The 72089-nt window shown below is 43.2% G+C and overlaps 2 protein-coding genes and 1 long non-coding RNA gene across 7 annotated transcripts; 2 read left to right on the plus strand and 1 right to left on the minus strand.

Annotated features, from left to right (window-relative positions):
• The first annotated feature begins 5567 nt into the window (after positions 1-5567).
• Positions 5568-48798, plus strand: LOC121587475 (pre-mRNA 3' end processing protein WDR33). Of its 4 annotated transcripts, none has more exons than XM_041904436.2 (22): positions 5568-5716; positions 10454-10679; positions 16600-16668; positions 16879-16983; positions 19693-19788; positions 19965-20116; positions 24753-24850; positions 32409-32535; positions 32935-33089; positions 33760-33838; positions 34156-34266; positions 35977-36071; positions 36241-36327; positions 36571-36710; positions 36855-36947; positions 37299-37934; positions 38517-38577; positions 38868-39180; positions 43508-43668; positions 43838-43945; positions 44321-44521; positions 48605-48798. In XM_041904436.2, the coding sequence occupies exons 2-22, from the start codon at positions 10476-10478 to the stop codon at positions 48694-48696; spliced, it is 3183 nt and encodes a 1060-aa protein (XP_041760370.2). In that variant the 5' UTR covers positions 5568-5716; positions 10454-10475; the 3' UTR covers positions 48697-48798. The 4 variants fall into 4 exon arrangements, with proteins under 4 accessions (XP_041760370.2, XP_041760371.2, XP_041760372.2 ...); XM_041904437.2 differs by having other exon boundaries at positions 38871-39180; XM_041904438.2 differs by having other exon boundaries at positions 36577-36710.
• Positions 48799-53301: 4503 nt separating this feature from the next.
• Positions 53302-54633, minus strand: LOC121587242 (vesicle transport protein SFT2C-like). Its single transcript, XM_041904155.2, has one exon. It carries the CDS (start codon positions 54549-54551, stop codon positions 53874-53876), a length of 678 nt encoding a protein of 225 aa, XP_041760089.1. The 5' UTR covers positions 54552-54633; the 3' UTR covers positions 53302-53873.
• A 10540-nt stretch (positions 54634-65173) lies between these two features.
• On the plus strand, positions 65174-68079 carry LOC121587241. Of its 2 annotated transcripts, XR_006004022.1 has the most exons (3): positions 65174-65380; positions 65501-65563; positions 65799-68079. It is a non-coding gene; the product is annotated as an uncharacterized LOC121587241 (long non-coding RNA). The 2 variants fall into 2 exon arrangements; XR_006004021.1 differs by having other exon boundaries at positions 65174-65563.
• The last annotated feature ends 4010 nt before the right edge of the window (positions 68080-72089 follow it).

The raw sequence follows: 72089 nt of genomic DNA on the forward strand, positions 1-72089 counted from the left end.
GGATACTGTGCTCCGGAGGGGCGCCTGGTATCTTTGGGTGTGAGTACAAGGGGCTCAGCCCCCTTCATCCTGCCAAAATCATACTTATCCCTTGCCCATAGGCAATCAGGGACCCCTCTTGCAAGTCCTCACTCAAAAGCATGATATTGGTGACAAAGGAGGGCTGATCAAGTCCATGCACACCCCTCTCAACTGCCATGTCCCAGTTGAGGGGGTAACAATATGTCAGTGTGCTGGGTGAATAAGTTATACCATCTGAACCCATCTCCCAATCAACAGCATTGACCAGGCCCTTTATCCAAACCCCAGTATCCTCCCACTCAACTCTGCATGATTTTGCCAGGGACACATGTGGTTCACTGTCTTCAAACATGTAGAGCTCTTTCTGTGCAGGGGTTAGATTAACCCCCAACGCACAGAAATCACTGCTACAATACAACTCTTCACACTGGATAGATTCTGGCGCTACACTTTCTAACAGCCATTTGTTCTCTTATCTCAGGTCTCTTGTCAATGGTGAGAAATGGGAGGTGCAATGTAAGCCTGCTTCAGACATGAAACTGCCCTCGAGACCCCAATGGGTTTTGGCCATTGAGAAAACACAAGCAAAATTGGGCACCTCATTTATCAACGTGTGTCACGACTTCGGCCGTGGCTGCCTCCCCTCCTTGTTCGGGCAGGCTTCGGCGTTCGTCGTCACCGGAGTACTAACCACTGCCGCCCCAATCATCATCACAATTGTCTTGTCAATCACACACACCTGGTTCTATTCCCTTAATTAGTCAGTGTATAAGTGTTCCCTCTGCCCCCTTGTCCTTGTGGGTGATTGTTTGTTGTGGAGGTTAGTGAAGCTCGGTGGAGCTCGTGTATTTTGTATCGACGGGAGTATTTTCCTGTGTGCCTTGTATTTTCCAGTGCACCTGTTTTGTGCCCTGGAGTATGTTTGACGCATTTCTGCGTAAACCTGTATTTTTCGGATCAAAGCCTGTTTCTGTGATTTACCCTCCTGCGCCTGACTCCTTCATTCTCCTGGCTGTCCCGAGCCCGGGGTCGGAGAGCTGCTTGAGCTGCGCGTCGGGGGTACTGTTATGTTGATGCCCAGTTTACACAGGAGGTCCCTGCCCATCAAATTGACAGGACAGTGGTCAGAGTAGAGAAATTGATGCTGACACTTCTCCTCACAAAAGGAGACAGAGGCATAGTTACATGCTCTCTGAATGGGAGGCCTGAAGCCCCTACAGTTTTGACTGTTTCACTAGACATGGGAGGTTTTGTCATAGCCTTTACAGTTAATCACAGACATCATAGCTCCCGTATCAACAATAAATATTATTGACTCACCATTGATGCAAGCCTCCACTGTTAGCTCAATTCGAGGAAGGGTATGGCTCTTTAAAAACAAATGTTCTGGTTGCTCTGACAATTCTAACTCAACTACTACTTCCCCCTCCGCCCTTCAATATTCTCCCTCCCTCTCCTCTCCTGGATTTGTACATGGTCGTCTGTGCAGGCGGCCCCGTCTGCCAGGCCCCAGGCTGGCCTCTGCCTTGAGGGCCCCCTTGTGGGCCCCATTACAGCTGAGGGGCCCCCTGTTGGGGTGGCCATGGCCATTGCATGGTTGGCGGCTGCCATGGCTGTTGAGCAGGGGGATACCACAGTCCTTGTCCTCCCGCTGGGCCTCCCTCTCAAGGGGCCCCACTTGGGGCTCCTCTACCTCTTGATCGTCCTCTGCCTCTTCCTCTCCCCGGTGCTCTGGCTTGCTGAGCTTGAGCTTGTTCACACTGGGCTGAGAAATGGGCTGGTTGACCACATGTGAAACAGTTGCCTGGTTTGGTCTTACCCCACGACCCATCCCAGCCCCTCTTTCGGCTGGCACCTGGCCTTGGTAGAAAGTCAATTGAGCAGCTTGTAGCTCATAGGTCTTCACCTTTTGGATCCACACGACAGGCTGCCAGAGTGCGTGTCCCGCCTCTCCTCTATGGTGCCAACTTCTTCTGTCGTCTGGTTCTACTCCCTGGGGGAGCGCCCTTGAGGAACGGGTTGCGACTCTTTCTGTCTGCTTGCCTTGCTCCTCCAGCCGCACCCTTCCTCTGTGGTCTGGGAGTTGATGTCATTCCCACCGCCTGCATGGCCAGTCCAGAGAGCAGTTTGTCCACCACAGCTGCTACTAGGGGAGATTCATACGTGAGGGGAGGCACAGGTGAACTGTGGAGTTGGAGGAGGAGGCGCAGTGGGGTGTAGAGGGCGAGGGCGTCCACTGGGTTTGCTGGATCGGGTGGAAGCGGGGGAGGGAGGTCATCAGCCTCAGCCACAGGCCCAGGCAGCACTCGGTAGAGAGTGGTCAGGAGAAAAGTAAGGAGGGGGGAAATCTCTCCTTTCTCACTGTCTTGTCTTTATCTGTTCTCCCTTCCTCCTCAGTCTGCACTACCATATTCTGATGGGGCTGTCCCCCAAATGAATCCTGTCTTTGTGTACGCCTTTCTGACTCTCTTTCCCATTTTCTAAATTTAACCCAGTCTATTTTATCTTTTTTTTACCTTTTTTAGTCCCTTCATACTCTGTCACACTCTCCCTGACTTTGCCTAACATTGTTACACTCAGTGTCCCTGTCAACGGAAACCCACCTTCCCTATCCTAATTTCACCTGGTCCAAAACGTCCCTTTCCCACTTCTCTGCACATAACCTGTGGGAGGATCTGGAATTCCATGTCCCTTGCTCCCGTGTGCTCCCATGGTTCCTGTTTCACTCACACACTCACAGATAACACAGACACACACAGGGGTTGACAAACAAAGAAAACCGGTTAGCGCTGTTTATGATTTTATATTTTATCCATATGAACAGGGAAATTAATATCTCCATTTAAATATTAGTGACCGCAGAACGGGGTGTTATCTCCACACGGGGATATCGCCTAGTGCGATCACTGTAGTATAGATCTCTTATATCTATCCAGATATGCAAAACTTCCCATAGAATACCCGTGTCTTCTATCTAATTGCTTAACACGGTCCCAAAAATCCAATCATACCTTGTATTTTCTAACCTCCACCTCAGGTGAAGTGCCAGGAATAACAAAACTCACAATGAGTCCCTCATTCAATGAGCTTCACCAAGCCGAGTTTTCCCGCAGGATTATTCGCGCTCTAGTCCCTCGCTACAATAGATCCTCTTCCACAGAATACCCGTGCCTCCTATCTAATTGTGTAACACGGTCGCAAAAATCCAATCTTACCTTGTGTTTTCTAACCTCCACCTCAGGTGAAGTGCCAGGAATAACAAAACACTCACAATAACATCTAACAACAGTCATTTAATCTATTAAAGTATACTTAGGTTTCGCCAGGCCAGTGTCTCACTCAGACTCACCCAGCGACACGCAGACTCCACTGGCTCTGGTCCATCACCTAACGGACCTCACTGGTCTGCTTGGGATCAATCCAAACAACCAGACTTTCGGTTGCCCTCAACTGGCTGATTTAACAATTATGTCCAAGGATACCTCTCTTAAGAACACTCTTATCAACCCAACTCAGTCCTGTTAGTCACCTCAGCTGTGCCCCCCTTAAGGAGGACCTCACTCTGAAAGTACCCTGAACAGGGGCTCCTTTTATGTATTTTTCTTTTTTCTATTTTCTATTGGTGGATCACCTTGCTCCCCTCTCTCAATACTATGTTAGGGATCTGGTATCCACCCGTGTCCGCTTCCACTCAGATCTTAGGTGGGTCCAGCTGCTCATTTAGGAGCGCGGCTCCCCTGAGATTCCAATTTGGGGATCCCATGTGCACCGTTTATCCAGATCTTCACGAGCGATCAACAGGTGAAGTTACAGATCCCCTCCTCGTCGCCAAATGTAGTGGATAATTTTATCAATAATGAGGAGAGACAAGGTCAATCACCAATCCGAATATTAACTTTATTAAAAATGTATCGATAAGGGAGCTGGTCACAATACCCACACAGAAGTGAGTAGAGTGAGAGCTCACTGAGTTGAGTGAGCCTCTGGGTCAGGATAGGTGCAACCTCAGAGATAACATACAATGGTTCCAGACACTAACCCCACACGTCCTGTGCCAGACCTTAGCCCCAAATACAAATACTCATTGTTTTGTTCAGTACTAACAATTTAGAAGGACATTTGTTGTTACATAGTTTCCACCTTGCTAGAAAGGGAACCAGGGGAGAGAACAATCTCCCAAGGCCAGAGGGGGTGACTGACACACATACATTGTGGAGACAAGTGATTGGTTCCCATTCCTCATGCAATCCCTTCACATGGTTTGCAATAGGTAAAGACACATATTCACATATGGAAACAATGTTTCCTTCTGACCTCCTTTGCCTTATTCTCTTTCTGATATTCTGCATAGAAACAGGGACATGTGAAAGACAAGCCTGACTTCTCCCCTCTCTGGGCCCCAGGTGACTGAGGCCCATACGAGGGAGGAAGTGCAGCTGCCCACACCAGAGTCCGAAAGGAGACATTCTAATAACAGGAGTTCAACAGTTCAATCATATTAGCATATTCTGCAGATAAGACATCTTAATTATCTATGTTACTTAGCTAATTCTGATTACGGAGGAGGAATGGAGGGAAAAAGAGAGGCAGAGGAGGTCTAAGAGAGAGAGGGAGGAGGAGGGTGAATAAGGGCAAAGAATCGGAGGTGGTAGGTGTGGTGAAGTTCTCTGAGTTTTTGGAAAAAGTGGACCCTTGCATTTTGCAGATCCATTTGTGGTTTCAGGGTGGGTGAAAAACAGAGTTCAGTGCTGTGGAATCGGTAAGGGTAACCAGAAGTGGTTTTGTGATAATTGTTTGTGTTTCTGTTGGTCAGAGGGAGCAGGTGCTCTGTGTTAAACGAATGGGGGCAAGAGATGTGAATTGTTTTGCTCTCAAGAAAAGGGCACCATGGAAAGGAGTGATTACTGGGGTAGCAGTAAATGTAAAAGTTGACCAACTGAAGGAGAACATTCCCGGTGTTTGTGATGCTCGTTGTTTTGTGCGACGCATACAGGGTGGCGTGAGTGGTGAAACAGAAGAGTCATTGTCTGTTCTTTTGAGTTTTGATGTTGAGTCTTTGCCCGACAAAGTGATGTTAGCTCCTGTACAAGCTTTTGTGCCGAATACATTACGTTGTTACAGGTGTCAAGCTTATGGGCATGTGGCAGCAGTGTGTAGGAGGTAGGTTCATAGGTGTGAGACGTGTGCAGAAGGGCATGAGACAAAGGAATGTGTAGCATTGGGGAAAGTAGTGGTATGTGTTAATTGTAGGGGTGCCCATGGGGCTGGGGATCAGAAATGTCCTGTGCGAGAGAGGCAGGTTGAGGATATCAGAAGAGTTACAGGGTGTGTTAAGTGGTGGTGTCCTATCCTTTCAGGTTGTTGGCCTGAGGTAGGACTAAATAGATTTAAATAGTGGAGTAGGGTGGTGTTATTTTTTTGGTGAGTGTAGTGTTAGATGGAAGAGTATTTGATTATTTATTTTTTCAAGCAAAGTATAAGGGAGTTGTACTCCAGTCAAGTAGGTGGCGGTAATGCAATATTTATTGGATGCCAACCGCCGTTAAATCTCATCGAAGAAGAGGCCGTAATAGGTGGCTAAACACGAGAAGCGACAAACCGATATATTGTCAAACTTTGATTCTCAAAAATAGTATATTTGAGAAGAATCTAGTTATCCATAGCTAGCTAGATAACTCTGCATTGGATATTGTTGGTGAGTTTTTAAGCATCGCGTTGTTGTTGTAAAGACTTCCACCTGGCGCCATTTAATTGTGTTGTCAAGTCGGTACAAAACATACATTTGAAGAGGAACGGATTGTGTTGTCGGTTTTGTGTTACGCACAAACCTTGAAATAGTTTCTGTCCACACACCGTAAACGTATCCCTGAATAGTTTGATAGCTAGCTAACGTAATTATTTTGTTCATATTTAATAGTGTGCTGCAAGCTAACGTTGTCGTTAGCTAGCCACCACCTCTTCCATTTCCAATGCTAGTACTGTAATGGCTTGTTAACATCAACTTCTTAGTTCACTTTGGGCTTAGATTCCCCCGAACAAGATACTCGTTGGGTCATGAAACTATTGAAGTTCCTCAACTTGGATAACGACCAAGCCAGCTTATCAGCCGAGCACTGCCCACCAGGATCTGTAAATTAAGATGGCTAATTAACATTAGCTGGTTAACTAGCATATAAACCTCTTGTGCCGTTAGCTCGCTAACGTTACCTTTACAAGAAATTCTGACCCCAGAGCTGGTACAGTTATCTAGCTAGCTATCTTTGTAGCTAATACTTTAGGTAACGTTAGCTTACTAACTAACGTTACCGCCAGGAGAATGACTGACTGGGCATAATGACAGTGGTAATCAATTAGCTAGCTAGAAGTTGATGCCAGTTAGCTAGCTCCCAACCACGCTGGCTTTGCACCCCCATCTCAGTTAGTTATATTTTGGACCCAGTCTAGGCGTACAAATAACGTGTTTGAATTGAATAGTTGCCCTCACTAGGCAGCTTGTTACTTTTGTCAATTAAACTGCTTTTATAGCATACTTTTGGACATAAGTGGAAGTTGTCAATTGTCCAAATCCAACGAGAGACAATTGCTCACTGTATATTTCTTCCCTAGTATGTGCTGGTTGTAATGAGCTGTCGTTATCCACAAAATAAAATGATTTTTACTTTGGACACATCTAGGGGATATTGTGATGAATTAGGCCTATTGAGAATGAGACAATTTTGCCACCTGTACCCTATTTGAAATTAGTGTGGTCTAATATTGTGAAACATTTTTTAGTTTACAGATAAAAACTGTTCTGTTTGTTTTAAAGCCACAGTCTGTAAAATGCTCATTGGTCATTTCAATTTACATGTGAAAATGTCATGAATTGCACATTAGCCTGGTGATTCAGGAGATTTCACTTAAGGACTAATGAAATGGTCTAAAATGTGCAAACTCTGCCCACCCGGGGCACCAGGCCATGCAAAACGAAGTGCCTAGTGTGGCTTCTAGTTGTGTAGAATGTGTTGTGTCCATGGCTGGTGTTTTTACTTTATGAAAAGCTAGCAATATGCCTATGCTGTGCGTAAAAGACAGAGGGTGTCCGGGAGTGTGTTTTCTTTGACATTGAGATGTCCGCAAATGTGTGTACAGTGCTGAATGTCGTTGCTGTAGTAGGCATATGTATTAGGCTAATTACTGAGTTAGTGTGGAAGGAGGGGTGCGCAAAGCTCACTCAGATACTGCTTACATGCAGCATACATGAAGGTCATGGTGCAATACAATATGAAAGTGATGCATCATTTTCCAGGAAGTTGGCTTGTAGGCTTTTTGAATGGCCTTCAATGGGAAAAATGTAGCGCATTGTTCTTCAGCACAAAAACGTAATATAAGGCATTTGGCAGTAGTAAATTCATTCACAAACATAAATATAGTTTTAAATGGGTCGTGTGGTGTAAAAAAAATTTAACTTAAGAAAAAATACTAAAGCCAGGTAGAAAGTAATTAGTGGTCCTCTGTAGCTCAATTGGTAGAGCATGGTGCTTGTAACGCCAGGGTAGTGGGTTTGATTCCCGGGACCACCCATACGTAAAAATGTATGCACACATGACTAAGTCGCTTTGGATAAAAGCATCTGCTAAATGGCATATTATATTATTTATATTATTACATTTAATCTCTGAACAATTTTTCTTCAATCACAGTTAGCACCTATTAGCAGCGCTATTTATTGAATTTGGTTGATTTTGTGGTCTGAAACCAGTGAGCTTATTACCATTAGTCATCACGAATATTGGCAAAATTGAATTATTGTAGGCTATAAAAATATAATTAATGACAATGAAAAAGGTAGGAGTGTTGTTCTCTTGTCATATAATTGCTACATTTACTATCAATATAGCGTTAAAAATAGATATCCAGGTTGCATTTTGGGAGAATGTTTCTTTTTCTCCATGCGTATATTGGGTTGCGACTGAGACAACCTGGTTCAATTTAGTTCGAGGCAAAACCAGTTGAGAACCACTTTCTTAAAAGACCGCATTTTCACGAGTTTGATGATACAATTGGCAAGCCAATTCAAAAGATTAGGGGACAGGAACCGGAAGTATGACGTAGGATGACGTCACTTGTATAGCGTAGACTGACTGTTGCTTTCCTGTTTGGAATTGTGCTCATGGCAGGCCTTCTATACACCTAGGTTCACCATAGGTTCAATGTACAGTTGAATATGCTTGTGCACGATTGTCAAATCAAATAATTGTATTTGTCACATGCTTCGTAGACAACAGGTGTAAACTCATAGTAAAATGCTTACTTACGTGACCTTTTCCAACAATGCAGAGTTAAAGATAAGATACATTTTTGTAATAATGGGCACAGTGAATAATGAATAAAAATAGAGTAAAAATAACATGGCTACAGTGCATTCAGAAAGTATTCAGACCCCTTGACTTTTCCCACATTTTGTTACGTTACAGCCTTATTCTAAAATGGATTAAATTGTTTTTTTTCCCCTCATCAATCAACACACAATACCTGATAATGACAAAGCAAAATCTTTATTTTATTTTATTCTTTGCAAAAATAAAAAACGGAAATATCACATTTACATAAGTATTCAGACCCTTTACTCAGTACTTTGTTGAAGCACCTTTGGCAGTGATTACAGCCTCAAGTCTTCTTGGGTATGACGCTACAAGCTTGGCACACCTGTATTTGGGGAGTTTCTCCCATTCTTCTCTGCAGATCCTCTCAAGCTCTGTCAGGTTGGATGGGGAGCGTCGCTGCACAGCTATTTTCAGGTCTCTCCAGAGATGTTCGATCGGGTTCAAGTTCAGCCTCTGGCTGGGCCACTCAAGGACATTCAGAGACTTGTCCTGAAGCCACTCCTGCATTGTCGGCTGTGTGCTTAGGGTCGTTGTGCTGTTGGAAGGTGAACCTTCGCCCCAGCCTGAGGTCCTGAGCGCTCCGGCCATCTTTCCCTCGATCCTGACTAGTCTACCAGTCCCTGCCGCTGAAAAACATCCCCACAGCATGATGCTGCCACCACCATGCTTCACCGTAAGCATGGTGCCTGGTTTCCTCCAGACGTGACGTTTGGCATTCAGGCCAAAGAGTTCGATATTGGTTTAATCAGACCAGAGAATATTGTTTCTCATGGTCTGAGAGGTGCCTTTTGGCAAACTCCAAGCGGGCTGTCATGTGCCTTTCACTGAGGAATGGCTTCCGTCTGGCCGCTCTACCATGAAGGCCTGATTTGGTGGAGTGCTGCAGAGATGGTTGTCCTTCTGGAAGATTCTCCCCAGAGGAACTCTGGATCTCTGTCAGACTGACCATCGGGTTCTAGGGCACCTACCTGACCAAGGCCCTTCTACCCCGATTGCTCAGTTTGGCTGGGCGGCCAGCTCCAGGAAGAGTCTTGGTGATTCCATTTAAGGAGGCCACTGTGTTCTTGGGGCCTTTCAATGCTGCAGACATTTTTTGGTACCCTTCCCCAGATCTGTGCCTCGACACAATCCTGTCTCGGCGCTCTTATGACTGAAGCCATGCTCTTTTGTTTAAGTTTTCCCTGTCTTTTGTTATGAGTGATGGGCATAGACCACTTGGAAACCTGTTGCAACAACACTTTTGCCGCTCATTATTTTAGACTTGCCAATATTTGTAAGCTCACCCATCACTAATCTAAATGAATAATTGTATGCTGGCCATAGACTCCTCTGAACTGATACATGTCAAGCAAGTATATTTTCTGTCTCTATAATCACATGGGCAACTTCTACCAATTAGGCCTATCACTGCTGCTCCAGGGTCAGATGGTTTTTGTTGACCTAAAAAGGACTGCAGATGTAAATAAGCTGTTAGCTAAATCTTGTGCAACGCATCACTTCTCACTTCTGAGATTTAGTTTTTTGTTGTACATTGTCCCTGTACAAATAAACGTAATAAATAAATAAAATACATTTGGGGTTGGGTAAGCTGATCATAGATCTGTATAGTACTCTGATCACTACCCACTTGTGGTGTATGTTCTAAGTTTCTGCTGTGCCTAGTGTGCCTGCTCAGTCAGGGGCTGGCGTCATGTCTTATTGTTTTTTTGAAAAGACAAAACTCTGCAATTGGACTGTGTCTACTTATGAGTTGACTGTTCGGAGAAATGATTGTGGGCGTTTGTGGTGATATTGATTCTTTGTAGAGAAATGTTGCAAAGTCCATCCCTAATCAGTTATGTGGGCCGACGCTGAAATTGTCATCTGTGGTTACAGCATAATTAATCTCCTAAATAGTGGCTGCAAACACAAACCTGTATGACCCAGTTAGATGAGTTGGCTTTTGTGCTTTAGTAGCCAAGTATTTTGTGAAAATGCTGCTTTGCGTTTTGTTATCTCTATTTATGATATTACTTTTCAACCATCCAATCCAACGCCTCTCACCACCCTCTTCCATCTCTCCGCAGGTTTAGCGGAGCAGCAGTCACCATGGCGACGGACATCATCTCCCCGCCACGGTTCTTCCACATGCCACGGTTCCAGCACCAGGCGCCGCGGCAGCTCTTTTACAAGCGGCCCGACTTCGCCCAGCAGCAGGCCATGCAGCAGCTCACCTTCGACGGCAAGCGCATGCGGAAGTCTGTCAACCGCAAAACCATTGACTACAACCCCTCGGTCATCAGGCATCTGGAGGTAATGAACGTGACATGAAGCATCTGTTTTTGGGTTATTTTGTGACCCACTCAGTGAACTAAATGTTTCTAGAAACCACAACTCAGTCAGTAGTCGTGTTTCTAGAGAAACTCGACTTTGGGCACAAACACGCACACATCCTTCAGATAGCTTGACATATTGAAACAGTTTCAAATATCCACGCTCAGACATGACCATGAGCTCAGAGACGCTGTTCTTGAGCACTTACTCCCATGTAAACTCAGCAAAAAAAGAAACTACCCTTTTTCAGGACCCTGTCTTTCAAAGATGATAATTGTAAAAATCCAAATAACTTCACAGATCTTCATTGTAAAGGGTTTAAACACTGTTTCCCATGCTTGTTCAATTAACCATAAACAATTATTGAACATGCACCTGTGGAACGGTCGTTAAGACACTAACAGCTTACAGACGGTAGGCAATTAAGGTCACAGTTATGAAAACTTAGGACACTAAAGAGGCCTTTCTACTGACTCTGAAAAACACAAAAAGAAAGATGCCCAGGGTCCCTGCTCATCTGCGTGAACGTGCCTTAGGCATGCTGCAAGGAGGCATGAGGACTGCAGATGTGGCCAGGGCAATACATTGCAATGTCCTTACTGTGAGAAACCTAAGACAGCGATACAGGGAGACAGGACGGACAGCTGATCGTCCTCGCAGTGGCAGACCACGTGTAACAATACCTGCACAGGATCGGTACATCTGAACATCACACCTGCGGGACAGGTACAGGATGGCAACAACAACTGCCCGAGTTACACCAGGAACGCACAATCCCTCCATCAGTGCTCAGACTGTCCGCAATAGGCTGAGAGAGCCCGGACTTAGGGCTTGTAGGCCTGTTGTAAGGCATGTCCTCACCAGACATCACCGGCAACAATGTCGCCTATGGGCACAAACCCAGACAGGACTGGCAAAAAGTGCTCTTCACTGACGAGTCGCGGTTTTGTCTCACCAGGGGTGATGGTCGGATTCGCAATTATCGTCGAAGGAATGAGCATTACACCGAGGCCAGTACTCTGGAGCGGGATCGATTTGGAGGTGGAATGTCCGTCATGGTCTGGGGCGGTGTGTCACAGCATCATCGGACTGAGCTTGTTGTCATTGCAGGCAATCTCAACGCTGTGCGTTACAGGGAAGACATCCTCCTCCCTCATGTGGTACCCTTCCTGCAGGCTCATCCTGACATGACCCTCCAGCATGACAATGCCACCAGCCATACTGCTCGTTCTGTGCGTGATTTCCTTCAAGACAGGAATGTCAGTGTTCTGCCATGGCCAGCAAAGAGCCCGGATCTCAATCCCATTGAGCACGTCTGGGACCTGTTGGATCGGAGGGTGAGGGCTAGGGCCATTCCCCCCAGAAATGTCAGGGAACTTGCAGGTGCCTTGGTGGAAGAGTGGGGTAACATCTCACAGCAAGAACTGGCAGCCTTACCGCAAAAGTGGAAGAGGAAAGTGAAAGGGGGAGAAAGTAAGGAACTTGTCTGTCGGCCTTGCATTAAAGAACATAATTGGTTAAGGAAAACTGTGATATATAAAAAAGTATATCAGTTTCACTTAAGGACCAAAGGATTGACAGCCGTCCCATATAGATTGCAAAATTGCAGAATCATTAGATCATTTGTTTTGGTTCTGTCCATTTGTAGCTTGTTTTTGGACACAGGTCCAGGATTGGCTAAAGGATTGCAATATTTACCCGGAGCTATCCTTGCAGATAGCATTACTGGGTGATCTGAAAAGTCATAGTCAATCGATCAATAATATAATAATACTTTTAGCAAAAATGTTTTTTTAATTCACAATCTGTAGAAGCAATGAGAATAGAAAGGTTCAGAACTTTTGTAAAACATCACAGTACGGTTGAAATATATATGGCAAATAGAAATCCTATATGGATGGTAAGAGATAGATGGGAGGTATTGAATGGAGTTGAAGGATGGGACTAATAACAACTAACAACAAATAATAACAAGATAACTAATAATGTAAGCATACTGTGTCCATAATAAGTATATAGGTTGTATGTTGGGAGCTTTTGGGAAAGAGCACAGTTAGAAAGATATGGCATATAGAAGCAAACCGGATGGACATCATGAAAATGATCGGAGAGGTTGAGAGTAGAAGTAGTTCAGGAGCAAAAACAAATAAAATATAATTATTGTAAAATTGACTGTGTCCATAAGGTGTAGATAGTAAGTATAGGCTGGAAGTAGAGGCCTGGGCGTTGTTGTTCACTAATTTACCCCAAGTAGGGAAAGGATGGCGGGGTTGAAAAGTAATAAAGGGGAGTGTGTATATATATATATATATAACATGGGGGATTGGAAGTGATGCAGACAATTACATTTACATTTTAGTCATTTAGCAGACGCTCTTATCCAGAGCGACTTACAGGAGCAATTAGGGTTAAGTGCCTTGCTCAAGGGCACATTTACGTCATTAGCAGACGCTCTTAAACAGAGCGACTCACAAATTGGTGCATTCACCCTATAGGCAGTGGGATAACCACTTTACAATTTTTTTGGGGGGGGGGTAGAAGGATTACTTTATCCTATCCGAGGTATTCCTTAAAGAGGTGGGGTTTCAAATGTCTCCGGAAGGTGGTGAGTGACTCCGCTGTCCTAGCGTCGTGAGGGAGCTTGTTCCACCATTGGGGTGCCAGAGCAGCGAACAGTTTTGACTGGGCTGAGCGGGAACTATGCTTCCGCAGAGGAAGGGGAGCCAGCAGGCCAGAGGTGGATGAACGCAATGCCCTCGTTTGGGTGTAGGGACTGATCAAAGCCTGAAGGTACAGAGGTGCCGTTCCCCTCACTGCTCCATAGGCAAGCACCATGGTCTTGTAGCGGATGCGAGCTTCAACTGGAAGCCAGTGGAGTGTGTGGAGGAGGGGGGTGACGTGAGAACTTGGGAAGGTTGAACACCAGACGGGCTGCGGCATTCTGGATGAGTTGTAGGGGGTTTAATGGCACAGGCAGGGAGGCCAGCCAACAGCGAGTTGCAGTAGTCCAGACGGGGAGATGACAAGTGCCTGGATTAGGACCTGTGCCGCTTCCTGTGTAAGGCAGGGTCGTACTCTCCGAATGTTGTAGAGCATGAACCTGCAGGAGCGGGTCACCGCCTTGATGTTAGCGGAGAACGACAGGGTGTTGTCCAGGGTCACGCCAAGGCTCTTCGCACTCTGGGAGGAGGACACAACGGAGTTGTCAACCGTGATGGCGAGATCATGGAACGGGCAGTCCTTCCCCGGGAGGAAGAGCAGCTCCGTCTTGCCAGGGTTCAGCTTTAGGTGGTGATCCGTCATCCATACTGATATGTCTGCCAGACATGCAGAGATGCGATTCGCCACCTGGTTATCAGAAGGGGGAAAGGAGAAGATTAGTTGTGTGTCGTCTGCGTAGCAATGATAGGAAAGGCCGTGAGGAAAATGTGGCAAATAGCTTCGTAGGGTTAGAGGCAGATGCTTGGAATTTAGAGTGGTAGAAAGTGGCCTTAGCAGCAGAAACAGATGAAGAAAATGTGGAGAGGAGGGAGTGAAAAGATGCCAGGTCGGCAGGGAGTTTAGTTTTCTTCCATTTCCGCTCCGCTGCCCGGAGCTCTGTTCTGTGAGCTCGCAATGAGTCATCAAGCCACGGAGCTGGAGGGGAGGACCGAGCCGGCCGGGAGGATAGGGGACACAGAGAGTCAAAGGATGCAGAAAGGGAGGAGAGGAGGGTTGAGGAGGCAGAATCAGGAGATTGGAGGGAGAAGGATTGAGCAGAGGGAAGAGATGATAGGATGGAAGAGGAGAGAGTAGTGGGAGAGAGAGAGCGAAGGTTGCGGCGGCGCATTACCATCTGTGTAGGGGCAGAGTGAGTAGTGTGGGAGGAGAGCGAGAGAGAAAAGGATACAAAGTAGTGGTCGGAGACATGGAGGGGAGTTGCAGTGAGATTAGAAGAGCAGCATCTAGTAAAGATGAGGTCAAGCGTATTGCCTGCCTTGTGAGTAGGGGGGGACGGTGAGAGGGTGAGGTCAAAAGAGGAGAGGAGTGGAAAGAAGGAGGCAGAGAGAAATGAGTCAAATGTGGACATAGGGAGGTTGAAATCCCCCAAAACTGTGAGGGGTGAGCCATCCTCAGGAAAGGAACTTATCACAGGCGTCAAGCTCATTGATGAACTCTCCAAGGGAACCTGGAGGGCGATAGATGACAAGGATATTAAGCTTAAATGGGCTAGTGACTGTGACAGCATGGAATTCAAATGAGGAGATAGACAGATGGGTTAGGGGAAAAATTGAGAATGTCCACTTGGGAGAGATGAGGATTCCTGTGCCACCACCCCTCTGACCAGATGCTCTCGGGGTATGCGAGAACACATGGTCAGACGAGGAGAGAGCAGTAGGAGTAGCAGTGTTTTCAGTGGTAATCCATGTTTCCGTCAGCGCCAGGAAGTCGAGGGACTGGAGATTAGCATAGGCTGGGATGAAGTCAGCTTTGTTGGCAGCAGAACGGCAGTTCCAGAGGCTGCCTGAGACCTGGAACTCCAGGTGTGGGGTGCGTGCAGGGACCACCAGGTTAGAGAGGCAGCAGCCACGCGGTGTGGGGCGTTTGTGTAGCCTGTGCAGAGAGGAGAGAACAGGGATAGGCAGAGGCATAGTTGACAGGCTGTAGCAAATGGCTACAATAATGCAGAGGAGATCGGAATGAAATGAACTAAACATCTGGGAGAGTAGAGAGCAGGGCCTCCCTCACCAAAAACTTCTACCTCAGAAACTATAATTGTTTCACTGAACCACCCGAACAAAAACTCTACCAACTTCCACCTTTAGAAATCAGAATTGTTGTGAACCACAGCGGTTCAATGTTTAAAGGAATAGACTCAACCCACTTTATTCAGCTAGATAACTATGACACCATAGCTAACTAGCATGCTAGCATCCAATAACACACAGTTTAGCACCAACACTTGGTCACAACAAACCACCAATAGTGTGTTAACACACTAAGCAGATAATTCGGCTATGTAGCACAACTATATTGTATTTAGCTACTACAGTACAGTTAGCTGGTCATATTGGCTAGCTAGCAATGGCCACTGTGTTGACCTTGTTTGAAGAACGGCTAGCTAGCTAACTAGCTTCAGTGCAACCCCGGCACCACCGAAAAAACAATGCCAACCTACAGTAACTACCCACAACAGCCCACAATGCCTAGCTATGACGCCATAGCTAACTAGAATGCTAGCATCCAATAACACACAGTTTAGCACCAATACTTGGTTACAACAAACTACCAAGAGTGTGTTAACACACTAAACAGATAATTCATGTCCGTGTCTAGTTCCTTTCATAACGCAGCAAAAATTAAACGTTGGCTAGCTAGCACATTAACACTGGAAACAACTCTCCACCGTTGCACTAAACAGATAATTACCAATAAACGTTACCAGTAGCTACCCGCTAGCTAGCTAGCATACCAAGAGTGTGTTAACACACTAAACAGATAATTCATGTCCGTGTCTACAATCTATCTGCAAAATTAAGCTGATCTACCCCCCAAAAAAATAAAAAATAACTGGCAAATCTGGTGCAGTCCATGAGGAGGAGATGCATTGCAATACTTAATGCAGCTGGTGGTCACACCAGATACTTACTGACTTTTGATTTTGACCCCCCCCTTTGTTCAGGGACACATTATTCCATTTCTGTTAGTCACATGTCTGTGGAACTTGTTCAGTTTATGTCTCAGTTGTTGAATCTTGTTATGTTCATACAAATATTTACACATGTTAAGTTTGCTGAAAATAAACGCAGTTGACAGTGAGATGACGTACATTTTTTTGCTAAGTTTATATGTATTTGGCTGGAATGTATGTGAATCCAAAGACCTTTGGTTCCTTAAATGTTCTCTTCCTTGACTACAGAATCGTTTGTGGCAGCGAGACCACAGAGATTTACGTGCCATCCAACCAGATGCAGGATGTTACAATGATGTAAGTATGGGCAGATTGTAAGATTTAGTACAATTTTTGACCTTCTGGTGTCAGTAATCTAATAAGAAAATATGTTATCAATGAATCTGTGTCAGAGTGTTAGCGAGTCCCTATTCCTGGCTGGATTTGATTAATTGTGTACCCATTGTTAGATAAGATGTTGACATTTCTCTCTCCTTTTCCGTCCCTATCTTTCTCTGGCTCTTGTAGCTTGTTCCTCCTGTGGGCATTGTGAGTTATCCCATGAACGCAGTCACCACAAAGTTTGTTCGAACCTCCACGAACAAAGTCAAGTGCCCTGTCTTTGTCATAAGGGTAAGTCTCTCCTCTCACACACTTTCCGCACCTGTTCAAGGCAGACTATTTTATCCCTCTGAAACTGTGAAGCCCAAAGTGCAGGTATGTCAAATTATATTCCTGCTGGGTTTTGTTATTTCCTTCCAATTAGTGTCCAGTTAAAACCTAGACAACCAGGTGAGGGGATGATCTTAGTTGATCAATCAAGTACAACGGAGGAGCGAAAATCCACACATTTGGCCTACCAGGAATTGAGTTTGACACCCCTGCCATAGAGATGTAGCTCAGTTGGTAGAGCATGGCGTTTGCAACGCCAGGGTTGTGGGTTCGCTTCCCACGGGGGGCCAGTATGAAAAATAAAAATAATAATGTATGCACTCACTAACTGTATGTCGCTCTGGATAAGAGTGTCTGCTAAATGACTAAAATGTAAAATGTGAATGTAATGAATGAGTAGTACACATTTTCTGCATAATATACACTACATGACCAAAGGTATGTGGACACCTGCTCATCGAACATCTCATTCCAAAATCATGGGCATTAATATGGAGTTGGTCCCCTCTTTGCTGCTATAACAGCCTCTACTCTTCTGGGAAGGCTTTCCACTAGATGTTGGAACATTGCTGCTGGGATTTGCTTCCATTTAGCCACAAAAGCATTAGTGAGGTTGGGCGATTAGGCCTGGCTCAGGGTCGGCTTTCCAATTCATCCCAAAGGTGTTCGATGGGGATGAGGTCAGGGCTCTGTGCAGGCCAGTCAAGTTCTTCCACACCGATCTTGACAAACCATTTCTGTATGGACCTCGCTTTGTGTGCGGGGGCATTGTCATGCTGAAACAGGAAAGGGCCTTCCCCAAACTGTTGCCACAAAGTTGGAAGCGCAGAATCGTCTAGAATGTCATTGTATGCTCCTAGATGTTTCCACTTCACAATAACAGCACTTACAGTTGACCGGGGCAGCTCTAGCAGGGAAGAGATTTTACGAACTGACTTGTTGGAAAGGTGGCATCCTATGACAGTGCCACAATAAAAGTCACTGAGCTCTTCAGTAAGGCCATTCTACTGCCAATGTTTGTCAATGGAGATTACATGGCTGTGTGCTCGATTTTATACACCTGTCAGCAACGGGTGCAGCTGAAATGGATGAATTCACTCATTTGAAGTGATGTCCACATACTTTTGTACATTGCATGCGGAAAGTATTCAGACCCCTTTACTTTTTTTTTGTTACATTACAGCCTTATTCTAAAATAATGAAAAAAATATATAATAATCTACACACAGGTGCATCCTGTTTCCATTGATCATCCTTGATGTTTCTACAACTTGATTGGGGTCCACCTGTGGTAAATTCAATTGACTGGACATGATTTGGAAAGGCACACACCTGTCTATATAAGGTCCCACAGTTGACAGTGCATGTCAGAGCAAAAACTAAGCCATGCGGTCGAAGGAATTGTCCGTAGAGCTCCGAGACAGGATTGTGTCGAGACACAGATCTGGGGAAGGGTTCCAAAAAATGTCTGCAGCATTGAAGGTCCCCAAGAACACAGTGGCCTCCATCATTCTTAAATGGAAGAAGTTTGGAACCACCAAGACTCTTCCTAGAGCTGGCCGCCCGGCCAAACTGAGCAATCGGGGGAGAAGGGCCTTGGTCAGGGAGGTGACCAAGAACCTGATGGTCACTCTGACAGAGCTCCAGAGTTCCTCTGGAGATGGGAGAACCTTCCAGAAGGACAACCATCTCTGCAGCACTCCACCAATCAGGCCTTTATGGTAGAGTGACCAGATGGAAACAACTCCTTAGTAAAAGGCACATGGCAGCCCGCTTGGAGTTTGCCAAAAGGCACCTAAAGGACTCTGAGTCTATGAGAAACAAGATTCCCTGGTCTGATGGAACCTAGATGTAACTTTTTTACCTGAATGCCAAGCATCACGTCTGGAGGAAACCAGGCACCGCTCATCACCTGGCCAATACCTGGATCTCAGACTGGGGCGAAGGTTCACCTTCCAACAGGACAACGACCCTAAGCACACAGCCAAGACAATGCAGGAGTGGCTTTGGGAAAAGTCTCTGAATATCCTTGAGTGGCCCAGCCAGAGCCTGGACTTGAACCCAATCGAACATCTCTAGAGAGACCTGAAAATGACTGTGCAGCGACACTCTCCATCCAACCTGAAAGAGCTTCAGAGGATCTGCAGAGAAGAACTCCCCAAATACAGGTGTGCCAAGCTTGTAGTGTACCCAAGAAGACTCGAGGCTGTAATCTCTGCCAAAGGTGCTTCAACAAAGTACTGAGTAAAGGGTCTGAATAATTATGTAAATGTACCAAAAATTGATTCTTATTTTTTTAAAACATTTCTAAAAAATGGTTTTTGCTTTGTCATTATGGGGTATTGTGTGTAGATTGATGAGAAAAAAAACAATTTAATCAATTTTAGAATAAGGCTGTAACTTAACTAAATGTGGAAATAGTGAAGGGGTCTGAATACTTTCCGAATGCACTGTGTGTGTATGTGTATATATATATATATATATATATATATATATATATATATATATTAGTGTATATCCAAACTTAAGAATGTGATTACTAAGTTCAGTGTCTCCCTTATCTATTTTTACCTTTTTTATTACTCCTTTCAATTAAATCAACTATTCTTCACCTCCCCCCTTTTCTCCATATCTCCTCCTCTCCTCCACCCCTCTCTCCCTTGTTCACAGTGGACTCCTGAGGGGAGGCGACTTGTCACCGGAGCCTCCAGTGGGGAGTTCACCTTGTGGAACGGACTCACCTTCAACTTTGAGACCATCTTACAGGTAAACATTGAATCCACCCTTTTACAACACTTTACAATTAACTTAAAACTTCTGAAATGTGTATTCAGCAGTTCTGAACCACATGAAATCGGTATATCCACTGTCTTTTAAAAAAAATTATCCAACCCTGTGTTTTTGGTTCTGGTGCTCGCTCTGTCTGTCTCTCCTCCCCTCAGGCCCATGACAGCCCTGTGCGGGCCATGACCTGGTCTCACAACGACATGTGGATGTTGACAGCCGACCACGGCGGCTACGTCAAATACTGGCAGTCCAACATGAACAACGTCAAGATGTTCCAGGCTCACAAGGAGGCGATTAGAGAGGCCAGGTCTATATCCAATCTACCATTTTTTGTAGTTAACCCCAGACTGTTACTGCTGTTTCCCCCAATAATGATTAATAGATGTACGTGTGTGCTGTCACGACACTGCACTGATCTCTTTTTGATATTCATATTCTTATTATTGCCATTATCATTGCCTGTGGCTCACGATGAGTTGTGTATTTGGATTTTTTCTATACATAACTACTATGTACAGAAAAGGTAGATTTTCACGGTCTTGTTAAATAAAGTGTTTATCTATATCCATACGCAAAAGGGATTGACACATGTTAATGCTATTGGTTTACACAGATAGGCCCAGAGGGACAGAGTGTATACAGGATGAAGTGGAGTGGTTGCACCTGAAGTTACTGCATACATAGGGAGTTTCGAATGTGGCCAACTTGTTCTTCGTTTATGGACCTTGGGGAAGGCGTCTCACACGCATAGAGTCACTCCACACCAGGGTTTCCGCTACCCAGTAATAGCTTTTGGCAAAAAAAAAAAAATCCAAGCCAATTAAATAAAAATTGCCGCCAGCCAAATCTCCGGGAGAAGAAGAAGAAATACCTTTGCGGGATAATGCCCTTTAACCTATTCATTGATGGAAATAGATTTGACTGGTCATGCTTATCAGTCTATAGGTTAATTTGCATATTTTAGTGGAATTCGATTGGTGCGCGTGTACAGTATATTCGTTATGCATCTTATTTATCACACGCGTACACCATACAGATACAGAACCTTTAAGCGGAAAATCTGTCAGACGGCACGAGAGCTGCTGCTACAGCATCTCAAACAGCAGATGCATAGACAACGGAAGGCAGGCTTCATCAGAGCTTCACACACCACTTTGCAATGAGCTGGAGGCAGTAAGAAAGTAAGAAAGACCTCACGTCGTTGCATCCTTGACTTGCATGTTCTGTTAATATGAATCACCATAATCTAAATGTGATTTGTCATTCTGAGCACCGTGGGTGGACACCCTAATCAGGTTACGCACCCAATGCATATGGGTCAGGTACATTTCTCAAATGTCCTGTAAATTAAAATGCCGCCGGAAACCCTGGTCCACACACATACTTCACAAAGGTCCCATGGTTGATTTTGAAGGTTTTTGAGGTGTAAGCAAATGCATGTCTACAATCCCCCACCTTTTGAAACCACTAAAATTGCCACCCCCACATTGTCTGCTGTTGAATATATCCTAGTTACAAAACTCACATCCACACGTGACCCCATAGCTTCTTGAATAAAGACTATTTCTGCCAAAAACACAACCAAATTGCCTCTGGGGTTAGAGCAGTTGGCTATCAACTTTCACTTTCAATTCCCACGCAACCCACAAGGTCGCTTTGACTACCCACCATTCCAAACCCCCTGGTATATTAACAGTTAAATCTACATTGAATGGGGCGGTGCAGTTGAGAGCGATTTATTGTATAAAAAGTTGCCTTTGCTGTATATTTCTACCTTTGGTGGTTTTGCCTTCATGGAGCTTTACGAAAATAATCAATAAAGATTGTGAATAGGGTTTTATGCTGGATTTCCCTCTGAAGTATAACACAAAACTTAAAGTTTCAGTTTTTAATATATAACTTCTCAATGCCATAACTTATTTTCTTTGAATGTTGATGTTTCTGAGATACTTTTAATGTTGTTGTTGAACGTGCATTGAATCTCCAGGAACAATGGAAAATAAATAATCTTAGGGCTGTGGCCATAGTCCTGGAAAAATTGTACATCATACATGCATTGATGGATGTGCTCCAAACCTGAAGATGGCAATTAAGGAACTAGTCAAGAAGTTCAACAGGTGTTTGTTAGCAGGGCCATGTAGGCAATCTTTGGTGTTGGTATGAGTCAGGTTTGGGCCTATAGTCTGGGGGGGTCACGAGGGCTATAGTACATTGGCCTAATACCTCACTTTATCACCATGCTGCAACTGTTGCTCCAACTACAGATAGAGCCACATTATCTGTTTGACTGACAGGACTTCACGACCCCATGACGCTGTAAAAGGGACACAACATTTGAAAATCTATTTCTCTGATGTTTTCAGACATAAGCCTAAACACTGCAAATCTGGCAATGATATGGTGCCACAGCCACTGCCTATCATTTCCATTCTGTAAAGTGTATATATTGCTAGATCTACACAGTACACAACAGATCGCCTGGGACATACAGTGGGGAAAAAAAGTATTTAGTCAGCCACCAATTGTGCAAGTTCTCCCAGTTAAAAAGATGAGAGAGGCCTGTCATTTTCATCATAGGTACACGTCAACTATGACAGACAAATTGAGGAAAAACATCCAGAAAATCACATTGTAGGATCTTTTATGAATTTATTTGCAAATTATGGTGGAAAATAAGTATTTGGTCACCTACAGACAAGCAAGATTTCTGGCTCTCACAGACCTGTAACTTCTTCTTTAAGAGGCTCCTCTGTCCTCCACTCGTTACCTGTATTAATGGCACCTGTTTGAACTTGTTAACAGTATAAAAGACACCTGTCCACAACCTCAAACAGTCACACTCCAAACTCCACTATGGCCAAGACCAAAGAGCTGTCAAAGGACACCAGAAACAAAATTGTAGACCTGCACCAGGCTGGGAAGACTGAATCTGCAATAGGTAAGCAGCTTGGTTTGAAGAAATAAACTGTGGGAGCAATTATTAGGAAATGGAAGACATACAAGACCACTGATAATCTCCCTCGATCTGGGGGCTCCACGCAAGATCTCACCCGTGGGGTCAAAATGATCACAAGAACGGTGAGCAAAAATCCCAGAACCACACGGGGGACCTAGTGAATGACCTTCAGAGAGCTGGGACCAAAGTAACAAAGCCTACCATCAGTAACACACTACGCCGCCAGGGACTCATATCCTGCAGTGCCAGACGTGTCCCCCTGCTTAAGCCAGTACATGTCCAGGCCCGTCTGAAGTTTGCTAGAGTGCATTTGGATGATCCAGAAGAGGATTGGGAGAATGTCATATGGTCAGATGAAACCAAAATATAACTTTTTGGTAAAAACTCAACTCGTCGTGTTTGGAGGACAAAGAATGCTGAGTTGCATCCAAAGAACACCATACCTACTGTGAAGCATGGGGGTGGAAACATCATGCTTTGGGGCTGTTTTTCTGCAAAGGGACCAGGACGATTGATCCGTGTAAAGGAAAGAATGAATGGGGCCATGTATCGTGAGATTTTGAGTGAAAACCTCCTTCCATCAGCAAGGGCATTGAAGATGAAACGTGGCTGGGTCTTTCAGCATGACAATGATCCCAAACACACCGCCCGGGCAACGAAGGAGTGGCTTCGTAAGAAGCATTTCAAGGTCCTGGAGTGGCCTAGCCAGTCTCCAGATCTCAACAACCCCATAGAAAATCTTTGGAGGGAGTTGAAAGTCCATGTTGCCCAGCGACAGCCCCAAAACATCACTGCTCTGGAGGAGATCTGCATGGAGGAATGGGCCAAAATACCAGCAACAGTGTGTGAAAACCTTGTGAAGACTTACAGAAAACGTTTGACCTGTGTCATTGCCAACAAAGGGTATATAACAAAGTATTGAGAAACTTTTGTTATTGACCAAAGACTTATTTTCCACCATAATTTGCAAATAAATTCATTAAAAATCCGACAATGTGATATTCTGGAGAATTTTTTTTTTCTCATTTTGTCTGTCATAGTTGACGTGTACCTATGATGAAAATTACAGGCCTCTCATCTTTTTAAGTGGGAGAACTTGCACAATTGGTGGCTGACTAAATACTTTTTTTCCCCACTGTATCTCAACAAATATTAAGGCTCTATCTGTAATCTAACCCGAGACATCCTAGTTACATTTTGGTTGCTCCCTTTCACCTAGCCCCCTTTGCACAAATCTGATTAGATCATGCATTATGGCCAACATTTCACTAGGCCTATTGGAGGGCATGGCAGAGCCTTCGCCATATTGCGTTCACTATTCTGATCACCTCAGTCTAAACACTGAAGGGAATAGGGCAGGTGGGTAGGACCGCAATGGGACTGGGCAAGAGTTGTTGAAGAGCATGAATGGCTGGCAGATATTTTGCATGTTGATAAGAAGGGCAGGTTAGGATTTAGTTCAGAATTTTGACTGATTTAGTGATGATAGATATTTTTTGTTGTTGCTGGATTGCTTACCTGTTGCTTTAGTGTAGGGTCATTACACTTGTAGGTATTGGTCATTTGCGGTGGAGTTCAGACGGTAATGCTTGTGTAAACTGAGGAAGATTCATTTAACTTGGGCTTACGTCTAGTGTGAAGATTGCTTTTGGCTTACAGTTTAGACCTATCTGAGTGTAGTTTGTTTTTTATGGTTATACAGGTTGATAAGTGTTACGTTTTGGGTAGATACGTTGTAGTGTAATGATGTAACGTGTTAGTTGTGGGGCAAGACTGTTTTGTCTGGGTTTCTATCACTGGTCAGCTAAACCTTTTGTGAATTTTGTTAAATGCCAATACACAGCTAGAGGGAGAGGTTGCTGATGTGCCCAGGAAATGGCCCCCATAAGTGGTTGAACTGTACTGGGTTGTACTAGGATTTGACCCTGGGAGCCCAACTGTGTCTTCCTGCATTGTTGATTCTCTTCCTGCCTCACTCTGTCTTCAGTTTCTCACCTACGGATAATAAATTTGCCACTTGCTCTGACGACGGAACCGTACGCATCTGGGACTTTCTACGCTGTTACGAGGAGAGAATTCTCAGAGGTATGTTTTCTGTTGAATACACATACAGCTGTACCAAATTGATACACCTCACTGGACACCACGACTCGCCCCTGGAAAAACACATTCACACAGACACTTTTAGGGGATTGCACCGCAACATGTTCCTTTTCTGTACCCATAAGTCAGAACCATCCATGAAATGCACAACTCATTTGGCAAATTTGTTCATTGATTGTATCTATGGACCTCAACTGATACTGCGTTTAAATGCATCAGTTGCTAGTTGTTGATTAGTCCTTACTCACGTATATTTATTCACTGTCTGTTGGCCCTTTGGCCTGTAGAAGTGCTATTGCCATGCTTGAGGCTGCATTTAAATATTCAATACTAATTACAGTACCAGTCAAAAGCTTGGACACCTACTCAGTCAAGGGTTTTTCTTTATTTTGACTATTTTCTACATTGTAGAATAATAGTGAAGACATCAAAACTATGAAATAACACATGGAATCATGTAGTAACTAAAAAAGTGTTAAACAAATCAAAACAGATTTGAGATTCTTCAAAGTAGCCACCCTTTGCCTTGACAGCTTTGCACACTCTTGGCATTCTCTCAACCAGCTTCATGAGGTAGTCACCTGGAATGCATTTAAATTAACAGGTGTGCCATGTTAAAAGTGAATTTGTGGAATTTCTTTCCTTAAACAGGTGGGGGGGTATACCGAAGATAGCCCTATTTGGTAAAAGACAAAGTCTATATTATGGCAAGAACAGCTCAAATAAGCAAAGAGAAACAACAGTCCATAATTACTTTAAGACATGAAGGTCAGTCAATCCTGACAATTTCAAGAACTTTGAAAGTTTCTTCAAGTGCAGTCGCAAAAACCATCAAGCGCTATGATGAAACTCGCTCTCATGTGGACCGCCACAGGAATGGAAGACCCAGAGTTACCTCTGCTGCAGAGGATAAGTTCAAGATTGCAGCCCAAATAAATGCTTCACAGAGTTCAAGGAACAGACACATCTCAACATCAACTGTTCAGAGGAGACTGCGTGAATCAGGCCTTCATGGTCAAATTGCTGCAAAGAAACCACTACTAAAGGACACCAATAATAAGAAGAGACTTGCTTGGGACAAGAAACACAAGCAATGGACATTAGACCGGTGGAAATCTGTTCTTTGGTATGATGAGTCCAAATTTGAGATTTTTGGTTCCAAACGCCATGTCTTTGTGAGACGCAGAGTAGGAGAACGGATGATCTCCGCATGTGTGGTTCCCACCGTGAAGCATGGAGGAGGTGTGATGGTGTGGGGGTGCTTTGCTGGTGACACTGTCAATGATTTATTTAGAATTCAAGGCACACTTAACCAGCATGGCTACCACCAGCATTCTGCAGCGATACGCCATCCCATCTGGTTTGCGCTTAGTGGGACTATCATTTGTTTTTCAACAGGACAATGACCCAAAACACACCTCCAGTCTGTGTAAGGGCTATTTGACCAAAAAGGAGAGTGATGGAGTGCTGCATCAGATGACCTGGCCTCTACAATCACCCGACCTCAACCCAGTTGAGATGGTTTGGGATGAGTTGGAGTGAAGGAAAAGCAGCCAACAAGTGCTCAGCATATGTGGGAACTACTTCAAGACTGTTGGAAAAGCATTCCTCATGAAGCTGGTTGAGAGAATGCAAAGAGTGTGCAAAGCTGTCATCAAGGCAAAGGGTGGCTACTTTGAAAAATCTAAAATATATTTTGATTTGTTTAACACTTTTTTGGTTACTACATGATTCCATATGTGTTATTTCATAGTTTTGATTATTCTACGATGTAGAAAATAGTCAAAATAAAGAAAAACCCTTGAATGAGTAGGTGTGACAACCTTTGACTGGTACTGTACATTAGCGGTGGTTGTTGTAATTATATTTAATTTTGTTAATATCCGATTGATTATCAATTAACAATGTTTTTTAAATAGTCAAAACCTTGGTGGATGTATACTGTAGGTAGGCCTATCCCAACACCAACTAGTCACGTTGCACGAGCATTTACTTTTAATTGCATAGGTTTTCTTTATATAATATTTAGCTATAAAGGCTAATGCTAGTTCATAGCTATGTGCTCGATTTTATACACCTGTCAGCAACAGGTGTGGCTGAAATAGCCGAATCCACTCATTTGAAGGGGTGTCCACATACTTTTGTATATATAGTGTATATTCACAGGAACTGGTTTCAGTGCCCGTTGTTCTATATTAGTACATTATAAGAGTACACAGTTTGGTGTGTTCTTTTCTGTAGAGTGTGTGTGTCTGTCTGTCTGAAGGCAGGATCTTGATGGTTCAGCATGATTCACAGTTAGTCACAGTATGATCGATCAAGTCTTTGCCGTATAAACACCCTAGTCAGGAAAAACCCATTCCTCTTTGATTGCATGGTTTAATTTGTTTTAATAAAAGCTTGGAAGGGATTGGGGGTGTCATTGTAGAGCATATTGGCTAGCCACGCGAGTTGCCTGATCTCTCATGTAAGCTCGCAAGATCAGGCGGCTAGCAAGGCTACATATTTGCATCCTTGTGCGAATTGAATAAAATTGTTCCTGCCAAGCATGAATAAAGTAAACACCTTGTTTGCTAGTATTATGTTCATATGTTTACAGTTGCAGACAATTTTGAATACAAGTTAAGTTACATTGAACTATTCGCAGGCCATGCAGAAAGTTTGGCCTAATCTGCTAATTTCACAGATTATATACTGTATGCAATGTCATTGTAGTTGACTTGTCTTTTGAGCCTTGCAATAAATTCCACTGAACAAAAATATGAACGCAATATATAAAGTGTTGGTCCCATGTTTCATGAGCTGAAATAAAAGATCCCAGAAATGTTCCATATGCACAAAAAGCTTATTTCTCTAAAATGTTATGCACAAATTTGTTTACATTCCTGTTAGTGAGCATTTCTCCTTTGCCAAGATAATCCATCCACCTGACAGATGTGGCATATCAAGAAGCTGATTAAACAGCATAATCATTACACAGGTGCACCTTGTGCTGGGGACAATAAAAGGCCACTCTAAAATGTGCAGTTTTGTCACACAACACAATGTCACAGATGTCTCAAGTTTTGAGGGAGTGTGCAATTGGCATGCTGACTGCAGGAATGTCTACCAGAGCTTTTGCCAGAGAATTGAATGTTAATTTCTCTACCATAATCTGCCTCCAACGTCATTTTGGAAAATGTAGCACTACGTTCAACTGGCCTCACAACCACAGACCACATGTAACCACGCCAGCCAAGGACCTCCACATCCGGCTTCTTCACCTGAGACCAGCCACCCGGACAGCTGATGAAACTGTGGGTTTGCACAACCAAAGAATTTCTGCACAAACTGTCAGAAACCGTCTCAGGGAAGCTCATTTGCGTGCTCGTCGTCCTCACCAGTGTCTTGACCTGACTGCAGTTTGGCATCGTAACTGACTTCAGTGGGAAAATGCTCACCTTCGATGGCCACTGGCACACTGGAGAAGTTTCAACTGTACCGGGCAGACGGCATGTTGTGAACAGTGTCCCATGGTGGCGATGGGATTATGGTATGGGCATAAACTACGGACAACGAACACAATTGCTTTTTATTGATGGCGATTTGAATGCACAGAGATACCCGTACGAGATTCTGAGGCCCATTGTCGTGCTATTCATCCGGCGCCATCACCTCATGTTTCAGCATGATAATGCATGGCCCCATGTCGCAAGAATCTGTACACAATTCCTGCAAGCTGAAAATGTCCCGGTTCTTCCATGGCCTGCATACGTACCAGACATGTCACCCATTGAGCATGTTTGGGATGCTCTGGATCGACGTGTACGACAGCGTGTTCCAGTTCCCGCCAATATCAAGCAACTTTGCACAGCCATTGAAGAGGAGAGGGGGTCAACATTCCACAGGCCACAATCAACAGCCGGATCAACTCAATGCAATGGAGATGTCGTGCTGCATGAGGCAAATGGTGGTCACACCAGATACTGACTGTTTTTCTGATCACACCCCTACTTTTCTTTTCTTGTTTTGGCCAACAGATCTGTTGTCCCGGTCATGTGAAATCCATAGATTTGGGCCTAATGAATTCATCACAATTGACTGATTTCCTTATATGAACTGTAACTCCGTAAAATTGTTGCATGTTGTGTTTATATTTTTGTTCAGTGTAAATAAGCTTTACTGTGCTCGTTGAAGAATAATGCGGAACTGACCATTTACTTCAAACCAGTTTTGCTTGCTTTTGGTTTTTTGAGCCTTGCAATAAACTAAATAAACATTACTGTGCTCATTGAAGAATAAATGCAGAATTGAACTTTTAGATGAAAACAGTTTGCCAGTTTGGACACCCTCATATTTTGATATAACCTGATGCATTAGACTACCGTGGGTTGACAATGTTTTTTTCTTTTTCTTTTTGCTATTGAGAAGCCGTATATGAACCAAAACTAGAGATGTGCACGCTGTACTCAGATTTGTGCAGATTTTCCATTGATTAGTCTGTGTTGTCTTCAGTGAATTGACTTTCATTGATCACTACTATTTCACTTATTCGTTTTTTGTTTCCACTGTAAGTAATTGATTAGCTATGAGTTCACAATTTTCTTATTGAATTAATGTGCTTTTACAGCAGAGATGCCTAGCTGTACTTCTAGGGTAAATGTATATGGCACTATGCCTAGTGGTAAAAAAGAAAAAGAAAGATACAGCAGTTTTTAACTAAAATGCATTTTTTTTCCTGATCTTGTCTGGTGGAGTAAGGGAGGCACAAAGTATTTAATAGATTATCAGATACTCAACAAGAAGGTCTGATTTCATTATTACGGAAACAGGATCCAAGTGGTAAATATAAAGATCCAGTCCATTAAAAAGATTGGAGGCCCCTTACACTTCAGTGTTGTGATGCAAAAATTATAGCAAAATGTATAGAGTTGTTGGATATTATTAATCCTAATCAGACAGGTATTTTACATAATATAAGACAAGTACTGGAAACAATAGAATACTATGACAAATCTGGGAAACCAGGCCTGGTATTCATAGCTGACTTTGAAAACGTTTTTGATAAAGTACGATTGGAATTTATATATACAGTGGGGAGAACAAGTATTTGATACACTGCCGATTTTGCAGGTTTTCCTACTTACAAAGCATGTAGAGGTTATATTATAGGTACACTTCAACTGTGAGAGACAGAATCTAAAACAAAAATCCAGAAAATCACTTTGTATGATTTTTAAGTAATTAATTTGCATTTTATTTTAGCGAATATTTTTAAAGTAAGATGTTTACACGATCAGTCCAATCAAAGCTACTGTACATATAATGTGATTTGACGTCATTTTGTCTGTGGCCAATAACCTTGAGCCTTCTTGGAAGGGCACTTCTAATGTAGCTCTATGGCAGGACCCAAAGGGCTTGACTTTTCAATGTCTACCCTTACTAAGGACTTAGACTTGGCGGTGACGTAGTGTCCCCATGAGTGACAGAACACTGAGCCAATCACGGCGCAACGCTCCTATTTTCTGCTGGCTTGCCCAACCACCACAGAAAGCACTGAGCTAGGCTGAAACACCTGCATTTTGGAGCTGCCTTACTCAAGAAAACAAAAGAGAGACCATGTTTGTATGCGGGTTTATTAACTCAATGATATATATATATATTTTTACATTGTTTGCAAACTGATATGTGACACGTATTAATGACAAAATAAAATGCAAAACAGGTGAGCCTTTTTTTTTATATATATTTTTTATGGGGCTCAAAACAGGTGGGGCTACCTGCCCTGAATGACGGGTCTCCCCTGCATGCGCATAACGTTTAGAAAACAGGAACAAGTGTCCGGGGGACAGGGCGAACAGGACGCTAGGCCACTGAATTTTTCCCCCGTGGTATCGCGATACTACTTGGTATCGTGATACATGGCCTGGTATCGTATCGTTAGTCAAATGTTGGTATCATGACAACACTAGATGAAATGGCATTTTCAGATACCATCACATAATGAACTAGGTAGATGCTTAGTGTAGAAATGTCACTCAGGTCAGTCATGTCACCAATGGTTCATACAGTAATTTATCTCCTATCACACACATTTACACATTGTTAAACCTTGTTGGTGTCTCTGGTCACCTTATCTTCATATCTTTTGTTATACTCACACACTCTCGCTCACACACTATATGTAATCTATGTGTAATTACTGTGAATTTTGTCTGTTACCACATCTACTGTTTTAATAATTAGGGGTTCATCAGCAAACTGGTGGAACGCTATTGTATTTGTCAGCGTTTATTATTATTATTTATTATTATTATTATTATTATACCAGATAACATGCAAATTCCTGTGAGATGGTGATGCCTAGGACAGCGCAACTTGGCATGATGGTAAAAGGCCAAAGGCCACACTCTCCCATGCAATGCCATGCCAATTGGCCACATGGTGGCGCTATAACAAGCGATTGAAAATGCTAACTTTGAAAGGTCAAGCCCCTCACCCTGTGTGACCTAGAGTCTTGAAATTTGGTACATAGATCCCTCTCCTCACAAGGAACACATTTGCCTCAAGAACGCATAAGGTCCGCCATGATGGATTTTCCGCCATTTTGAATTTTGTGAAAAACACTTAAAAAGCTACTCTGGCACCGAATGACCGATCTTCATGAAACTTGATATGTTGCATCTATGGACCAAGGTCTGTAAACTCACTACAATCCAGGCTAGTATGTCAAACAATATAGCTGCAACTGACCAATAAACATTCACGTGGGCGTGGTCTGTCACATTAATGCATATAAATCAGTCACGGATATTCGTATTATAACAAAAATTGGTACACATGCTCCAACACTGAAGACTCAACATATGCAAGCACATTTTTATATCTCTTCATCTGTTTGACTCAGTGATTAAATGTGGCACACATGCTCAAGGATGAGTCTAGCTAACCCCATTCATGCAAGCTTATTGGTTCCTAGCAGCCATATTGTTTCAGCTATAGTCTTGGAAAATAGTGTGTTTGAAGATGTGCATTCATAGATGCTATATACCAGATTTGGTGCCAATCGGTCTAGCGGTTCTGAAGAATACGTTTAAAATAGTCAACATCATTGAAAATGGTCCAAAATACATCAAAAGTATATTATATTGCATGATCTGTTTGATTTTGAGTTCTGATATTTGGCAAGCGTGATAAATAGCACAGAAGTAACTTGTCCTAGGGCAATGTGCCCAATTTCTCCTGATGGTGGCACAGTGGGCACACAGCTGAACCCTGGCAATGCTGCTTCCAGCTTTTATAATGTATATGCATTGGTACAAGACAGTATATTGCCCAAGTTTTATGTTTACACACCCTACAGTGAGTAAGGGTGGGATTGAGTGACTCCCCCTACACACACACACACACGCTGTATCTGTCACACACACCTGTAGTAGACCACACCACCTCTCAGATGCACATACAAGTTAACTATTGTATGTTGGTTCTGTCGTCCTTTTGCCTCTGACACACACACACACACACCCTTACACATATTAAATGTGTTCTTCCTCCACAGGTCACGGAGCTGACGTGAAGTGCGTGGACTGGCACCCCACTAAAGGCCTGGTGGTTTCCGGGAGCAAAGACAGCCAGCAGCCAATCAAATTCTGGGATCCCAAAAGCGGGCAGAGTTTGGCCACACTGTGAGTTTTACCCAGAGGCAGCAGAAGCAGCACACAGCTGGCATTAAGCACCCCATCCCCAAAACCCAGAGCCCCCTGAGAAATTATCGAACAAAATGTGTTACTTCTCGGTAACGATTAATGCTTTCTTGTTAAAATGACGTTGTAACCATGTAGTTTCTCAGTAGATTACAGATAGTAAAATGGTTAAATCTGTTTTAAAATGGTTGAGGCAACTTGGAGGACAGAAAGGAACTTATACCCTTTTTACACTACTGTGCCAAGCTGAACCGTACTGTGCTTGTTTGGATATTTGTCAGCAACTTGCTGGATGCACAACCAGGCCAGCTCAGCTTGCCTCAGCTTAGTAGTGTGTAAAAGGTATCAGTCCCTTACGCTTACTCTCCCCCCTCCCCCAAGTCACGCCCATAAGAACACGGTGATGGAGGTGAAGTGGAACCTGAATGGTAACTGGTTGCTGACAGCGTCCCGCGACCACCTGTGTAAGCTCTTTGACATCCGCAACCTCAAGGAGGAGCTGCAGGTGTTCCGGGGCCACAAGAAAGAGGCCACAGGTGTGTGTGAGAGAACCTGTATTTCTGCTTTGACTTGACTGATGTGACTTGGCCTATTCCATTCAGCACTTAGTGTAGTAAATGGCCTCTGATGTAGCTAGAGGAATATTATGATGCCAAATGTTTGGTTTATTTACACTGGTGTGTGTGCGCCTGTGTGCTTGATTATAGTTAGTGTTGCTATGGATTGTTTCTGCTGTGTTCTGCTCTTTCAAGGATGTGAATGTTCTCTATAATTCTTGCTGGTGGGCAGGGGAAACTCCTTGAGTTGAGAGACCACTTTATTTTTGTGGGGATCCTGAGTTTCGGATACATTTTTTTTTTTCTTTACCTTTTATTTTGTCAGGGAGTCATACTGAGACCAAGGTCTCTTTTACACATGAGTTACAGAAATATACACATCAAATACAAAACGCAATAAGAAAAAAAGCACCATCATAAAAAAACACATTCATCAGTAAAAAGGTCCTCAATCAGGTTTCTGAATTGCCCTAGAGGCACCAAGACATCCAATTTAAGAGCATTGAAGATTGTTCCATAAATATGGTGCAAAAAAACTAAAAGCTGATATACATAACTCAGAGACAGATGGAATTTCAAGAGTTAACCATCCCTGAGAAATAATGTGTGTATGTTTGTGAAATATATGTGTTAAACCTCTTGTCTACAGCTGTAGCATGGCACCCTGTCCACGAGGGCCTGTTTGCCAGCGGAGGCTCGGACGGATCCCTCCTCTTCTGGAACGTAGGGTAAGAGTGACAGCTCAACCCTCCAACTGACACACAGGATGTAATTTCCTCTACCAATCATTGGCCAAAGGCTTGATTTCTTTGCATCAGTCATTTCAATGAACATAGTTCAAATGTATGATAGCAAGCATTAATCATGTGGAAGGGGGCAATGCTCATAAATATAGTCTGAATACCTCTGAACATGAATCATTCCTCCACAAAGCCTATATTAATGACATTATGCATGTTACAAATGACTGGGGTCATTACCATTTATGACCGTTTTCATGTCACGTCATGCTCTTATCTTGTATTTCTACTGTGCTTTCTGTCAGGGTGGAGAAGGAGGTGGGTGGTATGGAGATGGCCCATGAGGGCATGATCTGGAGCCTGGCGTGGCACCCACTTGGGCACATCCTCTGCTCTGGATCCAACGACCACACCAGGTAAGCTTACAAATACACAAGCCATAGAGGATCAAAAACATAGACATAACTCTCCACCCATACCAGAACAGGGAAGACAGGGAAGCTAGGCTACAAGGAATTGTTCATAAGGTTAATAGATGGGGTTGTAACAATTAACCGATATGGCTCGGAATCCTGTTCAAATGTTTAAGATACGAGTGCATCGGGACTCCAAACCAATCCAAATGTAGCATGTATCGGTCAGAAAATTCAAATGTTACGAACTGCCGGTTCACTAAATGTTTACTCTGATTTACTTTTTACCTTCTGAAAATGTGTCTCATCTTTTTTGGGATTGATCTGGTACGTCTACTCCTGCATGTAACTGCCAGGGTTTCCGTTGTTGAAGCACCTTTGGCAGCGATTACAGCCTCAAGCCTTTTTGGGTATGACGCTACAAGCTTGGCACACCTGTATTTGGGGAGTTTCTCCCATTCTTCTCTGCAGATCCTCTCAAGCTCTGTCAGGTTGAATGGAGAGCGTCGCTGCACACCTATTTTCAGGTCTCTCCAGAGATGTTCGATCAGGTTCAAGTCCGGGCTCTGGCTGGGCCACTCAAGGACATTCAGAGACTTGTCCCGAAGCCACTCCTGCATTGTTTTGGCTGTGTGCTTAGGGTCGTTGTCCTGTTGGAAGGCGAACCTTCGCCCCAGTCTGAGAACCTGCTCCAGAGCGCTCAGGACTTCATCAAGGATCTCCCCAGACCTGTGCCGACACAATCCTGTCTCTGAGCTCTACTGACAATTCCTTCGACCTCATGGCTTGGTTTTTGCCCTGACATGCACTGTCAACTGTGGGGCCTTATATAGACAGGTGTGTGCCTTTCCAAATCATGTCCAATCAATTGAATTTACCACAGGTGGACTCCCAAGTTGTAGAAACATTTCAAGGATGATCAATGGAAACAGGGTGCACCTGAGCTCAAATTCGAGTCTCATAGCAAAGGGTCTGAATACTTATGTAAATATTGTATTTCTGTTTTTTATTTGTAATAAATTAGCAAACATTTCTAAAAACCTGTTTTCGTTTTGTCATTATGGGGTATTGTGTGTAGATTGAGAATTTGTAATTTTTTTATCCATTTTAGAATAAGGCTGTAACGTAACAAAATGTGGAAAAAGTCAAGGGGTCTGAATACTTTCACTGTATGGAACTGCTTTCATCAGGTGTGCTGTCTAGAATGGAGTTTTCCCGCGAATTGCATTTTGGAAAATGTTTGAAAATAACTTTTTAATGGCTGCTTCATTACAGGAGTTGCATGTTCTGTTAATCTAAATGCGATTTCTGTCATTCACCCATTTATTATTCATTTAGAATGGAAAATAATTGTCTTTATGCAACAAATGTTAGTGCATCGAACCGCATCATATCGAACCAAATCGCATTGTTTCGTTCGTCTAATCACACCGAATCATTTCGAACTTAAACGTATCGTTCCTGTATTGTATCTAGAAGTGTATCGAATCATCTTGAAAAGGGAGAATGTACACACCCCTATTGATAGACATTTCTCTCATATTTCTATTGTAACATTGTTTGATAACGACTCAGTTGCTTGAAGTAGGTTTTGAGTTTGATTTCCGCATTGGCTGCATACTGAATATATGTGTCATCTCAAATGTCTGGTCAGATGGGCTTTGAAGTGTTCCCTGCCTGATTTCTCTCCCTATCTCTCGCTTTCTTTCTCAGTAAATTCTGGACCAGGAATCGCCCAGGGGACAAGATGAGGGACAGATACAATCTGAATTTGTTACCAGGGATGTCAGAGGATGGAGTGGAATACGGTGTGTGTGTGTGTGTGTGTGTGTGTGTGTGTGTAAATATGTACGCTGTGTGTTTTAGTTTTTCTGTGGTGTTTGTGCACGTGAGTTGGCACGTGCAACCAGACAAGTTTGTCCAGTCAAGGTTACATAGTGTCACCATTTGACTTGTGGTTCTGGGTTTGTTTTCCAGATGATATGGAGCCAAACAGTTTAGCTGCCATTCCTGGCATGGGGATCCCTGACCAGTTCAAAGCTGCCATGGAACAAGAGGCAAGCGGTGAGGACACCCATTCACACTTTACCCTACGCAAAGTCTCATCTAAGTCAAAGAAATGGTTTGGGGGGGGGTAAAGGTGTAGTTTTGTAGGTGAATTAGCTCTAACAAAGGTAAAGCAATGGACTGTGACTTTTACAGTCTTTATAGTCCTAGCAATGTAATATACAGTAGGTGATGTTTGGTGGCTGCAAGGTTGGAGTGGTACTGGTGGACTATGGGTAATGTAGTTCGATTTTTCTCAAGGTAAAGAGACTGCATCCGAGGAGGAGATGAGCATCCCAGGTTTGGATTGGGGGATTGAGGAGATTTTACAGAAAGACCTGAAGAAAGTGCCACAGAAGAAGGTCCCCTACGCCAAACCCATCCCTGCCCAATTCCAACAGGTACCTTCAATTTTGTAAACATTCATGTTGACGTCAAGAAAAAGTAGCAAGACATAGGTCTGTTGTGAGTAAATGTAGTATTTGCTCTGTGACATCTCTTAGTATCTCACTTCATTTGTCTCCTTCCCCCTCTCCATCCTTAAGGCCTGGGCAGATAATAAGGTTCTTCTCATGCCCCCAGGAGGAGAGAAGAAGAAAATGGACGAGAAGACCAACACCAACCCGATGATGCTAGAGGTGAGAGGTCCGAGGCAAAGTGCCCACTTTGAAACAAACAAATACCTAAATGTGTGACAAAAGTGTGAAAGTGACAAAAATGGGTAACATGAAAGAGTGATTGCAAGAGAAATACATTTTAGGTCAATGGTCAACAACCCTAGTCCTGGACAGCAGCTACAGGCTTTTGTTTCAGCAAGTTGAATCGGGTGTCTTATTGCTGGGATGGAACAAAAGTCAGCACACCCAGTACCAGAGTTGTTGACCACTGTGACAGGTGGTGTACTGCTCATAGTCACGCAAGAAGTGAGAAACAGTAGAGATTGAAAATGCAGTATAGGTTGATTTAGCGACATATCTTATTTTCCCCAGCAAATGAAGATGGACCGTTTGAATCCGATGGACGGGAACATGCCTCCCCCAGGAGGCCCACAAGGACCCATGCCACCTTTCCCTGGCCAGGGAGGACCCATGCCCCCACCCCCTCAGGGCTTCCCCCAGTCTATGCCACCTCAGCAGATGCCCCACATCATTGGCATGATGGGTCCTCCGGACCACCACGGGCCCCAGGGCATGCAGAGGCACCCCGGCCCCCACAGAAACATGGGCCCCCAGGGGCCTCACGGCATGCCTCCCGGACCCAGAGGGATGCAGGGGCCGCCCGGAAACATGCAGGGCCCCCCGTCGGTAGCAATGATGGGGCCCCCTCCTCGAGGCCAGGGGGGCATGATGGGCCCACAGGGACCCATGCAGGGAGTAGTGGGGATGGGGCCTCCCATGCAGAACCCTCCAAGGACACATTGCAACATGCCAGGCATGGGGGGCATGCCTGTGATGGGTAACATGCAGGGGCCACCCCCGGGTGGGATGCACAGACCACCGCAGGGTAACATGCAAGGACCCCCTGGCAACATGCAGGGCCCCCCTGGAAACATGCAAGGACCCCCAGGCAATATGCAGGGACTACCAGGCAACATGCAGGGGCCTCCGTCCTACATGCAGCACCAGGTGAGATTGTCAAACTAGCTGTCAAACCCCCCCAAAATGTGTTGGAAATATGAAGGCAGGCTCTCTAAATAAAAATGTGACAAGGTTTTGTTGAATCTTCAGAGGTAAAAATTCACCTGGGCTGGATTGTTCTGTGGCGGTCATTGTAGCAACATTGTGTCATTGGTTAGCCAACTTGCTAGCTACATTGAGGTAAAACTCATTAGTCAGTAAGGCCTTTTGTGTGCCTTTTTTGGGGCCTTTGTTTGTGTGCACCATGAAATTATCCAAGATAGTTCAATCCAATGCTTGTTGAAACTATTCGATAAGGGTTTTGTGGGAACCTGACTTAAGAATTAACTGAACAGTCACCAATTCTACCCAGCCCTATTGCTTGTTGTGAACGATATCTTCCAACATAATCCTCCTTGTCTTTCAAATGGTGCTGACATTATACAGATATTTGACATGCAGAAAGAAGCCTGCTAGAAGAGGCTATTTGTAACTCTAGTATGCTTCCCTCGCTCCGCTCGCTCTCATGTGAGTAAAATAAAGTTATGGCTGGTAAAGCAGACTAAATCCTAAAAACAACATATCTCACAGGTGGGCCAAAACTCTGGACCCATGATGCATGGGATGGGGCAGCAAGGACCCAATGGCAAAGGTAGGAGAACCCAAATTCTCAGACCAGAGAAGATTTACTTTTCAAACACATATACTGTATTACAAAATACAGTTGATACCTACCGTCATAAACACTTAGGGCTGGTTTCCCAGACACAGATTAAGCCTAGTCCTGGACTAAAAAGGATTCTCAATGGAGATTCTCCAATGAAAGAGCTTTGTTTTATCTGACATTCATTTCAGTGCCCTCTATATTTTGACTAATTTTATTTCAGGATGTTAACGGCACTGTTGTCTATTGTTTGTCTGCATGTCGCCGATTCTCCCAAGGAGATACCCGAGGGCCTCCCAACCACCACATGGGTCCTCCACCTGGAGGCCAGGGCGGCTCTGGGGGCTCCGACCAGGGCTCCGGTTCTTACTGGGGAGACTCCGAGCAGGGGCGCCGCGGACCCTCAGACTTTAATGAGGGGGGCCAGGACTTCCACGGACGGAGAGAGGAGAGCTGCAGGCGAGGGTTCGGCCAGGACTACCAGGGAGGCCACAGAGGGGGAGGGCAAGGAGGAGAAGGGGGAAACTGGGGCTCTTCTGAGGAAAGATTTCCCCACGATGTGGGAGAGTTCCGAGGCCGCAGGGATGACAGGTTAGAAATACCAAAAATCAAATCAAATCAAATCAAATCAAATTTTATTGGTCACATGCGCCGAATACAACAAGTGCAGACATTACAGTGAAATGCTTACTTACAGCCCTTAACCAACAGTGCGTTTATTTTAAACAAAAAAAGTAAGAATAAAACAACAAAAAAAAAAAAAAAAAAAAAAGTGTTGAGAAAAACAAAGAGCAGAAGTAAAATAAAGTGACAGTAGGGAGGCTATATATACAGGGGGGTAACGGTGCAGAGTCAATGTGCGGGGGCACCGGCTAGTTGAGGTAGTTGAGGTAATATGTACATGTGGGTGGAGTTAAAGTGACTATGCATAAATACTTAACAGAGTAGCAGCAGCGTAAAAAGGATGGGGTGGGGGGCAGTGCAAATAGTCCGGGTAGCCATGATTAGCTGTTCAGGAGTCTTATGGCTTGTGGGTAGAAGCTGTTGAGAAGTCTTTTGGACCTAGACTTGGCACTCCGGTACCGCTTGCCGTGCGGTAGCAGAGAGAACAGTCTATGACTAGGGTGGCTGGAGTCTTTGACAATTTTGAGGGCCTTCCTCTGACACCGCCTGGTATAGAGGTCTTGGATGGCAGGGAGCTTTGCCCCAGTGATGTACTGGGCCGTACGCACTACCCTCTGTAGTGCCTTGCGGTCAGAGGCCAAGCAGTTGCCATACCAGGCGGTGATGCAACCAGTCAGGATGCTCTCGATGGTGCAGCTGTAGAATTTTTTGAGGATCTGAGGACCCATGCCAAATCTTTTTAGTCTCCTGAGGGGGAATAGGCTTTGTCGTGCCCTCTTCACGACTGTCTTGGTGTGCTTGGACCATGATAGTTCGTTGGTGATGTGGACACCTTGCTTTTCGTTTGTGACCTCTAATCTTGTGTCTCTCTACTTACGCCCGTGCCATCAGCCACTTCTACCGGCTCTCTAACCTGCATCTTTATACTTACTTGAAATCTCACCTAAGCGCTCATACAGTGTTTACATGTACCTCTACACCTTAATTAAATTCATCTATGATTTTCAAGAAGCAAACTTCATATTATTTTCGCTTTGGTCTTCCAACAACATGCGGGAGGAAACAGGGCAATAGCTGCTCTGAGCGCCCGTCTCCCCTAATCTGCATCGGATGCGCTAGTAAATGCGCTGCTACTCACAGAATGTCAAGGTACTGCGTGCATTTAACCAAATCTTGCAGTTTGGTCCGGACTGCGTTCTCACCTGCAGCGAACTGCACCACGGTACGAATGGAATCGAACCAAGACCAACTTTTTTTGAGCGAACCACGGTGCATTGTTTAGTGCACTCCCGAGTGCAGATAGTGTTCACACTAGTCCAGATGAACCGAACAAAGTGGGAAAACGCGCCAGAGTTCGGGAAAAACCGCTCCAAACCAATTTAGTGTGAAAGTCTCACCTCTCACCTACTTTTTACATAATTCTCATCTTGACCGCATCCTTTGACTTTCAAACCTACCTTTGCTCTGATCCCTTACTTACTATATTAAAGTATCTATGGGTTGCTTCCACATCAAAACTCTGGGCCTATGTGTCAGGTATGATGGTTATGAGGGTCTAGGAGAGGCGTTTGACCAGAGGCAGAGAGACAGGCGGCCTCCACCGAGGCATGGCCAGGACTCATGACACGTGGGTCTAACTTTCCTACTAACTTGCCAACAAAATGTCCTACTAACTCACTTTCCTACCATCTCGCCAACAAATGTTTCTACCAATTCGCCACCTAGCTTTTCTACCAACTTGCCACCTAGCTTTTCTACCAACTTGCCACCTAGCTTTTCTACCAACTTGCCACCTAGCTTTCCTACCAACTCGCCGACCAACTCGCCAACAAGCTTTTCTACCAACTCTCACACATTAACTGTCCACCTAACTCGCAACCTATCTTTCCTACAAAATCGTCTACTAACCCGCCGACCAACTTTCCTATTAACTTTGTACAGTCTAAACCACTGTGAAATATATTTTCCATTACCAATCATATTGTATTTTAAGCTGTTTGAAGCTTTTGTACAAAACCGAAAGTAAAAGATGCAAAAATGAAACTCAAGAACGGGAAGCATAGAAATAGCGCACTTAGAACAGATCTACCACTTCTTAGACTTGCTTTGAATGAGAATGACAGATCTATAATATATGATAGAATTTCTATGTGAATTTGGTCGGGTCGCCCAAAAAGTTACATATTGCAGCTTTAAGAGAAGAGATAGAATGACATCAGTTAAATTGATGAAAGAATTTCAACAAGTGTTTGGAACTCTCTTTGTGAATTGCAGTATGTAATTATTAATTGTTTTATCCTTGTTTAACAACTGACCCACAGATCTTCTTAAAGAATCTTGTAAGGCTTCAAGCTTACTTTTAAAGAGGCATTTTCTCAGATATCTGCAATACAGGTATGATTGAAGAATGAAGCAGGTGTTAATCATGTGCTTTACAACATAGTAAGCAGCAGTTGACTACTCCGTTGTCAACACTTTGATTAAATCAGTAGACCTATATCAAGATCTTTGAAAATACCATGTAAGTATGATTAGCATTTAAAACAATTCAATCGTTTTTTTTAAATCATATTTTGGACCAGAGTGACGCGATCGCGCCACTAAGCCTACAGTGAGGAGGGTTCACCATCTTCATAGAATGTTTTCATAATTTATCTGCAGATAATCGCCCAAAAACCTACCAGTTGCAAATTAGGGAGCCTAATGAACGGCTCTCTTACCGATGCGATTCGGTCGGCTACGAACGTCACTCACTTTAAGGTCACTGTCTGGCAAGTCCTGATGGACTTCATAACAAATATACAAACGAGATCTTTAGTTTACTTGTCCCGATGCGATACCATGGACATATAACTAAGTTGTATGATTTATGAACGGCAAGGATATGAGAGCCTTTATTCAATCAGTTCGACACCATTTATAAACTAGTCAAGCTCGCTGTTCGTCAATCAAATCACAGGAAGCCTATGTGCCAGCACTTCGTGGCTGCATATGAAACACGTGAAAGAAAATAAATAAATGTGCTAGAAAACAATAGGCTAAGTGGATGTCGACTCATCGTAAACACATATGGGACGTACAAATTGACTTACATAGACGATGAAGGAGCATCATGCGCTCTCCCTCCGTGTAAAGAAATTTGACTGAAACCACACCGTACACAACACACACCCAGGCAGTGGTGGAAAAGTACCCAATTGTCATACTTGAGTAAAAGTAAAGATGCCTTAATAGAAAATGACTGAAGTGAAAGTCACCCAGTAAAATACTACTTGAGTAAAAGTCAAGTATTTGGTTTAAAATATACTTAAGTATCAAAAGTAAAAGTATAAATCATTTCAATTTCCTTATATTAAGCAAACCAGACAACACAATTTCCATTTTTATTTTATTTACGGTTAGCTAGGGGCACACTCCTACACTCAGACATAATTTACAAACAATGCATGTGTTTAGTGAGTCCCCCCAGATAAGAGGCAGTAGAGATGACCAGGGATGTTCTCTTGATAAGTGTGTGAATTGGACAATTTTCCTGTCCTGCCAAGCATTCAAAATGTAACGAGTACTTTTGGGTGTCAGGGAAAATGTATGGAGTAAAAAGTACATTATTTTCTTTAGGAATGTAGTGAAGTAAAAGTTGTCAAAAATATAAATAGTAAAGTAGAGAGACCCCCCAAAACTACTTAAGTAGTACTTTATTTTTACTGAAGTACTTTACACCACTGCACCCAGGTAATTGGCAGCGGGACAGACAGACTGTCAAACCAGCAGGGTTTCTCTGTCATCGCTCACTTTGTGACTGACAGGCGCCTGTCCTTTCAATAGATCGCTAGAAGATGCATATCATTCATGCTAGCGGGAGAAGGCTCGGCTGACTTTTTTTTCTGACTTGCGAATTGAAAAGCAGCCTAGTTAATTCATATAGTTCATTCTAGTTCATTTAAGTGGAAAAAGTATGACAGCCGGCGCTAGTGGAAAACACTGTTATAACGCACCTGGGATTGAATCTCGGCCCAAGTCATCTTCTTAGTGGATGTTTCCTCTCATAACAGAAGCTGATGTGTTTTGTATCTTAGAAAGCAGTCATGTATTTTGACTAGCAGTTGCCATATCAAGCCTTGCACTACTGAGAGTAAGCAAAATCATATGTGATTTGTTTTCTAGCCTTTACTTAGTGTCCTGAGGTGTGAACCTCTCTTTTCCTGATATATAGTGTAAAGCATGGACAGTAGGGCATAGATGTTTCAAAGGGCCTGCTGTATCTCCACTCAAATGGGGTCCCTTTTCTGTGCAGGTACAGAGGGGGTGGACAGGGTCACCCTGGGGGGAGGGGGTTCCCTGATGAGTTTGGCGTGCAGGAGGAGAACTTTGACGCCTCAAATGAGATGGGTGGAGGTTGGGACAACGGAGAGAGGGGGAGACCCCCCCGAGGAGGGGGCCCACCCAGAGGAGGAGGTAAGACCAGCTGAGTTTGTGTTGTCTTTGTCACTTTCCTTTAATGATCTATCTTGTTTGTATTTTTATGTCTGTCCATCAATCTATGGGTCTTTCGTCTGTCTGTCTTTATGTCTGTCCATCAATCTATGGGTCCTATCTTTCACTCATCCGTCGGTTGTTACCTCAGGAGGTGGTGGAGGTAGACGCCAGGGCTTGCTCCCCAACCCCGATGAGTTCCCCCCACACTATGAGGAAGGCAGACGTCAAGAGGCCTGGGAGGGAGGGCGAAATCAAGGTAAAGGGGATGTCTATCGAACAAGGGTAGTCTGTGACGGGACATTTTGGTTAGCGTGGCAGGCCAACAGCTCCAAATGGACAATGCTAATGCTAGGAAAGAATAGCATAGTAGGCTAACCCTTACAAAAATCATGGCTAGCAGCGGGTCAGTCTCCCTCCATGTAATGTACACATTTCAAGATAGTGAAAGGACGTAAGCTACGTATACTGCAGCCCCAGATGATTTTTAGTGTGACAATACTGAGAATATTTTGACAGCTGAGAAACAGGTTATAAAATAAATACTGCCAAATATTGTGAGTAATAGGGTCCGTTTTAGCCACATCTCCCCATAGAGCCCAGTGTTTAGGTTATTGTGTGTGTTTGGTCCCAGGTCACGAGGCTTACCGAGAGAATCAGCGCTCGGAGCATGGCCAACCGCACAATAGCCCGTCCCCTGCCAACCGCGAGCACTCCTCCTGCCTGCAGGGCTTGGACATGGCCTCACTGCCCCCACGTAAACGCCCGTGGCACGACGGCTCGGGCACCGGAGACCGAGACTCCCCGGGAGCAGGGGCAGAGGACAGGACAGCAGGTATGCAGGGGAGAGGGGATGGGGATGGGGGGGGGGTGCTTGCGTATGTGTGTGACAGAGCTGGAGGAGTGTGTATGTGTTTGGCAATCACTGATGCGAAGGCTGTGAGTCATGTGTCCATTACTTTGAACTACTAGCAGGGGTGAAAGTAAGGCAGTGCGATACGGTCCAGTCCGGCGTCCCGGCAAAATAAATAGTGAGGGTATGCCGTACCAGGAAATAATGAGCCTATCACAATAATTAAAACTAAATGTCAAACTGTAGGCTACTACACCACTTTTTATCATTACTGCATGACAGAGGCATCAAAAATAAGCGAATTGACTTGAAAACGGGTGGTATAGCCTACGCTCCAAAATGCGATGTGGTTCGACGAGAACCCTGACATTTTGCCAAGGCAGAGATGAGTGGCCGACACCGAGACGCGTGCAGACAGCAGTGAATGCATAAATTCTGACCTAATGACAATCGCCAAATGTCCTTACACTTTTTGGTGTTTTGTGTAACGGATGTCTCTTTCCATTCACTACTGTTTGGAGGCTGGAAATATGTTTGCGAATGGATGAACGTGCCTGGGTAGCCTAGTAAAGGAGCCCTTTGAAGTGATTGTAAAGGTTGGTAGAGCATGTCGCTTGCAACGCCAGGGTTGTGGGTTCGATTCCCACGGGGGGCCAGTATGAAAAATGTATGCACTCACTAACTGTATGTCGCTCTGGATAAGAGCGTCTGCTAAATGACTAAAATGTCAAATGTAAATTGTTTGACAATCAGATAAACATAACGACTGGTTGTTTTAAACGCAACATGCAACAATTTCAAAGATTTACTGAGTTACTGTTCATATAAGGAAATCAGTCAATTGAAATAAATTCTTTAGGCCCTAATCTATGGATTTCACATGACTGGGAATGGATCAGAAAAACAGTTAGTATCTGGTATGACCACCATTTGCCTCATGCAGCGCGACACAGCTCCTTCGCATAGAGTTGATCAGGCTGTTGATTGTGGCCTGTGGAATGTTGTCCCACTCCTCTTCAATGGCTGTGCGAAGTTGATGGATATTGCCGGGAACTGGAACACGCTGTCGTACACGTCGATCCAGAGCATCCCAGACATGCTCAATGGGTGGTGACATTTCTGGTGAGTATGCAGACCATGGAAGAACTGGGACATTTTCAGCTTCTAGGAATTGTGTACAGATTCTTGCGACATGAGGTGATGTCATGGATTAATGGCACGACAATGGGCCTCAGGATCTCATCACGGTATCTCTGTGCATTCAAATTGCCATCGATAAAATGCAATTGTGTTCGTTGTCCGTAGGTTATGCCTGCCCATATCATAACTCCACCGCCACAATGGGGCAATCTGTTCACAACATTGACATCAGCAAACCGCTCGCCTACATGACGCCATACATGCTGTCTGCCATCTGCCCAGTACAGTTGAAACCGGGATTCATCCGTGAAGAGCACACTTCTCCAGCGTGCCAGGGGCCATCGAAGGTGAGCATTTGCCCACTGAAGCCGGTTACAACGCTGAACTGCAGTCAGGTCAAAACCCTGGTGAGGACGACGAGCACGCAGATGAGCATCCCTGAGATGGTTTCTGACAGTTTGTGCAGAAATCCTTCGGTTGTGCAAACCCACAGTTTCATCAGCTGTCCGTGTGGCTAGTCTCAGACGATCCCACAGGTGAAGGTCCCTGGATGTGGAGGTCCTGGGCTGGCATTGTTACACGTGGTCTGTAGTTGTGAGGCCAGTTGGACGTACTGCCAAATTCTCTAAAACAACGTTGGAGGTGGCTTATGGTAGAAAAATGTACATTCAATTCACCTGGCAACAGCTCTGGTGGATATTCCTGCAGTCAGCATGCCAATGGCACGCACCCTCAAAACTTGAGACATCTGTGGCATTGTGTTGTGTGACAAAACTGCACATTTTTGAGTCGACTTTTATTGTCCCGAGCACAAGGTGCACCTGTGTAATGATGCTGTTTAATCAGCTTCTTGATATGTCATACCTGTCAGGTGGATGGATTATCTTGGCAAAGGAGAAATGCTCACTTACAGGGACGTAAACAAATTTGTGCACAAAACTTGAGAGAAAAGCTTTTTGTGCGTTTGGAAAAGTTTTGGGATTTTTTATTTCAGCTCATGAAACATGGGACCAACACTTTACATGTTGCGTTTATATATTTGTCCAGTGTATGTATATGTGTATATATATATACAGTGGGGGAAAAAAGTATTTAGTAAGCCACCAATTGTGCAAGTTCTCCCACTTAAAAAGATGAGAGAGGCCTGTAATTTTCATCATAGGTACACGTCAACTATGACAGACAAATTGAGGAAAAATAATCCAGAAAATCACATTGTAGGATTTTTTATGAATTTATTTGCAAATTATGGTGGAAAATAAGTATTTGGTCACCTACAAACAAGCAAGATTTCTGGCTCTCACAGACCTGTAACTTCTTATTTAAGAGGCTCCTCTGTCCTCCACTCGTTACCTGTATTAATGGCACCTGTTTGAACTTGTTATCAGTATAAAAGACACCTGTCCACAACCTCAAACAGTCACACTCCAAACTCCACTATGGCCAAGACCAAAGAGCTGTCAAAGGACACCAGAAACAAAATTGTAGACCTGCACCAGGCTGGGAAGACTGAATCTGCAATAGGTAAGCAGCTTGGTTTTAAGAAATCAACTGTGGGAGCAATTATTAGGAAATGGAAGACATACAAGACCACTGATAATCTCCCTCGATCTGGGGCGCCACGCAAGATCTCACCCCGTGGGGTCAAAATGATCACAAGAACGGTGAGCAAAAATCCCAGAACCACACGGGGGGACCTAGTGAATGACCTGCAGAGAGCTGGGACCAAAGTAACAAAGCCTACCATCAGTAACACACTACGCCGCCAGGGACTCAAATCCTGCAGTGCCAGACGTGTCCCCCTGCTTAAGCCAGTACATGTCCAGGCCCGTCTGAAGTTTGCTAGAGTGCATTTGGATGATCCAGAAGAGGATTGTGAGAATGTCATATGGTCAGATGAAACCAAAATAGAACTTTTTGGTAAAAACTCAACTCGTCTTGTTTGGAGGACAAAGAATGCTGAGTTGCATCCAAAGAACACCATACCTACTGTGAAGCACGGGGGTGGAAACATCATGCTTTGGGGCTGTTTTTCTGCAAAGGGACCAGGACGACTGATCCGTGTAAAGGAAAGAATGAATGGGGCCATGTATCGTGAGATTTTGAGTGAAAACCTCCTTCCATCAGCAAGGGCATTGAAGATGAAACGTGGCTGGGTCTTTCAGCATGACAATGATCCCAAACACACCGCCCGGGCAACGAAGGAGTGGCTTCGTAAGAAGCATTTCAAGGTCCTGGAGTGGCCTAGCCAGTCTCCAGATCTCAACCCCATAGAAAATCTTTGGAGGGAGTTGAAAGTCCGTGTTGCCCAGCGACAGCCCCAAAACATCACTGCTCTAGAGGAGATCTGCATGGAGGAATGGGCCAAAATACCAGCAACAGTGTGTGAAAACCTTGTGAAGACTTACAGAAAACATTTGACCTGTGTCATGGCCAACAAAGGGTATAACACAAAGTATTGAGAAACTGTTGTTATTGACCAAATACTTATTTTCCACCATAATTTGCAAATAAATTCATTAAAAATCCTACAATGTGATTTTCGGGATTTTTTTTTCTCATTTTGTCTGTCATAGTTGACGTGTACCTATGATGAAAATTATAGGCCTCTCATCTTTAAGTAGGAGAACTTGCACAATTGGTGGCTGACTAAATTCTTTTTTCCCCCACTGTGTATATATATATATATATATATAAATAACTCTATGATTAGGCCCATGCATACGCTTATAGGAGGTCCCATACCGGGAAAAAATTAATTATACTAGCCTGGCACACCAGGACTTCTCTATTTGTCTTATATTGTCAGACTTCTATAATCTGTCTTTGCATTTTATTCTTCATTGGTATTAGGGTTAAAGTGATTTTATGTCCTGATTGGAAATTTTGCCCAACCCCAGTCTCTTGTCCTTCTGCTCCCTCCAGGCCGACCCCCCCAGAGAGAGGAAGGAGGCGGCAGAGGGATCTGGAGGGGAGCGCCACGTGGGGCCCCCAGAGGGGGAGGGCGTGGACAGTAGGAAGAACTCACTACCAACCTACCTACCAGCCCCCCACCAAACCGCCCCCCCCCCCATACCATACCTCCATGGCCCGACTGGGCAACAAGGACGAACTGCAAAGAGGACAGGGACCAAAAAAAGAGACACACACCCACAGCCAGCACCTCCCGTCCCACAGATCAGTGGATCAGTTCTGGGCTCAGACCACCTCTTCAGGCCTGTTTGGAAGGCTGGAGGATGGATTATTTACTGTGTGTATCGGGTCCTCTATGGAGAGGATAAGGTCCTTTATTACTGCATGTGTCGGAAGCCTCAGGTCTCTCACTACAGGATGGACAAGTGGCCTTCTTTACATTTGGATCCTTTCGATGATAGGCTCTGCCCTGTGGCTGTTTGCCACGCTCATTCTGATTGGTCGCCGCAGGTGTTGTCTGGTGGCCTGATTGGTCACAGGGAGGGTATGACAAGCTGGAGCAGTCCCTAATTGGTTGAGGTTTTTGTTCCAAGTTCAGACGCGGGTCACATAGCAGAATGGTTTTTGTCAGTGTGGTTTGAACAAAACAGGCAACAAACCTGGGGGTTTATTCAGGAGGGTGCAACGTTTAGAACATTGCAGACAGGCATTTATGGGATTCCTTATTCTGCATTAGGGAGAATTCTGTTCTCCTCAAAATATTTGTCTGAACGTTTTATAACGTGGCACCGTCCTGAATAAACCCCTGGAAACAGTTCATGTGATAATGTGAATGGTCCATAGTTTCTCTCTTCTACATGCACTGTCCCAATCAGACATAATAGAGAGGAGAGTCCAGGATCAACATTGAGCTTTGCAGATAGAAATACAATGCGCAGACCAGACAATTCTTTTTTTGTCAATTTTTTGTATGAGACTATAATAGAAATTTCTGCAAAATTTCACCCTCGTATCTGGTCTTTTTCTTTGGGCTCCTGTGCAATGACTGACTGTGGGGAAAAACGGCATACTTGTACACACTTAGCCTGGTCCTAGACCTGTTTGTGCTGTCTTGCCAACTCCTTTGGTCATGTTTGGAGTGACAATGACCATAGGAGGCAAGACATTACAAACACATCTGGGACCAGGCTAGTAGTATGCAATGGCATTCGGTAGGCCAATGTTAAGCGGTTCATTTAGTGCCCATGTCATCACATTAACCATTATTTCATAGACACCGTTAACAAGACACCGTTGCAGGCTACTATGACTCGTAAGCATATTCCCAATATCAAGGTGGCAGGTAGCCTAGCGCTTAAGAGTGTTGGGCCAGTAACCGAAAGGTCACTGGTTTGAATCCCCGAGCCCGACTAGGTGAAAAATCAGTTGATGTGCCCTTGAGCAAGGCACTTAACCCTAATTGCTCCTGTAAGTCACTCTGCTCAATGACTAAAATGTTAGGAAGGGCTAGGGCTAGGCCTATGCCTATATTACACCAGAACCGAAGACCATACATAGCCTAATCTCCGACGTGGGAAAAGGCTATATCATGGACTGTTCTGATAAGGAAATCACCGAGCAGTAGGATTGGGCGGAATCCAGATTTTCATACCTTAATACCATTCCTGTACCATACCGGGGTATACGGTATTACCAGCAGTGCACACATGGGGCGCAATTTCTTTACAAATGTTTTTGTTTTTTATGCTAAAAAAGTACTAGATAATTCCCATAGCAGACGCTAGGTAAATGCTAACAAGCGCAAACAAACAAACTAAATGTAAGGACAAACAACTCAGCTCATAAAGTTATAAATGTACAACTCTCTCAAAAGGCTACTCACACTTGATCTAGAAGGGGATTGATTTTCTCTGCTGTAACCAAGAAGCTTGATCTAGCAAGTTAGCAAACAAAATGCATAGCTGGAGAAATGTATTTGGCACATCTTAGATAGTTATAGTTAAGATATTTACCTGGCACAGTGGGTAGTGAATTTCAAGTGTAACTTGATCACCTCTCTTGTGCTGCTCAACAGTGGATCGTCATGTCACAAAACTTCCGTATGTTCTTTGTAAACAAACATACTATGTGACTGGTGCAATATATTGAAAACCATACTGTCGGTATTTCAAAATACCCAAGCCTACCAAGCAGTGCCCAGAAATAATGAAATCCAATTGTTAGACGCTACCACCCTCCTCAAAATCAAAACCAAACATGGATGTTAATATTTGCGCACACACGCTCTGTTCTACTCAGAGATAGAGGACTCATCTTTATATCTGTGCCAAAGTAGCGTCTTGTGACAGCAGAGGCAGTGCCATTGAGGCTACAACCCATAGGAATCCCCACCCAGTTGACTACTTTAAAATCACGGAAGCATGGTGGAAGCCCTCCAATGGCAATGTCCATGCTAAAATGGGTTATCATTATATTGATAAGATAGTCAAGTGACTGCTCTAACAATGGAAATACGTCCTCAAAAGATGGCAGGCAGGCGGGAGGAGGCAAGATCAGGCGGGACCATTCTAGCCAATGACGGGGTAGATACGCGTGTGAACAATAGGCCATAGAGATAAATAAGAGGACTCATCGTTGTATCTGTGCCATTATAGCGTCTGTGACAGCATGGGCAGTGCCATTGAAGCCATCTCCATTTTAAAGTAGTAAATGTTCTTATTCATAGGCTGATTGCTCCCAACTCATAGGAATCCCCACCCAGTTTACTTTAAAATGGTGGAAGCCCTCAGATTGCGGTTACATGCACACAATGCGATTATTGTGGATAGTCAGATTAATATAATAGTTTGGTTAATAATTTCCCTAATAATCCTGTTTACTTGGACACATCTGAAATCAGGCTACCTGATGGCACTGAAATGCAGAAAATCGGCAATCAAAATAAAACGTTCTACCACAGCGAGCATGTTATTTATGGCAAGCATATTTTATTCGGAGTTCAGACAAAGTTTGTATGTGAAAACTACTTCTAAGAGGCATACATTGTTATTACGAACACACTTCACTCGCGCTAAATAAGGAGGCTTTCTGGGCTGGTGCTAGCACATGCGCAAATCAAATACACCTCTGGAACACCGATTATGGTGTTTACATGTCCTAATAATTCGAAGGATTGCTCAGAAAACCAGGTTTCAATCGGCATACGCTTACTTCGATTTTAACGTTACGCCGATAAAGATAGAGTACAACATGACTATTGTAAAATCTGCCTACTGCCATAATCAGTTTAAAGTTAATTATTAGTGTGCATGTAAAAGTACTCTTTGGCATGCTAAAACAGGTTTTATAAACTGGGTGGTTCGAGCCCTGAATGTTGGTTGGCTGAAAGCCGTGGTATATCAGGGTATAATAATAATAATATGCCATTTAGCAGATGACAAAACATTTCTTGTTACTGCTCTAATTACGTTGGTAACCAGTTTATAATAGCAATAAGGCACCTAGGGGGTTTGTGGTATATGGCCAATATACCACAACTAAGGGCTGTATCCAGGCACTCCGCGTTGCGCATAAGAACAGCCCTTAGCCGTGGTATATTGAACATATACCACAAACCCCCTAGGTGCCTTATTGCTATTATAAACTGGTTACCAACGTAATTAGAGCAGTAACAAGAAATGTTTTGTCATACCCTGATATACCACGGCTTTCAGCCAACCAGCATTCAGGGCTCGAACCACCCAGTTTATAAAACGCCCTTGTGCCTTATTGCTTAAATATCCATGAGTCCTCCATTTCTGACAACAGGCACAACTTCTTATTTTACTAAGTTTACGAAATGTCATGTGCGTCCACTTCTCAGTGCATTTGTAACAACCTAGCCATTACGAAACTTATATTCGATCTAATAAGCCACGTAGCAAATGAGCAATTACATTTTTTGTTGACCAAATTCGACACTCATTGACCTCAATACAAAAATTCCTCACTTCGTAGGCTTATTTTTGTGGACAGATTTTGGGCTGAGTAAACCCGCTTGCTTCACCTCATCTCTGGTTATATCCATGATAAGTATGTCTCTATGGTTCTACTTCCCGTCTGCTGCAGCATGTTGGCCAACTGCGAGGCCGATTATCTAGACAAACAGGTGTGAAAGACTGGTGTGTGAGCTAAACAAGATGCAACATGGAATCCATGTTTGGTTTTGATTTGGAGGGGGGGTGTTAGCATCTAACAAGTGGATGTAATTCTTTCCCGGGCACAGCTTGGCGATGCAAACAACGTTTTCCTTATCAGAACTGTCCAACGACCACAGATATGCCAAACAGGCACAGGTACGAGTCAGCAAATATCTCGCAAGGTGGCTGGCTAAATGTTACACAATTAGGCCATAGCTGTATACAGCTTACCCGAACCTGGGCTTGAACCAGGGACCCTCTACACACATCGACAACAGTCACCCTCGAAGAATCGTTACCTATCGCTCCATAAAACCCACAGCTCTTGGAGAGCAAGGGAGACTACTGGTCTGAGCGAGTGACGTCACCGATTGAAATGCCACTAGCACGCTCTGCTAACTAGCCTGCCATTTCACACCGGTTACACCTGATGCTATTCAATTGTGCCTGCAGTGCACCTCAAGTATTTCATCCACACTAGGCCAATGTTCTATGCGTTGGTTCGAGGACAGAAAAAAAAACATCCAATGATAACATTACTGCAGTACATTTTATTTGTCAAACATTACTGGGGGGGGAAATAGTTTTCAGTTGGTCTGTTTTTTCACTTTACCCCTACCTATATGTACATAGCTACCTAAATTACCTTGTACCCGTGCACATCAACTCGGTACTGGTACGCCCTGTATATAGCCATGTTATTTGAACTCTTATTGTAATTCGTTCATTAAGTATTTATTCCTTGTGTCACTACTTATATTGTATCTTTAACTCCACAATGTTGGAAAAGGACCCATAAGTAAGCATTTCACTGTAAATCTAAACCTGTTTACGAAGCATGTGACAAATAAAATGTGATTTGTTCATGTGAGTATTCTCAGAGACATTAATATTGGGCTTGGTCCATCAGAAGTAAATTAAGAGAAGAAAAACAGGAATTACACCATTGTCGTCTAGTGCCAGTCATTATAACTTTTTGTTTTTCAACTTAGTCTGTCCATTCCTGAATGTTTTGGTAGTATACAGGTGTGCACTTTGAACTAATCAGTCAGCCCTATTCACAACAGAGGGCATAATACCATTAGGATTCATTGAAGTGGTGGTCAAATTGGCATCGTTTTACCCGTGACAGTCCTTTTGATAGCAGACGCTGCCATCCCTCCCATGAAGCGAATACCTGCGCTACCGCCTGGCAGCCAAGAGACGATGTACCCAACGATGATGGCAACCTGGACAATGGCTCCGAGGGCGGTGAGTAGGGTGCTGTGAAGGCTGAGCGCTGCATAAAGTGTACCTCCAAGAGAGCACAGATACACCGCCGCGCTTGGAGTGGGCCTCGCTATGAGCTTGCTGGGTCCCCGCAGTATCGCTGCTCCCAGAATCGCGAAAAGAGAGCCGAGAGACCAGAGAAGGGCGAATTTGCGTGCATACAACAGCAACAAAGGTGCGTACATGGCGGACAGTCCAAAGCATAACGCCGAGAACGCAATACACACTCCGACAGCGACGAGTCGTTGCGAGCGACTCATCCCCGGTAAACATGGATCTGGCTCCGTAGACCACGGCCAGGAAAAGCCGCTGCCCGACCCTTTGCTCGTCGAACCTCCGCTGCGGCTGCTGGAACCAGAGAACGGGCTTGACCAGCTACCGAACCAGCTCCCAGCTATTGAGGGGGATTCATCGATGTCTATAGTCGTACTTGAGCTGGACTGAGATATTACCTTGGCACCGCCTTTAGACTGGGCCAGATATTCTTGAAGACTTCGATTTAATTCGGCCATTACTTATCTACGCTGTATGTTTGTCAACAAGTTTCTTCTGACTGTGTGAAGCTTTCTTCTTCTTTGGAGTTTAACGGTGGTTGGCACCCGTACGTTGCATTACCGCCCCCAATTGGACTATAATATATATCCATTATACTTTGTGATATATATGTGTGTATATATATATGTGTGTGTATATATATATATATACAGCACGGCGCTTGTAACGCCAAGGTAGTGGGTTCGATCCCCGGGACCACCCATACACAAAAAACAAAATGTATGCACCATGACTGTAAGTCGCTTTGGATAAAAGCGTCTGCTAAATGGCATATTATTATTATTTACAGTACCAGGTAAAAGTTTGGACACAGCTAATCATTCAAAGGTTTTTCTTTATTTTTACTATTTTCTACATTGTAGAATAATAGTGAAGACATGAAAACTATTAAATAACACGTATGGAATCATGTAGTAACCAAAAAAGTGTTAAACAAATCAAAATATATTTTATGTTTGAGATTCTTCAAAGTAGCCACCCTTTGCCTTGACAGCTTTAAACACTATTGGTTACTACATGATTCCATATGTGTTATTTATAAGCAGGCCAGTCAAGTTCTTCCACACCGATCTCGACACCATTTCTGTATGGACCTTGTCATGCTTAAACAGGAAAGGGCCTTCCCCAATCTGTTGCCACAAAGTTGGAAGCACAGAATTGTCTAGAATGTCATTGTATGCTGTAGCGTTAAGATTTCCCTTCACTGGAACAGCCCCAGACCATTATTCCTCCTCCAGGCACTAGGCATTGGAGCAGGTAGCGTTCTCCTGGCATCTGCCAAACCGGTCCCGTTCTGTGAGCTTGTGTGGCCTACCACTTCGCGGTTGAGCCATTGTTGCTCCTAGACATTTCCACTTCACGATAACAGCACTTACAGTTGACCGGGGCAGCTTTCGTAGGGGATCAATTTGACGAACTGACTTGTTGGAAAGTTGGCATCCTATGACGGTGCCATGTTGAAAGTTGCTGAGCTCTTCAGTAAGGCCATTCTACTGCCAATGTTTGTCTATGTAGATTGCATGTCTGTGTGCTCGATTTTATACACCTGTCAGCAACAGGTGTGGCTGAAATAGCCGAATCCACTAATTTGAAGGGTGTCCACATACTTTTGTATATATAGTGTATCACTCGTTGGCCTATCCCTCTGTGCTGGCACCATAGATTGTATGGATAAAGCCACCGATCACATGACACCATTCATTCCTATGTGAAGTCTCAGTGGTGCATTAGAAGATCCGGAAGTGTCATTTATGCGTGTCTCCATCTTGCCACAGATAGAACAATGAGACAGATTTCACCAGATGTATAATGTGAAGCATCCGGTTGGCGTTTCCACTCACTACCAAATATGGTAGCAAGAAGAAGCCCAATGGCCGACAGGGGGATAAGATGGAACTAGATGGATTTTGGCCGAAATTCAGCTAATTTACTCATCAATGAAACATTTGATCTCAATACAGTTTTCTGTTTCCAAAACTAGAATCTGTTACGAACAGATAGGACTAAGCTTTGTAGAATTTACCCTTTGCCAAAGTTTTTAAAAAATTGCGTTGTTTAGAAGGAGTGCAAAGGCGAAATCAGTTTTGCACATTCACACTTCACAGAGTAGGCGCTCTCCAACGGAAATATGCAAATACATGCTAGAACGCCAATAGGATCTCGCTAACTCGTGCTTGGCTCTGCCCACCTCCTTGCTTGTTCTGCCCCCTATGGCTAATTTGTTCCCATTTGAAACGACAGGCTGTGGTCTATATTGGTTTAGTTATAAAAAATACTTTGATATTGCTTCATGTAGGAGTTTTCGGAAACAATTTAGCTACTATAGGAAGTGATGTTGCAGGCAGCAACTAACATTCCATCACGTGGAGCGTAGTCCGGCTAACTGCCGTTAGTTTCCAGATTCCAAATATGATCAAAGGCTACACCGTAGTGCGCGAGGCAATGGCGCGAGTCTTGAGCCAAATTTATGCAGGAGTGAAACGTCGTTCAGTCTTCGCCACACTAGTGGGGGAAGAGAAGTTGCGTATCACCACCACTAGCGATATGGAAGGTAATTACTTACTTGTGTATATTGTTATTCAAAGCAAATTAAGGCTCTTGTTGTTTCAAAATGAAAAGTCAGTGTGTACTGCCATGGATCAAGGTAATTCATGATTTTGCCATTGTGTACATGAGAAAAAATTGCAAGGGGAGGACATAAATGGGACCTGTTTTCAGATCTTTACAGGGTTGACTCTATTCAATCAACTGGGTGTTTCTTTATGGGGTGGATTTTACAAGCATTGCAATGATGAAGGCTTACATGCGTCTTTCTATTTAAACTACAATCAATAAATAAGAACTCACAGACCAAAAGGGGGCAGAAGTATTCCTCAGTGATACTTTATGAAAGTATTTCACAATCGATACATTTTACAACAATTTAAATTACAGTGCTACTTATGAATTCCCATAGGAAAAATCCCATAGGATTCTCATTGGAAATATCTCATTGGATTCCCATTGTGAATTAGCATGAACAAATAAAAACCATGAGGTTTTAATGGGAGTCTCATTGGAATCCAATGGGTTTCCCATTGGAAATTAACAAAAATATCATTGGGGTTTCATAGGATTATCTCATATTCTCATTGGATGTTAATTAGTTATTCATTGGATTTTTAGTGGGTATTTCATGGGATTTATTTAACATTGCCATTGGATTAGAAAATATCATCTAGCACAAAAAAGACTACATTTTTACCAAAAACGTCTTTACTAATACATTATTTTCATGTATTTTATTCTGCTTTTGGCTTCAGTAGTGTGACGACATCCTTTAGCTTGTAGGCCATGGCAGTCCATATTGAGGCCTTGTCCACCCCCTCAAAACATCTCTGGACATGAGCTGAAAGTAAAATAAAACACAAATATGAATAATTACATATCATTTTAATCATTTACAGTCACACTCTTCCGTTCATAATCAATGAAAGCAATGTTATAAAGGAGGTCTACATCAAAAATGAAATAAAAATATTATGTAACGATGTTAAGACATGGCTAATTATATTCATACCAACAAGAGTGAGCACTTTGTTGCTTGACAAAGCTGGCTTTGCCACAGAATATTGAACAATGTTTTGATTTCCTGCCTGACACGGAGGACACAGCCATCTCCTCCCTGGCGAAGAGCTCCTCCATCAGGTCTCACGTCATCCTTTTGAAGCTGGTTTGGTTGATCAGTGACATGTTCTTGGCGACCTGAACACTAAAGCCCAGATCAACCTAGAATTTAAGAGACAGATCACAGGTTGTTATTGTTTTCCATAAACTCATGAGCTCTATAGTGATCTATTATATTAGTAACAGGACAGCTATGAAGTAGCTCTGGAATTTTTTTTGCATTGTCGCATTTTTTCATTGGGTTCAGTTAAGTTTCACATTACCAATGTGAACGAGCCATACTCTCAGAAACAAGCCATACTCTCTGAACAAATGTGATCGAACAAGTGCAATGATTATACTTACCAATTCCTATCTCTTTGAAACCTCTGGCATTTTGGTGACCATACACACCAGCTGCTCAGGTTTTTTGTTTTCAACTGATGTGCTTGCTTTGATGAAAATGCTTTGACAAAACAAACGTTGGATTATCAATTTTTTTAGGGATCACCACCTCTTGGTTGGTCTCCCACAAGCATAAGCAGCCTTCTGTTTTCTTTCTCCAGTCTTGTGGTGATGTTTTCCATTTTATCTAGTCTTCTCTCCAATCTTTCTACTCTGCTTTAGGTGGTCACTTTCAAGATTCTGAGGAGCAATAATTGAATAAATAGTATATTATTGTCCATTTGCTGATCATTTGTGTCTTTGCATCAAACACACAACTAACTCTTTTGAAAATCAAACAAAACAAAAAAACATTTTGAGATACAATTTTAGAGAACATTTTAGAGAGTGCTTACGTTATGCCTTGGCAGTGATGTCAGCACCTCCATATAGCTGAAAGAAAAAGCTGAGTCTTGTAAATCATGTCATTCTAATTTAACATGTAATACAAAGGATAATACCAGTTTTTGACATGTGGGTTCTTTATCACTCTTACTTTGATGGTAGTTTATTCTTAAAAATCAGCAAAACATGGATACCAATTTTCTTATCTAAAAACGGTTTTGAGGAATGAACTGCTATCAAAGTAAAAGTGATTAAGCACCCACCCTACTGTGCACAGACATCAATTCAAAGTCTATTCGACATTGACAATACCACCGTCTTTAGACATCCCACCGGTTGAATCAACGCTGTTTCCACGTCATTAATTATGTGGAAACAGCGTTGATTCAACCAGTGGTATGTCAAAAGACTGTGGTATTGTCTTTTAAATACAGGGAGTTGGAAGTCTTGCAAGCTTCACCTTTTTCTTTCGTGGCTTCTTCTCCTCTTCATAATTTGAGGAGTTTTGGGATACTTTTTTTTATTTTATCCCTTAATTCCTTGCCTTTCGCTCTTCCTCAAACCAATAATTCAGCTCTATCTCCTTCAGGACACTTTCCTTTTCTGTCATGAGGCAGACATAACTTGGTCAGGTTAGTTTCTTATTTCACACAAGGTTGCAAAGGGGTGGGAAATGTGTGTTTCAAAACCAATTTCTGCTTGTGATACTTTTATCTCTGAGCCTATCGCGGACACAATCTATTTGGGCTATGCTTACCACTTGTAGCCAAAACTCTGGCATCATGTAGTGAGGTTTTCCCTGCTGTGACCCATTTGGCTTTCCCAACAAGATCTGGGTTACTCAACATGTTTGGATTTCATACATATTTTTCTGCAAAAATTGACGTGTTTTTATTGTGTAGCCACAAAACCAATGCCAACATCTAGATTAGAATGAAAATAAAATATAATAATGGTTAGTGAGGCAGACAAAGCAAAGAATGGCGACACGTTCTCAATGCTAGAGCCAACGTTCAATAAACAACTCTGTAGACGTCACTTAGCTAACTGTTGTGATGACAAAGTGGGTGGGGTTGTTAATATATGTGTGTGTGTGTGTGTATGTAGTTTACATAAACTTGTTTTTCAACCACTCCACAAGTCTGGTTCATCCTTGGGAGCAATTTGCAAACGCCTGAAGGTACCACGTCCATCTGTACAAACAATAGTACGCAAGTATACACCATGGGACCACGCAGCCGTCATACCGCTCAGGAAGGAGACGTGTTCTGTCTCCTACAGATGAACGTACTTTGGTGCGAAAAGTGCAAATCAATCCCAGAACAACAGCAAAGGACCTTGTGAAGATGCTGGAGAAAACAGGTACAAAAGTATCTATATCCACAGTAAAACAAGTCCTATATCGGCATAACCAGAAAGGCCGCTCAGCAAGGAAGAAGCCACTGCTCCAAAACCGCCATAAAAAAGCCAGACTACGGTTTGCAACTGCACATGGGGACAAAGATCGTACTTTTTGGAGAAATGTCCTCTGGTCAGATGAAACATAAATATAACTGTTTGGCCATAATGACCATCGTTATGTTTGGAGGAAAAGGAGGGGGAGGGGGGGGGGCTTGCAAGCCGAAGAACACCATCCCAACTGTGAAGTACGGGGGTGGCAGCATCATGCTGTGGGGGTTATTTGCTGCAGGAGGGACTGGTGCACTTCACAAAATAGATGGGATCATGAGGAAGGAAAATTATGTGGATATATTGAAGCAACATCTCAAGACATCAGTCAGGAAGTTAAAGCTTGGTCACAAATGGGTCTTCCAAATGTACAATGACCCCAAGCATACTTCCAAAGTTGTGGCAAAATGGCTTAAGGACAACAAAGTCAAGGTATTGGAGTGGCCATCACTAAGCCCTGACCTCAATCCTATAGAAAATGTGTGGGCAGAACTGAAAAAGCGTTTGCAAGGAAGGAGGCCTACAAACCTGACTCAGTTACACCAGCTCTGTCAGGAGGAATGGGCCAAAATTCACCCAACTTATTGTGGGAAGCTTGTGGAAGGCTACCTGAAACGTTTGACCCAAGTTAAACAATTTAAAGGCAATGCTACCAAATACTAATTGAGTGTATGTAAACTTCTGACCCACTGGGAATGTGATGAAATAAATAAAAGCTGAAATAAATCATTCTCGCTACTATTATTCTGACATTTCACATTCTTAAAATGAAGTGGTGATCCTAACTGACCTAAGACAGGTAATCTTTACTAGGATTAAATGTCAGGAATTGTGAAAAATTGAGTTTAAATGTATTTGACTAATGTGTATGTAAACTTCCAACTTCAACTGTGTGTATATATATATATATATATATATATATATATATATATATATATATATATATATATATACTACCGTTCAAAAGTTTGGGGTCACTTAGAAATGTCCTTGTTTTCGAAAGAAAAGCAATTTTTTTGTCCATTAAAAGAACATAAAATTGATCAGAAATACAGTGTAGACATTGTTAATGTTGTAAATGACTATTGTAGCTGGAAACGGCTGATTTATTTAATGGAATACATACAGTGGGGAGAACAAGTATTTGATACACTGCCGATTTGGCAGGTTTTCCTACTTACAAAGCATGTAGAGGTCTGTAATTTTTATCATAGGTACACTTTAACTGTGAGAGACGGAATCTAAAACAAAAATCCAGAAAATCACATTATATGATTTTTAAGTAATTAATTTGCATTTTATTGCATGACATAAGTATTTGATACATCAGAAAAGCAGAAATTAATATTTGGTACAGAAACCTTTGTTTGCAATTACAGAGATCATATGTTTCCTGTAGGTCTTGACCAGGTTTGCACACACTGCAGCAGGGATTTTGGCCCACTCCTCCATTCAGACCTTCTCCAGATCCTTCAGGTTTCGGGGCTGTCGCTGGGAAATACGGACTTTCAGCTCCCTCCAAAGATTTTCTATTGGGTTCAGGTCTGGAGACTGGCTAGGCCACTCCAGGACCTTGAGATGCTTCTTACAGAGCCACTCCTTAGTTGCCCTGGCTGTGTGTTTTGGGTCGTTGTCATGCTGGAAGACCCAGCCACGACCCATCTTCAATGCTCTTACTGAGGGAAGGATGGGGCCAAGATCTCACGATACATGGCCCCATCCATCCTCCCCTCAATACGGTGCAGTCGTCCTGTCCCCTTTGCAGAAAAGCATCCCCAAAGAATGATGTTTCCACCTCCATGCTTCATGGTTGGGATGGTGTTCTTGGGGTTGTACTCATCCTTCTTCTTCCTCCAAACACGGCGAGTGGAGTTTAGACCAAAAAGCTATATTTCTGTCTCATCAGACCACATGACCTTCTCCCATTCCTCCTCTGGATCATCCAGATGGTCATTGGCAAACTTCAGACGGGCCTTGACATGCGCTGGCTTGAGCAGGGGGACCTTGCGTGCGCTGCAGGATTTTAATCCATGACGGCGTAGTGTGTTACTAATGGGTTTCTTTGAGACTGTGGTCCCAGCTCTCATCAGGTCATTGACCAGGTCCTGCCGTGTAGTTCTGGGCTGATCCCTCACCTTCCTCATGATCATTGATGCCCCACAAGGTGAGATCTTGCATGGAGCCCCAGACCAAGGGTAATTGACCGTCATCTTGAACTTCTTCCTTTTTCTAATAATTGCGCCAACAGTTGTTGCCTTCTCACCAAGCTGCTTGCCTATTGTCCTGTAGCCCATCCCAGCCTTGTGCAGGTCTACAATTTTATCCCTGATGTCCTTACACAGCTCTCTGGTCTTGGCCATTGAGGAGAGGTTGGAGTCTGTTTGATTGAGTGTGTGGACAGGTGTCTTTTATACAGGTAACGAGTTCAAACAGGTGCAGTTAATACAGGTAATGAGTGGAGAACAGGAGGGCTTCTTAAAGAAAAACTAACAGGTCTGTGAGAGCCGGAATTCTTACTGGTTGGTAGGTGATCAAATACTTATGTCATGCAATAAAATGAAAATTAATTACTTAAAAATCATACAATGTGATTTTCTGCATTTTTGTTTTAGATTCCGTCTCTCACAGTTGAAGTGTACCTATGATAAAAATTACAGACCTCTACATGCTTTGTAAGTAGGGAAACCTGCAAAATCGGCAGTGTATCAAATACTTGTTCTCCCCACTGTAGGCGTACAGAGGCCCATTATCAGCAACCATCAGTCCTGTGTTCCAATGGCACGTTGTGTTTGCTAATCCAAGTTTATCATTTTAAAAGGCTAATTGATCATTAGAAAACCCTTTTGCAATTATGTTAGCAAAGCTGAAAACTGTTGTGCTGATTTAAAGAAGCAATAAAACTGGCCTTCTTGAGACTAGTTGAGTATCTGGAGCATCAGCAATTGTGGGTTCGATTACAGGCTAAAAATGGCCAGAAACAAATAACTTTCTTCTGTAACTTGTCAGTCTATTCTTGTTCTGAGAAATGAAGGCTATTCCATGCGAGAAATTGGCAAGAAACTGATGATCTCGTACAACGCTGTGTACTACTCCCTTCACAGAACAGCGCAAACTGGCTCTAACCAGAATAGAACGAGGAATGGGAGGCCCCGGTGCACAACTGAGCAAGAGGACAAATACATTCGTGTCTAGTTTGAGAAACAGACTCCTCACAGGTCCTCAACTGGCAGCTTCATTAAATAGTACCTGCAAAACACCAGTCTCAACGTCAACAGTGAAGAGGTGACTCCGGGATGCTGACCTTCTAGGCAGAGTTGCAAAGAAAAAGCCATATCTCAGACTGGCCAATAAAAAGAAAAGATTAAGATGGGCAAAAGAACACAGACACTGGACAAAGGAAGATTGGAAAAAAAACTGTTATGGATAGACAAATCGAAGTTTGAGGTGTTCGGATCACAAAGAAGAACATTTGTGAGATGCAGACCAAATGAGAAGATGCTGGAGGAGTGCTTGATGCCATCTGTCAAGCATGGTGGAGGCAATGTGATGGTCTGGGGGTGCTTTGGTGGTGGTAAATTAGGAGATTTGTACAGGATAAAAGGCATCTTGAAGAAGGAAGGCTATCACTCCATTTTGCAATGTCATGCCATACCGCTTGATTGGAGCCAATTTCCTCCTACAACAGGACAATGACCCAAAGCACAGCTCCAAGTTATGCAAGTACTATTTAGGGAAGAAGCAGTCAGCTGGTATTCTGTCTATAATGGAGTGGCCAGCACAGTCACCGGATCTTAACCCTATTGAGCTGTTGTGGGAGCAGCTTGACCGTATGGTACGTAAGAAGTGCCCATGAAGCCAATCCAACTTGTGGGAGGTGCTTCAGGAAGCATGGGGTGAAATCTCTTCAGATTACCTCAACAAATTGATAACTAGAATGTCAATGGTCTGCAAGGCTGTAATTGCTGCAAATGGAATGATTCTTTGACGAAAGCAAAGTTTGAAGGACACAATTATTATTTCTATTAAAAAACATTTTTTCTAACCTTTTCAATGACTACATTTCCTATTCATTTTGCTATATTTCTTATTCAAACTAATTTCATGTATGTTTTCATGGAAAACAAGGACATTTCTAAGTGACCCCAAACTTTTGAATGGTAGTGTATATACACTACCAGTCAAAAGTTTGGACACACCTACTCATTCCAGGGTTTTTCTTTATTTTTACTATTTTCTACATTGTAGAATAATAGTGAAGACATCAAAACTATGAAATAACACATATGGAATAATGTAGTAACCAAAAAAAGTGTTAAACAAATCAAAATATATTTTAGATTTGAGATTCTTCAAAGTAGCCACCCTTTGCCTTGAAGACAGCCTTGCACACTTGGCATTCTCTCAACCAGCTTCATGAGGTATTCACCTGGAATACGTTTCAATTAACAGGTGTGCCCTGTTAAAAGTTAATTTGTGGAATTTATTTTCTTAATCCGTTTGAGCCAATCAGTTGTGTTTTGACAAAGTAGGGGTGGTATACAGAAGATAGCCCTATTTGGTAAAATACAGTCCATATTATGGCAAGAACAGCTTAAATAAGCAAAGAGAAACAACAGTCCATCATTACTTTAAGACATGAAGGTCATTCAATCTGGAAATTTTCAAAAACTTTCTTCAAATGCAGTCGCAAAAACCATCAAGCACTATGATGAAACTGGCTCTCATGAGGACCGCCACAGGAAAGGAAGACCCAGAGTTACCTCTGCTGCAGAGGATAAGTTCATGAGAGTTAACTGCATGTCAGATTGCAGCCCAAATAAATGCTTCACTGAGTTCAAGTAACAGACACATCTCAACATCAACTGTTCAGAGGAGTCTGCGTGAATCAGGTATTCATGGTCGAATTGCTGCAAAGAAACCACTATTAAAGGACACCAATAATAAGAAGAGACTTGCTTGGGCCAAGAAACACGAGCAATGGACATTAGACCGGTGGAAATCTGTCCTTTGGTCTGGAGTCCAAATTTGAGATTTTTGGTTCCAAACGCTGTCTTTGTGAGATGCAGTGTAGGTGAACGGATGATCTCCGCATGTGTAGTTCCCACCGTGAAGCATGGAGGAGGAGGTGTGGGGGTGACATTGTCTGTGATTTATTTAGAATTCAAGGCACACTTAACCAGCATGGCTACCACAGCATTCTGCAGCGATACGGCTTTCTTACTGCGGTCGAGTCGCACGCATCAGTGCGTGACGTCAGTGTGTTGTGTACTGGAAAGGGGTCTATAATTCATCCTCAAAGACAATGATAAGTGTGCGGACTGTCTCCTCTCATTTGTTTTAGGGGAACCTTATAAATGCCCAACTGAACTTGGACCATGATGAAGGAATAGAACGTGAGTACCAGGTAGGCCCAGCTAATCATCAGGGCCTGATAACATTAACTAGACACACTTGACTTTCCCTCAAAAGACACAGTCCTCAAAGCCTTAAGTTTGCTGGCACAATCTGTCCTCATTTGTTTCAGGGGAACCTCGGGAATACCGGACTAGACTTGGACCATGATGAAGACATGGATGATGATGGTCGGGTAGGTTGAATTGTTGCTCCGTCTGACCTTGTGAATATCTTCTCATGGATTTACTAAAACTACAAAATTGCTTGAAAATGATTAAACGGATGGCTAGTGAGGCTACCCTTTCACATACTTAACAATGTGCTAGCTTATACAGTGGAGAGTAAGTTTTCTATATTATTTAGATAAGAGAATGTAAGTGCTTATTTGCACTTAATCTTACACTATACTTGGCATATTTTGATTTCAGGCAACATTTGAAGATACGGACACTGATTAAGACCCCTCAGACGAATGAGAGCAAGAGGCATATGGAAGGCCACTCTTTGCCGGATCAAGCCTTACTGTTGGTGGTGCTATTGTTCTCATGTGTTTTGTTGTACGATTCAAATTGTCATGGCTTGCTCTGCAAGGGCTGCTTACTTTGCTCTGTGCATTGATGCCAAACTCTAACCTGCCTACCACAAAGTACCCGTTCAGACATTTTTTCAAAGTATGTACGGGTATAGTGGAGTTTCATTTTGTTTGCCTTGAATGATCTACATACATAGGTCCTAACTGTAATGCTACGTGCAGTTCTTGCCTTACAGAGACAAGGTCGGACACACTCCAAAAACGGACATTTGTTCATTGTAATTCCGATGAAGCAACAACTTCGTGACATGTTTGAGAATAGCAATCTGTCGGATCTTATCACATATCGTTGCAATAGACAGAAGAAATCAGAGGAAAACATTGAAGACATTTATGATGCTAAACAATTCAAAACTATCGAAGCATTATCTGATGTAAACAATATTTAATTGACATGGAATTCTGATGATGCATCACTATTCAAATCATCCAAGATGCATCACAATGAGTTGCCCGTTAAGATCTGACATGCTCCTAGTTCTGACAGGGTTATGGTTCGGACCATCAAAGCCTGTTATGTCCTTTTTTTCTAAAACCATTTGTGGCTGAGTGTAGATTACTTCAAGAGAAAGGTTTATCCTGGTATTGTAAGACCACACAAAGTTTTAAGAGAACATACGTTTTTAATTTGGAATGTTCATGCGACACAATAGCTTGCAGTATTTTGCAGAATGTGAAACAGTTTAATGGTAAATTTGGTTGTGCGTGGTGCCCAAGGGGAATAGTTTTGTAAGGGTTTATGATTCACAAGAGTACCCCAAGTGAAGTCAAGAACATTTCTTAAGGGATGCAGAATATGCAGTAAGATACAACAATATAAGAAATGGTGTTAAAGATGCATCCCCTCTTGCTTATCAACTCATTTGACATTGTCAAAGGTTTTCCGGTTGATTTTATGCATTGTGTCCTCTTAGGTGTTACTAAGTATGTGACAAACTCTGTACATAATATTTCCCCATGTTACATTGGTAGAAAACTTGGTGACGTTGACAAATGCTTGAATAGTGTTATGCTTCCAAAGAATATAACCAGAACTCCAAGGTCATTATCTGAAAGAGCACTTTAGAACGCTTCTGAATGGAGAAGCTGGCTTTTGTTTTACTCACTCATTTGTGTTAATGGTATTCTTCCAATTATCTATCTAAGGCACTTTCTGCTTCTTGTTGAAGCTATTGGCTTCTAGAATCAATAAGTCCAAATGACCTGTTGAGAGCAAATGAAGTGTTGACAACCTTTGTTACAGAAGTCCCAGGTTTATATGCCATTAATCACATTACCTTTAATATTCATCAACTGCTTCATATTACAGTCTGTGGAGAACTGGGCTCCCCTGTGGGGCACATCAAACTTCGTTTGAAACTGGGAACCACACATTACTAAACTCAGTGTGTACCTCAGCAAATTGCTAAGACATTTGTCATCTTCCGACAACTACCGCTTTTTGAAAAACAACATCTCAAAGAGGGACACCCTGTCAGTTTTTTTTTTAAAGAATCTGTTTAGGGCTTCTTTACGTTAAAAATTCTTTAAAATGCAATGATTTAGTCACCTTAATTGGGACATCAAAGTGTCATAGACTAACCTTATCTATTCCACAAGCTCTAGTGGTTGTTAGTGTCAATGTTGTCCCAGACCAACTGATGTTTTATTCCACAGCAAATGTTAATTGTTACATAGTCATTACACAAACATACAATATAATTTCTAAAAGAGTTTCCTACTGTGTAGCTTTTGAGAATGGAACATATGGACTTGTTGACAGCTTTGTGCTACTGGATGATAATTTCGACTGCTTATTAAAGATGTTTAAAATTACAAGGAAGGCTTTCAGATCTGCAAACGCCTCCTCTCGGCACATTTTCATTGTTGATGATGTAAGCAACCAAGTAGTTGCACTTAAAGCATCAAATGTTAAACGGACTGTATTTTTGTAAATGAGCCTTGTTTTAGAAACAAGTACTGCTGTGATCAACCAAATAACATGGAAACTGATTAGAAGTGTGAACAGTATGAGAAATCTATACAAATGACCGCAGTTTGATCCATTTGATTGAATTGTACATTTTTACAAATGGCCAGAGTTTTATTTAGCAAATAAATGTTAAACCCTTTTTTAACATACTTTGTCTTGAAGCTTTTTATTGTATGTCAATTATTTTGGGCCAACAGCTAATTACATAGTCTATAACCTAAGGTGAACGATGCCCGGGCCTTGTCCAAGCGTATGACCCACTGACATCACATGTAAGAGAAGAGGGTCCAGTTTGCAAATTAAGTGCCCCTTATTTCAAATTAAAACACATTTGAAGGACTTTTTGTTTCCACCCTTGGCCACTCACCGACATCACATGTAACATAATGTATATACTGTATATATGGGTTAAGAGAAGCAAGCTTTATGTGCGTTTTATTCTATCTGCTGACAGATAAAAGCACAGGCTAGCACGGATAGAACCACGAGCATGATATTTGTGCTTATAACATGTTTTAGACTTATTCCAGTGACTAAATAACACAAGCCTTCATATCAGGCATTTTACTCACATGAACCTGACAACTGAAGACCTTTGCAATTAATTTGAAGTAGCCTAATTCAGCCTATTTAGCCTGTCAACAGGACGGTTTCTGCTAGTATATACACTGTGTACAAAACGTTAGGAACACCTGCTCTTTCCATGACATAGACTGATCAGTTGATAGCTATGATCCCTTATTGATGTCACCTGTTAAATCCATTTCAATCAGTGTAGATGAAGGGGATGAGACGGGTTAAAGAAGGATTTTTAGCCTTGAGACATGGATTGTGTATGTGTGCCATTCAGAGGGTGAATGGGCAAGACAAAATATTTAAACGCCTTTGAACGGGGTATGGTAGTAGGTGCCAGGCGCACCGGTTTGAGTGTGTCAAGAACTGCAACGCTGCTGAGTCAACATGGGCCAGCATCCCTGTGGAATGCTTTCACCTTGTAGAAGGGGTGCAACTCAATATTAGTAAGGTGTTCCTAATGTTTTGTACACTCAATGTATATATATATATATATATCCCATATATCCCATTGGTGCTCTGACAGTTTATGGGGGTTCCTGGTACATCTGGAGGCGAAAGAAACACACCTGTTTAGGCGAGGTGCTGGCTAGCAGAATAGAACACTTGAAAAAGAAAAAGAGAGCCTCACACTCGAGGAGCTCAGATGCAATCATTTAATAACCAACATTTTGACAGACAAGCTGTCTTCATCATGGTATAATGATCTCCCATGGGTACCCCATGATATCCAATGAGAATCCCATGGGAATTTGCCATAGGGGGACACTTTCATTCAAAGCAACTTACAACCGGAAGTAATTGGTCCTTTGTATGACCTATTATTTACTTGTTTTTATTTCATCTCATTTCAGAAAGGGCGTGAAATGGTACAGTGTCACCCACAGCTGCCCAAGGTGATGGAAGAGAAGGCTGTGGGCCCTCCTGATGGACACACAGGACATGTTACTTCCTGGATAAGATCTGTGAGAAGCTCAGTAGCCAGGCCCCTAGTGACAGCATGGAGGTGGATGGGGCAGAGCAGGACCAAGCCACCATCGTGAAGGACTGCTTGTTCAGAGCTTAACCCAACATCGGCGTACTTGCACTACATGTGAAAAAACTTTCAGTGGAGAATGTGCACTAAAAAGACACAACTACAGTTTTTACCTGAAAAGGATCAGGGTCCTGCTGATAGGCGAACAGAATATGGTGTCCCTGATTAGAGGGGAACAAAGAAAAAATGCAGTGGATCTGGCTTCGAGTTCCAGAGTTAAGTTTGAGGGGTCTAGACTGCAAAGCGGTCACACTCAAGAAATGCTAGAATTTTCACTGCAAACATCAGATATCAATATCATGTAGTGCAAATTCCACAGCTAGGAATCAGCAGCAGCAGTCTCTTTGGAGCTCCGGCGTCAAGTGACCTGGAACACACAAGTGAAATTGGATAAATGGCATGTAAATTAACAACGTTAGCTGTCACATTAAAGCTAATGAAGGAATTAGAAAAGTCCATCCCTATTTGTACTTTAACTTTTTTTAAATGTCATTGTCACATACACCGGATAGGTGCAGTGAAATGTGTTGTTTGACAGGGTCAGCCATACCCACTGAGCACACACTGGTTGAATCAACGTTGTTTCAATGAAATGACGTAGAACCAACGTCGAATAGACGTTGAATTAACATCTGTACCCAGTGGGTAGTAGTACAGCGCCCCTGGAGCAAATTAGGGTTAAGGGTACATCGACGGATTTTCACCTTGTCGGCTCGGTTACTGGCCCAATACTAACCGCGAGCGGAGTGTGAGGCATTATTTATTGGAGGCGAAGGTGCAGCAGCGGCCGCAGGGTTGCTTCGGGCGTCAGGAGACAGGAGGACCTCAGTTAAGTTTCATGTGAACACAAATGGGATATGACACTAACGCCAATGAAGAAGAAAATATGGGGGGGAAATGGTCCCTACAGTTTTCTTGACATTTTGTTTGAGTTATTGTGATAGGCTCATGTTTTAACGGTGCGGCGTACCCTAACTATTTATTTTGCCTACCTCCTTACTTTCACCCCTGATTTGGATTATGAGTTTTCTTTTCACATAGCTACACATGAAATTACATCATGCATGACACAGCCTACACACTGTACAAAACAATGATGCATGTTGAATAGGCAAAAGCTTTTTTCATCAATGCTGAGGCATTCACATTCACTCACATGCATTCACAAGTTATAACATGGCTGATTGTGCCATCTTAACGTAATAGCAACCAGAGCTCTATGAACGCGAATTAATTTTCATAATTAATCAAAATATATTAGCTAGCTACGTTAGCTAATTGTCAAGATGATCCTGTTTGTGTCAGATAGAATGCCCATTTCGTGGAATACTAAGTTAGTGCCATGATTAAGTAGCAATTTCTGGGGCAAAAGAAGGCTAGTGTAGCTAAGTGTCGATGTCTGACAAGTGTCAACTTGATGTCAGCTAGCTAGCTAGTTACAGGAAAGGGAGATACAGTTGTACAACTGAATGCATTCAACTGAAATGTGTCTTCCGAATTCACAGGAGCCAACATTTATCACATAAATGTAGAATAGAAATTAAGTTGGTTCATAAAATGGGAACGTGAAAAGTAAATACATGAACCTGCCTTATAGCATACAGACAAGATCAATTTCATTCGTCCTAACGTTAGTCTTGCCTGCCACCCGGTCTATACAGTGGGGAAAAAAATTATTTAGTCAGCCACCAATTGTGCAAGTTCTCCCACTTAAAAAGATGAGAGGCCTGTAATTTTCATCATAGGTACACGTCAACTATGACAGACAAATTTAGAAAAAGAAATCCAGAAAATCACATTGTAGGATTTTTAATGAATTTATTTGCAAATTATGGTGGAAAATAAGTATTTGGTCACCTACAAACAAGCAAGATTTCTGGCTCTCACAGACCCTTAACTTCTTCTTTAAGAGGCTCCTCTGTCCTCCACTCGTTACCTGTATTAATGGCACCTGTTTGAACTTGTTATCAGTATAAAAGACACCTGTCCACAACCTCAAACAGTCACACTCCAAACTCCACTATGGCCAAGACCAAAGAGCTGTCAAAGGACACCAGAAACAAAATTGTAGACCTGCACCAGGCTGGGAAGACTGACTCTGCAATAGGTAAGCAGCTTGGTGTGAAAACATCAACTGTGGGAGCAATTATTAGGAAATGGAAGACATACAAGACCACTGATAATCTCCCTCGATCTGGGGCTCCACGCAAGATTTCACCCCGTGGGGTCAAAATGATCACAAGAACGGTGAGCAAAAATCCCAGAACCACACGGGGGGACCTAGTGAATGACCTGCAGAGAGCTGGGACCAAAGTAACAAAGCCTACCATCAGTAACACACTACGCCGCCAGGGACTCAAATCCTGCAGTGCCAGACGTGTCCCCCTGCTTAAGCCAGTACATGACCAGGCCCGTCTGAAGTTTGCTAGAGTGCATTTGGATGATCCAGAAGAGGATTGGGAGAATGTCATATGGTCAGATGAAACCAAAATAGAACCTTTTGGTAAAACGTGTTTGGAGGACAAAGAATGCTGAGTTGCATCCAA

The sequence above is a fragment of the Coregonus clupeaformis genome, chromosome 18 (genome assembly GCF_020615455.1).
Source record: "Coregonus clupeaformis isolate EN_2021a chromosome 18, ASM2061545v1, whole genome shotgun sequence".
NCBI classification, from domain to species: Eukaryota; Metazoa; Chordata; class Actinopteri; order Salmoniformes; family Salmonidae; genus Coregonus; species Coregonus clupeaformis.

Bases quoted from the DNA above. Each gene is read 5' to 3' on its own strand.
- LOC121587475 (XM_041904436.2), top strand. From the start codon at position 10,476: ATGGCGACGGACATCATCTCCCCGCCACGGTTCTTCCACATGCCACGG. The intron at 32,536-32,934 runs GTGAGTTTTACC...CCCTCCCCCAAG, and splicing joins GGGCAGAGTTTGGCCACACT to TCACGCCCATAAGAACACGG. The intron at 36,328-36,570 runs GTGAGGACACCC...ATTTTTCTCAAG, and splicing joins CATGGAACAAGAGGCAAGCG to GTAAAGAGACTGCATCCGAG.
- LOC121587242 (XM_041904155.2), bottom strand. From the start codon at position 54,551: ATGGCCGAATTAAATCGAAGTCTTCAAGAATATCTGGCCCAGTCTAAA.